The 72089-nt window shown below is 46.2% G+C and overlaps 2 protein-coding genes and 1 non-coding gene across 3 annotated transcripts; 1 reads left to right on the plus strand and 2 right to left on the minus strand.

Moving 5' to 3' along the window:
• Positions 1-6513: 6513 nt before the first annotated feature.
• Positions 6514-14301, plus strand: LOC119359585 (protein RAE1-like). Its single transcript, XM_037625720.1, has 12 exons — positions 6514-6648; positions 7559-7637; positions 7740-7826; positions 7911-7976; positions 8083-8276; positions 9480-9621; positions 9758-9838; positions 11885-12013; positions 12704-12781; positions 13355-13426; positions 13657-13737; positions 13876-14301. Exons 2-12 carry the CDS (start codon positions 7584-7586, stop codon positions 13921-13923), a joined length of 1032 nt encoding a protein of 343 aa, XP_037481617.1. The 5' UTR covers positions 6514-6648; positions 7559-7583; the 3' UTR covers positions 13924-14301.
• Positions 14302-15012: 711 nt separating this feature from the next.
• Positions 15013-18188, minus strand: LOC119359596 (putative F-box/LRR-repeat protein 23). Its single transcript, XM_037625731.1, has 2 exons — positions 17735-18188; positions 15013-15982 (listed from the first exon to the last, which is right to left on the minus strand). Exons 1-2 carry the CDS (start codon positions 18064-18066, stop codon positions 15328-15330), a joined length of 987 nt encoding a protein of 328 aa, XP_037481628.1. The 5' UTR covers positions 18067-18188; the 3' UTR covers positions 15013-15327.
• A 36093-nt stretch (positions 18189-54281) lies between these two features.
• LOC119295770 lies at positions 54282-54437 on the minus strand. The gene has a single exon (XR_005144226.1). It is a non-coding gene; the product is annotated as a 5.8S ribosomal RNA (ribosomal RNA).
• Between the last annotated feature and the right edge of the window lie 17652 nt (positions 54438-72089).

The following is a 72089-nucleotide window of genomic DNA, read 5'->3' on the forward strand; positions in this document are numbered from 1 at the left end:
ACCTTATATCTGTGTCGTTGACCCGTACTTCATGCACGAGAGCTTCTTGGCAGTCTGCGAAAGCACCGTGAATACGCAAGTAACTACATCGCTGATTTCATGTTCCGCAATAAGGACAAGGAGACGATTCTCGTGCCTTATCATCCCATGTAAGTCATCTGCAGATATCCTTCCTTCTATTTCAATCATTTATTTGCACGCATGGAGGCTAATTTGAGGTATACTTATTTTGCGCAGCAACGGGCGCGCCGTCCTTATCATCCTTTACCCCCGATTCTCCCACGCTCTTTACTTGGACTCGTCGAAGAGCATGCAGAAAAAGGATTACACCCACATCAAGTCTGTTCTCGACAGCGCTATCTTTAGCTACGACCTACAGGGTGGAGAGATCATGCAAAAGAAGACAAGAAAGCGCACGCCCTGCTTTGGCCATAAGACCGACTTCTGCTGCATCCAGCAACCGAGTGGTACTCTTAGTGATGGATTCTATGTCCTCCACCACATGCTGGAGTACATACAGGATCAGTGGAAACTCCGCATGTCACCTAGATCCGGTGATGCCCATATTTTGCAATGGTCAAAGAACCTAAGAGATATCCCGGATCATCGACTCCGAGCTGAGTTCTATTACATCCAGTGTGAACTTGCCCAAATCATCATGAAGGAGGTCCTCGAAAAAACAGGGATACTCTACGAAGAAGGGCAAATGTCGCGGAAAGAGGTCCGAACATGCGTAGCCGCTCAGCGTCTCGACCTGAAGCCTTTCACTGCGCTCGGGGACTATCTCCCTGACTTGGATGGATGGCACGACATGTTGTAGTGATTGACCATATATGACAATGTGTCCATTTAGTCCATACTTTCTCTATGACGAAACTTTGAGTTATGCACGACAAAACTTTATTTGTGATGTAATTAAATCGTCCTCCTCAACTAGCAAAGATCACTCTAGTTAGGGCTTTTTGCGTACGATGAACTTTGTTATTTATGCTTATGATATGTTGCTTCTATTTTGGCCAAGTCTGTCTCTTTTTGTTGCTCAACTATATATGTTGCATATCATCGACTCATGTGACGATGCAGGTGCATAGATCATCAATGGCAAAGAAGTGCTACGCCAGGAGTATACGACGAGTGGCCAGAGTGTCAGGCTCAGGTGTATCGGTTTCCGGTTTCCGAGCGATAGCTAGTAGTTAGTTTAGGTTCATGCTAGTGCAAGAGAGGGATACGAATCGATGCCTCAAGAAGCACTACATTATGTATGATGAGACATGTCATATAACTTGCATAGCTATATCGTGATTATGATGTGACGACAAGATTTATGTTGGATGATATGATGAGACTATTATGTGTATGATATGATGAACATATTGCATGTCTATGATATGATTAGAATACCGTATAAAAGCTATACAAAAACATCGCAAATACGTAGCAAAAAAAGATATGAGAAAATGTAGTAGCAGCGCTCTTTAGCGCTGGACAGGAAAACGCTACTACTAAAGCACTTACCAGTAGCGCTGGTATGAAAAGCGCTACTGGTAAGTAGGTATAGCAGTAGCGCGTGTCAAACACGCTAATGCTAAACGTTAGCTGTAGCGCCATATCAGTAGCGCGGGTACCCGCGCTACTGCTAGGCTTTTCCCAGTAGTGCGCCCCCTCCTCTTCCTAATTTCAGAAGGGACCATCCTAATTGATCCCTCTAATCCTCTCTAATGGAGTGGTTGCTCACTCTCCCATTAGGGTTGTCCCAAAGCGAGCGCTCCAACATGTGAGACAGCCATGCCCGGGGAAGCATATGTAAGTTGAAAGAAGGACAAGGTGAATGACGGAACCTTATGTTCTTTTTAAGTAGAGATATTTTCTAACTAGTGGACAATACAAATAGAAGGAGAACAAAAAATATATTTGTTAATTAGTTGCACAATCAACACTTAAGAGGCGTGCCGCTCCAAAAAGTGAACCCTAGTAGGCATGCATTTCTCCTATTGCATCGCCAACCTCCCATGTTCTTCACCGACCTCACTAACGTCGGGGGAGAGGATGATGCAAATCTTGTGGTTCAGTAGTTTGGGGTTTTCCCATGTAGTTAGTGTTGTTGAGTCATCGACGCTTTGGCCATGGCTACGGTGGCAGCGGTGCGCGGTGTCTTGGTCGGAATGGCGAGGCAACGACATCTTAGAGTCAGAATAATGTCCACACGCCCTTATCCCCGCTCTAACGGTGCATCTAATGACGGCGTATGGTGTGTGGAGGTGTGTCTCGAATGGAGCCATTTGGATCCGATAGGCTTTGGTCTGTGACGCATTTGGTCGGAAATGGTACATGGACCTAGGACCTAATTGTAATCTTTTTTTACTTTGGTGGATCTGTGTGTTGCAGATACATCTGTACCTAATAATAAAGCATTGAATGCTTTTGGTTGTCTGTCGTGTTGTTTTGCAGAAAACTCCCTATAGTTACTAGTATTTAAGCCACGGTATAGTCTCAAGTCATAAACAGACAAAAACGCTTCATTTCACATAACCCCTTGTAATTTTTGATAATTAAACCGCAGTACTGTTTTAAGTGACCAAAGAAAATGTTTCGCATTATGGAAAAAAAGCCTCCTACAGTTTCCTAAATTCAAGCCGCAATTCATATCACATGTTTAAAAAAATTGTCATATCTTTTAAACCGTAATTTCAATTTTAACATGTTATATATAAAATTTGATTAAAAAATGTGTAGAATCTAAATATTATGTTATTTTACCTGTTAATCATTTTAAAATGTTGTTTTGGGTGCAACCTTGATAAATAGTAAATGATTCATCTTTATTTCGTATCGATGCAGATCCAGATAGAAAATGAACAACCCATCAAAAACACATTGAAGACGAAAGAAACCATTTATAACCACACATGCACGCGTAGGCAAAACCTCGCAGGGGCCAAAAAAAGCAAATTTCCGATCTTATGCCAAGAGAGAGATGCATTAGGATTAACTCATTCAAACGCGTTGTGACTGTGTGGGCAATGATGTCATGTTGAAATAAAGATTGAGGTCTTGAGTCATGATTATTGGGTGAGTGGCGTGTGTTTTTTTTTCTCCCGTTGCAACGCACGGGCTTTTTTGCTATATATACCCAATAATAAAGCGCTATTGCTTCTAGTGGTACTTCATGAAAATTGCCGTCAAACTTACAAAATATTACCCACCAATGCCATCTGATAAAAAACATTTCACATAGAGGAATCCCCGGCTTGGGTCGGCCCATGCAGTAGTGACCTCCTATACTGCGCTCTGTGCGCTGGGAGAAGACGCAGCGCACCCGTTTGGGCTGGTCCATGTCCGTGCGGCTTTAAAATTTCGTTATTTATTTTCATTTTTTATGTTTTCCTTTTTTATTATTTAAATAATTTGGGACTTCAAAAAGTTCAGAAAATTCAAAAAATATGAGAATTTTGAAATAAAATGTTCAACAAATCATAAAATGATAGAGATTTTTTAAATGTTTGCTTACTCAAAAAATGTTTAAATTTTGGAAAAAAATTGGGACATAAAAAAATGTTCATGAGTTTTTAAAAAAATCTTGTATTGAAAAATATTAATGAAATTGAACAAAATTTCACGAATGAAAAAATATCCTAAAAATTCAAAAACTGTTCGTGACTTAAAAAATAGTTTAGTCATTCATAAATATTGCTAATTCAAAAAGTTATCATGCATTTCAGAAGTGTTTCTTAAATAAAAAATGTTCGTGAATTTAAAAAGTTGTTCCACGAATTTAAAAAATGTTTGTTGATTCTAGAAATGCTCGCCCGTTTAAGAAAATTGTTTAAAAAATATTTAAAAAATTAAAAGTATTTTCAAATAGCATAAAATGTTCATGAATTCAAAAAATATTCTTGATTTTCAAAAATATTAGAAAATTTGTAAAAGTGTTCATGATTTCAAATATGTGCATGAGTTTTAAAAAATGATCATGATTTCACGAAAATTGAGAAATATAGTGTATCTCGGTGATGCAGCAAAGATGTTCTTGATTTTTCTGTCGTTGCAACACACAGACCCTTTTGCTAGTCTTATCAATAGATAGGAAGAATTTCAAGAAAAAATGAATGATAATGCTAAATCTGTTCACAGTGTAAAAATTTAGTCGGAAATTCGCATGGGCACGCAGGTGTGAGGGGCATGCATCTGCCAAGCCCTGCCCGGCCGCGAGGGACATCGTAAGTTTTAATTTATAATCGTTGAAACTTCCAATTTTGCATTTGGAAATTCTGATTTTGTCGGTTCCGAGTATCCAGTTTTAGAGTTGAAACTTTAGGCCATTTTTTGTCGGACGCAGGTACTAAATTTGTGATTTCATCGGTCGCTCATACCAAGTATCAAGAGTTCAAATTTAAGTTTCTTTTCAAAATTCATGAAGAAACATTCAAAATGGATCTTATTTGAAAGCCCTCGTCACGAGAAATATGAATATGAAAACAGAACATAATTTGGAATTTTTATTCAAAAGATATGAAAGTTTGAAAATCAAAAGCCAAAAGAAAAAGCACACGCGAGGGACTCAGTGCCTTCGCACCTGCGTGCCCCAAATCTACATACAATTTTTGGTGGCACATTTGAGATAGGAAAATTATGAGTATTAGTTGGACATATGGGCGGTGAGAGTAGGGGGATTAACGAGCTACTCGGCTAAGCTTACGAGCAAAAAAAAAACTCGGATCGGCTTCGTTCATTTAAAGCTCGCGAGCACTCACGAGTACTCATGAACAGATTTTACCCCCTTTAGCTTCAGTCCTGATATATTTTTTGTGAAGGAACAAAGTCACCACATGAGGTGTGTGGTAGTTATTGTCTTCTGTGGGTTAGGTTGGATCCGTTAGATGGAATAGATAAGTTGAGGTGCAAAAAATGTTGTCACTTTAACATAAGGGCTCATTTGGTTTGGAGGAATTTTGCAGAGAAAAATTTTCTTTAGAGGCCTTTGATTTGTAGGAATAGAATTCTTTTTTTTTCTTTTGCAAGAAAACATCCGACCTATTCATCTTCAAACGGCAATACAACAAACACCAGAAGTAATTAAAATTACATCTTGATCTGTAGAATTCTATTTCTATGGAGGAGTTTTTTCTATCCTCCACATTTTATAGTAAAATAAACACTAGGTTAGACTCAATTGAAAAATTAATATAATGTGAACCAAAGGACATCTCTCTTCCTTTTCCCTACTTATAGGATATGAAATACTCACTTCATCCATCTATATCTATACCAATATAAAAAGACCCAGGACAGATTCAACTGATCTTGACCATCAAACCGGGTCAATCCAACGACCTACACTGCTCCAATGGTGAGCGTTCAACATATTTAACATGCAATTAATATCATACCAAATATTACACTAATCACAGAACTATCACACAAATAATAGCATACCTAATATCCACGTGCAATTAATATATTGCCTAAATATTAACGTGCATTGCACGTGCACATTCACTAGTATATGCAGGGCCTAATGTGTTTTTCAAAACTGTCTTTGACTATTCATAAGATTAATAGTATATGAGATGTATAATATGAAAATTATATTATTGGAAGCTCCTTTCACACACAAATTTGACGGTATACTTTGTGTAACATGCATGTCATATATCATTGCTCTAACATGTGGTCAAAGTTAGTCTCAAAAAATGCATTAGACCCTATATATATGGATAGAGGGAGTATATGACATCTCATTTCCTACAATTTTTCCTATTCCTATGATATTCATATCCTATAAACCAAAGGAGATCCAAAAGTTGAACGGCCAGCTCTCGTATCACTGCTCGCGGACGCGTTCATGGACGGATACCGTGTACATTGTAGGGGTCCATGTTTGAGATGCCCTTAAGTTAGTTGCGAAGCGCTACCTCCGTCTCAAAATATACGACAATTTTAGGCTAACAATAGTGATAAGGGCGACTCTGAAAAAAATGTATTAGCAAGAGCAACTTCAACACGCCGACTCAAACGAACGACGCTTTTGTCCGTTTGGGTCAGCCCGACGGACACCCATATCCGCTTTTTTAAACATACTAGTTTTTGGAAAAAATGGGAACAAAATTTGAAACCTGGACAAAATAAAAAATGCAAACACTTTCTGAAAAATTCAAAAATTGGAGCAACTTTTTGAACATGAAATGTGTGAGGAAAATGTTGAATACTCCCTCCGTGAAGAAATGTAGTGATCTAAACGCTTTTATATATTTTTACAAAGGGAATGTTTTTTTAAAAATGAACAACTTTGTAAAAATGGGAACACTTTTTTGAAACATAAAAAAATTGGTTTTATTTTCATCGGTTTATTTTGGACATTTTCCAAAAAAGAATGGAAAAGTAAGCCTTGTAAAAATATGAGTGTCCGTCGGGCTGACCCAAACGGACAAAAGCGTCGTGTATGCGTTCATAGGGTGAGGATATGCGCGTGTATATGAACGCTTGTGTCTGTACTGATGCTAAAAAAAAAGCAGTTGAGCGGCAGCGACCGTCTCCGCCTCCTCCTCCCAGACGACTCGAGAATCCTCCTCCCCACACCTCCCTCGGCGCCACTTCGCAGCCCCCAGCCGCAGCCGCGCCGTCACCGACCGCTCCCCGTCCGGCCGTCAGGTAAGCCCCCCGAGCCCTCCTCGCCGCTCCGCTCCGCTCGCGCCGTCTCTCTAGCTAGCTAGGGTTCCCGGCACCGATTCGGCGGCGCTCGCTCGCGCGCCGGGGCCGCGCCTCGGCGCAATGCTCGTCGCCGCGCTGCTGGTTTGGGGGAAGCTCTGATCCGGTGGCCGGCGCTGCTCGCTCGCTCGCTCGCGGTCTCCGCAGCAAATCGGCCGCATCCAGCGGCCCGTGCGAGCTTAGGATAGTTCGTTTGTTTCCCTAACGAGTGCGAGCTTAGGATCCGTTGGTCAGGCCGAGAGGGGCAGCTTGCGCGCGCTTGCGGGGCTACCTCTGACTGATTCCGCTGTCGTGGTGGGGATTGAGTGGTCGGGGTGTAGGCCTTTGCAGGAGCTCGTATTATCACTCGGATCCAGGCATTCAGCAGGTTAACATTTGACGAATTTTGGACCTGCATTGTTGCGGGGATAGCGTTTATGCTGGCTTTGGCGCGGTGATTTTGTGTATGCAAACTTTTGGGGCTCCCTCCTAGTGATTTCACTGTTGGGTTGTGGGAATCGGGTGGTCGGGGTGTAGGCATTTGTAGTGGAGCGATCCCAGGTTTTATGACCAGACATTTAGCCGAAATTTGGACCTGCACTATCGTGGCACGTATCAGGGGGTAGCATTTATTCGGGTTTTGGCGCGACACTTTTTTTGTCAGGATTTTGTGGTGCAAACTTAAATAATGACTTCACTAATGTTGAACACTGGTTCTGTTACCATGGACTTTGGACTGTCAAAATCATTCGTTTTCGTAGGCTGAGCTACTTTAAGTTGTGTTACGTATGCTCTCGTGTGCGTGGGAGACTCCACATGCTGATTTCTCTTACCTGCTTCTCATGGTCACTGGATTGTGATATTTCTTTTCCAGATTTTGAAGGTTCACAGCAGGAGAGATGGCAACTCTAACCAGCCTTGCCTCAAACCCGAATCCAAACAAGTCATTCGAGGTGTGATACTTTTTGTGGCCATGTCTGTCCTGCTTTTATTTTTTGCGTCTTGTCATTCTGCAAATGCTACATGTTCTCTGCAACGGTTGCTTTCAAGTGCAGGTCCTGCCTAATCCGGGTGACTCCCTCTCAAGCCTCAGTTTTAGCCCGAAAAGCAATCTTCTGGTGGCAACTTCCTGGGATAACCAGGTAATTTTGTTTCTGCTGTAATTTTCAGTGAGCTTTCATTATTGTGATGTATCTTACTAGGAGTGTCTTTTGAGTTTTGTGCAGGTGAGGTGTTGGGAGATAGGTAATGGTAACAGTCAGCCAAAGGCATCCATATCACATGATCAGCCAGTATGTTCTCAAACATATTTCTCCTGATAGTACTTTCATCTTACATATTAGAGTGGTTCCTTACCTGTTTACTTGGTATGATGATTGATTTGTTTCCTTCCATCAGGTGCTCTGCTCAGCCTGGAAAGATGATGGGACTACTGTCTTCTCTGGAGGGTGTGATAAACAGGTCAAAATGTGGCCTCTGCTGTCTGGTGGGCAGGCTCAGACGGTTGCAATGCATGATGCACCTGTCAAGGAGGTCTCTTGGATTTCTCAGATGAATCTTCTTGTCTCAGGAAGCTGGGACAAGACGCTAAGGTGCAAGAACAATATTCCTCTCCACCCTCGGTATTCTTTTTACATGGAAATTGAGCGCATATCACCCATGTCTGATCCTAAATTGTTATTTATGGCTGTTTTGCGTTATGGAATTCGTGTTGTTTGTGGTATCTTTTCTGTACTTCATGTGTTTTGCATTAATGTTCACACATTGGCCAATTTTAATGGCGATTTCATGCAATTTATGAAGAAACTGCAATTATGGAGTTTCACAAGCCCTAACCAAATATTGTAGAAGGTCTATCTCAAGCAGTTTATATTTCCACTCATTTTGTATGCCTTCTTTGATCCTGAAGAGTTTTCTACTGCTTGTTGAATCATACTGCCCTATTCTTATCAAAGGTTGTGCACTTTCTGGGTATCATCTGTACTATTTATGGCCGCAGTGGAACTTTCGGCAGAAGTTTTTATAAAAGTAACTGTTGACGTAGAGACAGTTACTATATTAAATGTACATCTTGTGATTAGTGTTAGAAATGTTCGTTTCAAGTTTTATCATCATCTTTATGAAGATTATTTAGGAAGCATCAAGTTAGGTTCTGGCTGTCAGTTTAAACATGAGCACAGATTGAGCATAGGCGATAATCATGGTAGGTAGGAGGCCAGTGACCGGGAACCTTGTGGGACCTGCCGGCGTACCTGTGATAGCAGAAGGGGTGCATGGGACACGACACTGGAATTAAGGCAGGAAGAAACAGAGAAAGAAACATTGGGGATTAGACTTCGTAGCCAATTCATAAAAAATGTGGTTGCATCATTTTGTAGAGGTTGGCCTTAACATATGACTAAGAAACAAAACAAACAAAGACTCTTCCCTAAACTGAATGCTGCAAATACCAAGACACCATTTAGGGCACGGGCTCAGGCTGAAGTCATCTAGGTCTCAGACATGCCAAAACAGAGTGGGACAAGGACAAGCTGAAACTGACTAGTCCTAGGTTTCCCGGGGCAACTCCTGTTCAGCTGGAGGTCTGGATGCGTGGTGCCTTCTTTGATACATGGACCTCATGTGGCACTTCTGTTGTGTGTTCGTGTTGTCTGCTTATTTTCCTTTGTCTGTATCATGCTGAAAGTAATACATTTGGGCTGTGCTTTGATCTTCCTTCTCATTACAACTTTTAGCTCTGATCCTTATGACTTGTTTCTAGTCCGCTGTCAATGCTGACCATCATACTATTGTAGGTATTGGGACACAAGACAGCCAAATCCTGCCCATGTTCAGCAACTTCCTGATCGTTGCTACGCACTTGCTGTGAATTATCCCCTTATGATTGTGGGAACAGCTGATCGCAATATTGTGATCTTCAACTTGCAGAATCCTCAGGTAATTTTGCTTCCTAACTGACTATGCATGTGCTCCTTTTATTTTCAGTTCTTTTGGTGGTGGTGCTCATGCTTTTACTGTCATTGACTTATATTTTGAACTGACTGACTTAATTTCATCTCTGGTGTGATGTTAGACTGAGTTTAAGCGTATTCAATCACCTCTGAAATACCAGACACGGTGCGTTGCTGCCTTTCCAGATCAACAAGGATTCCTGGTAATGCCATATTTTCTTGTGTCTTTTACTCTAAGCATACTTCCGTTGTTCGAATACATAACTGGTTGTTACTATGCTTGAAGTTTAATCACATGTTCTTCTCTACCTATCCCATCATAATTACTCCCTGCTTTCTGCGGTTTATAGGGCTTATGTCATTTTTTCCCCATTTTATATGTCTCAATTTTATTGCTCCCATTCACATGTTCAGATTTCAAGGTGCATTAAATCATTGCATGGAAGGGAAAAGATAAAACCCACCAATGCATGTAAAAAGTTCTTCATTTATTGGTCATGCATGCATGCATTGCAATTAATACGTTGGTAAACACAATTTCTTGAGGAAGATGAGCCCCATAAATTATTCCACCACTCACCATCTACCTTGGTTGGTGAGATTTTTAAATTGAGCCCTATAAACCAGAATGGAGGGAGTATTTATGTTGCCTTATGTTAATTTTATCTAGTAGCATGAGTTTTCAACATTAAACATTTGGTCGATATGTTACAACCTTACTTGAATTAGCTTTAGGCGTTGGCCTGCCATCATTTGCTGTGTAAGAGCATCCACAGTGTTACGTTTTGCTGCCTCCAAGGCAGCCTCTAAGGCCATAGACGCAGGCACCATACACTCTGAGAATAGCCTCTAAGCTAAATTTGCTTAGTGTCGACGCTATGCTTGGAGGCTGCCTCCAATTATTTCCATGAAATTAAATAATTTGCTGGCCCTACATGTCATAGAAGGAGACTGCATTGACGCTATGCTTGGAGGCTGCCTCCAATTATTTCCATGAAATTAAATAATTTGCTGGCCCTACATGTCATAGAAGGAGACTGCATCTCATGTCAAGAGGATGAGAAGGAGCCCCTTGGGTAATCAATGTATTATTCCTCGTGGGGACACCTTAGAGGCAGAGAACATTTGCTATAACACTAAGGAATTTTGAGCTGACTCTAACAGCCAGATGTGGGTCCCAGTTTGGAGGCAAGCCAGCCTCTAAGCATTTTGGGTGCCCTAATGGGTGTTGTTCCTTCAGTGATCTGCATTCAAACTTCCTACCCCTCTATTCGGATAAATAAGGCATATTGATTGTGAAATCAAACTTGACTGACTATAAATCCTATAATATGTGATTTAGTGACACAAAATTGATAGCATTGGATTCGTTTTCAGAAGTACTTTGTTATGATTTTGATAAAATATGATAGAAGAAATTTATGGCCAAAGATTGAACCCGAGCAGTCAAAATATGCCTTGTATATCTGGACGGAGGGTGTATTCTAGGAATGTTAATCCAATATAAATGTCACTAATTGGCATCTTTCTAGTTAGTCTCAAAAGCTGCATAAAAGAAGAGGATGCAGTTTACCTTAATGTTTTGACCAACTCCAATTGTGTTGCAAACAATTTCCTTCACCAAAACTGTAGAAACGGATCTTAGTCTATAGCAAATGTCACGAGCCCATCCTTGCAAAGGGGATCGGAGAGGGGAAGGGGGATGAGATCGAGACTTGGAGAAGGGGGGATTTCTTCCCAAGGGAGGAGGTACAGATTAGGTGAGAGGTTCAGAGACTTGACATAATTTCCACACACGCACACCTACTCGCTCCAGTTGGCTATATAGCCAGGCAACACTTGGCAACTCGCCTTACAGGTGGGTCTGTGCCAGTAGGCAGCGGGGCCCACCGAATCACACGTCCACCGCATCAGGTCCTGATGATGCCGGTGTGACAGAACTACAAATAGTAAAAGCATTCAAGGCTTTAAGCAATTGTTTTTGAACTACAAATCTTTAGATGTGTATGGTTCCGCATTTGCCTACTCTTCATCTGCTTGTGGGTGTTTTTATAATGGGTGGTGGTTTCATCATGGGATTTGATCAATCAAATTTTGCTGTTGCACAATGATCTTTTTCTACATCAATGAACTGCCTATATTGGATAAAGCTGGTCGATACCTGGCAATAGTTTTATTTATTGTTCTTTCCATATGACTTGGGCAAAAGGATTTTTTTACATGTAACTGACACCTGATTTTGTTTAAAGGTGGGTTCCATAGAAGGAAGAGTTGGTGTGCATCATATTGATGATTCACAGCAAAGCAAAAACTTCACATTCAAATGTCACAGGGAAGGAAATGATATTTTCTCTGTCAATTCGCTCAATTTTCACCCTGTAAGATCTCTATCTTGTTCTCTTTATCTCTGTGTCATTCTTCTACTCCCTCCGTCCCAAAATAAGTGTCTCAACTTTGTACTAACTTTAGCACAAAGTTCTAAAGTTAGTACAAAGTTGAGATACTTATTTTGGGACAGAGGGAGTATTTCATTAGTCCACTTTTACTGTTATGGAAAATGCTAATGGCGACTTCTGTTGAGCTTTAGTCTATATGTCTCCGTCATCATGATTTCTAAAATACTGAAAGCTCAGTTCGTTGTCTTCCACAATATGTGTTGAGCTTTATTCGATACAGATACCTACCATACTCAAACTAATATAATAACCACTATGCGTGAAGGCATACATATGTTTGTAAACTACTCCAAATTGATCAAGCAATATTTTGCACAAATAAAAATCCCAACAGATTAGCTTCAGTTTAATTGAGCAACTCAAAATCGTACCTATTTGTTACAGACACATCGAAGAGAAGCGTTTCTGATTCTTCTTTTGCTAACTTTGGCATCTTATTCATTGGATTGGTATATGCTTGGGTGATGATACTTTACATCCATTTAGTTGAGTGTTCTTATTGGCTATATATTTCACTGGAAAATGCAACTGACTGGTGATAATTGTGAAGTATGGAAATTCAGTTAGTGAAGTTACTTTATGGGATTTCATGTTATTTACCACTTGGCACAGGTTCATCACACGTTTGCCACAGCTGGATCTGATGGTGCTTTCAACTTTTGGGATAAGGATAGCAAGCAGAGACTTAAGGTTTGTCTATTCCTGTTTTTTTTTTCTTTCTGTTTTCCCCTCTTGTTAGCCTATGTTTTCTTGATTGTATTCAATGATTTCAAGATGGCTTCACTTTGTTGTGATCTGTGGACATTGATGGTCTGCATATAAATTCTTTGTGGATGTGCATGCATAGGTGAAATCAACCTGAGCTCAAGATAATAAACTCACTATCATGGCCATGAGCAGAAAAAATATTAGTTCATAAATGTTATCACCAATTCTGATTTTCCCAGCCCTGTCATCCTGCCTTCTTTGGCGTTTAGTATGCACTTCTTTTTATTCTTGATAAAAGCATGTTATACATTTATTACTCAACTGCATGGAACCTCTGCAGTAAGAGGCATCTGTGTAATTTGTGATCAGATAACATTTTAGCTTGTAGACATAGCATACAGAGTGTTGCATTCTGACAGTTGCTTACTTGCTTAGCATAGAGGGCTATCTGGGTGTGCCCAAGTTTTATTTCTTGAGTTCTCTCATTTATCATACACCTTCTGGTGTTTTGCACATAACATATTCTTACATTTGCCCTACACTGCTTCTATACAGGCTTTCAGTCGGTGTCCTCAACCCATTCCTTGCAGTAGCTTCAATAATGATGGCTCAATATTTGCTTATGGGGTAAGTGATGCTTTTGAGTGTCTTGTTATCACCATGTTTTTGGATTGGGTCCAGTTTAGATATGTGACATGTCTGTTATTTTTCCTGCACCTTATTTAATATGCGGAAGAAATCAGCTCCTGATGTATCAGCTCGATAAATAATTCATGTTCCTTTTGAACTGCTATCTTGTCGTGTCCTCTGAATTCCAAGTTCTGAATACAACCATAATTATCATTGCTGGGGAGTAGGTCTGCTATGACTGGAGCCGTGGTGCTGAGAACCATAATCCTGCAAATGCAAAGACATCCATCTATCTCCACAGTCCCCAGGTAGTCTTCGAGTGCTGATATCACTGTGAAATTCCCCTTATATTTTCGAGATCATGGATATAATTTGACATCCATTCCTGTTTTTATTTTATTTTATTATGTTATCTTTTGGCACTCAGCTTGCCTCATTCTGAACAGGAAGCCGAGGTGAAAGGAAAGCCAAGAATCGCAACAGGACGGAAGTGATGGCATCCTGCCTGCTGAAAAGTCGATAGTTGTGCAAGAGATGATGTATATTCAAGGGCCTTGCCTTGACGTGTCCTCTGGATGTTCTTGGTTCGGCCACCTGTTAGATGAAAAGTCTACTCCCAGCAACCAGTGATAGGTTACTTAGCCGTAGGTCGTAGCACATAGCTGTTCCTGTAATGCATAGTTGTCCGAAGGAATGTTTTCCGGTGTTCTTCTGTTGTGATATAGTCAGGTCAGTGCGTAGTCTTTTGAAAAGGAGAAAGTCTTCAGTGCCTTGTATGTGGTGTAGATCTTTGGAAATATGGGCATGATATTTGGTGGAGTTATTCTGAGACCATATATATAATATATACCCCCTCCGTTCATTACTTGTCTTGGATTTGTCTAGACTCATTTTAGTGCTAGATACATCCGTATCTAGACAAATCTAAGACAAGTAGTTCTGACGATTTATGGTTTGAATCTTATTTACAACGTATAAAATTACACTGAGCATGTTCGTGAACCCAGTTTATCTAAGTTGTAAGTCGTGCCAGCCGCAAGTCACTTTGGACTTGGAGCATGGCCACATCGAGCATGCTATGTTTTACGTTTGAAAAAAAAAATATGGCTAGAAAAATTCCGATGTATTTTCCGTGCCTATATATAGATGTGTAGTGTATCTATACAAGTTTCATCAATATATGTGTTTGTATGTGAGACTACCAAAAAGACAAAATACATGCAAAAGATTGGCTTGTTTTTGATGTTTTGGGGCTGGATTCTTTTCTTTATCGTGCAGTGTATTATTGAACGAAAGTTAACAGAAGCGTAGCAAACATCCATACATATATCCGTGTAAAGAAAACTCTTTTCAAAACTTCCAAATGCCATTTTCGAGTTGTTTAACATAATGTGCTCCAAAAATCCGTCCTTCAGTACCGGCCACGTCACAGTTACGTTTGAGTTGCAATAGTTCCACAGAAGTCTCATCTGTCACTGGGTGCACAAGCCGGCATTTCATTATTGCAAGCAACAACTACACAAGCTTGTGAGCTTTATGCCGTCAGTTTAAACAGATTCAGCTCAACACGATTTGATAACCACGACACGGGCAAACACTAGGACATCATCAACCTAACACGACATAACATTGGTGTCAATACTTAATTTACAGGATTTTATTGCGTGACCAAATCACAAGTGCAGCGTAAAATTACAATCACAGATATAAAGCGAACCCAGTCTCACAGCGAGAGTAGACCAGTTAACACACCGGAGACACAAACATACGAGAATCGACCTTCGATAACAAAGTGCGTGAACCCAGCTTCAAGAATCTCAACACAGGTAAAGACCACATTGCTTCGGCACCAAGTTCCTGTCCTTCCACGTGAGAACCCGGTCCTGGTCACAGCTCCTTCAGACATCATCGAACACGTCATCATACATGTCAGCATCCGAGCCCACGCCGTCGATATAATCATCCATGTCATCGAAATCAGCATCCTCGTCGTCGGTGACCACGTCCAGCAGATCATCGTACATGTCGACCTCGATGTCGGAACCGCCGGGGTAGTCATCACTGATAGTGAGGTAAGCCCGGTACTTGAAGTCGGAGATGGGGTCCCGAGGAAGCCTGAGGTTCCCGATCCTGGCGCACTTGGACCTCAGGGCGTCGTCCATCTGGAGGTTGCAGCAGCGGCGCACGTCGAGGGACTCGAGGCGGGGGCAGTGGTCGAGGATCGCGGCCAGTCCGGTGTTGGTCAGGTTGTTGCCGATCAGCTGGAGGTCTCGGAGCTCAGGCATGCTGCTTGCGATCCCGAGCGCTCCCGTGTCATCATCCATGCCCTCAAAGGCCGCGAACCCCCTTTGGAGGATCGTCCAGCGCTCGTTCAGCCGAAATGATTTCAGTTGTGGGCAGGCTCTGCCGACTAACTCGCACACGTTGCTGTTCAGTGAGCAGAATGTGATCTCCAGCTCCTCAAGCTGAGGAAAGCCCTTGACTGCCTCTGCCAGCGCCTCGTTGGATACTTCATCACACAAGCTGAGTTGAAGGCTCTTCAGCGAGGGTGCCCTGCATTGAGACATGGCAAGTTCTTATCTAACACAAACATTTAAGCTAATGCGAAACCCAATCATGCTTCCAAGCTCAGGACAAGAAATAACACTAGAACAACAGAATTGATTGAAATAACCATGTGAAAGTAAAACATTCCATGCTGTTAGATTCATCATAGTCTTCAAATAAGTCTAACTCTAGTCACATGCAAATGAACTTCAGCATGCAGTTCTAAACAAAATACGACATGACTTGATACTGTATCTGAAGTCTTAACTCTACATATCACATCTAGTCAAACCATTAGAAGAGGACAACGAGCCATGTTTTAGGTGGTAAAGAAGTGGGATCTGTTTATTTCAATGCACCAAAAGATCAACACAACGATAAGAAAATAGCAACTCTGACTACCACTACGCTGACCAAGCAAACAAATGGTCACACGAATATGGAGTTATAGACAGCTTAGGGGTTTTGCTTCAGTGAGGGGATATAACAGTCGCAATACCATAACAGAAAGTAGCCAGTAACAGTTTTACATATTTATCGTTTCACTGCATAGTTGTTGACTGATTGTTAATACTATGTGATACAGATTTACACCAGTGGTAACTGGATGGGCATTCAGTAAGGCCCTTAATTTTTTGTATACAAGGAAATGTTGTAGTGGTGGCTCCAACAGTATAATCAATATGACCCAATTCGAGTAAATGATGATTTGAACCCAGGCAGTGGGCCCACCCAATATGTAAGCTAACTATACATGAAGAGTGCAGGCACACTAAAACGTTCATCCTGAAGTACAAGAGTTATTTTGGAAATATTCTGATGGATTGTTGGATAAAAGTGTGAAAGTTTCCCAGGTTGCAAGTTTCTGGATAAACTAAATGCAGGAGAGAACTGTGTACAAGTGAAAGGTATTGGAAGATGCATGAACCAAAAACAGTTACTGGAAGATTAACAGAGAAATCTGCAGCTACCGAAGGCAGGATTGTCAGAAATGCCAAATTCCATCATGCATCAATCTTGCAGTGAAACTGCCTACATCTTTATCAGAAAGAAATGGTACTCAACTGTCAAAGTGATCATTTGGTTTTCTACAGACCTTTTACAGCAAGTAATCTGCTGGAAACCAACAGAAAAGTTCAGATGGCCTTTCCCCCTGTAAAGTCTCCATGCTGAGACTCAACTATCCTTGTATGTTTTAGGGATTGGTCGGTCCCTATGTTACATCCAAGAGCACAATGATACCCCCATTCTGACCAGTCCCAAAAATCCCGGTCTTAGCTGAGATTAGTGGGAACAGGCCAATTCCCTCCAGGAAAACAAACCTTCAGTGTGCTACACTATATACATTTTCCAGGTTGCTCCACATTATATCCAACGCTACGGAATAGACAGAATTTAGCAAGGCACATTGGGTCGCACAAAGACATAGCACTAGAGACTCATGTGATATGTTACAACTTGCAAGCAATCTGCCGTTGGGTACCATTTTACTACTTCATCCAATTCTGTCAGGTTACCAAGAAATTTTGTTTTAACTTGTCAAATCAAACAGCAGAAAGGTCCATTTCCAACTAAAGAATACAGACTTATTTTCAGTTCAAGAGTTCTTCTATGCATTTTAATTTACCAGCAACCGTCCGTCTAACTGAATGAATAAATGAAGCGCCGCATCAACAAATTGGGGGGGAAAAAAATCCCCATCGTATATGAGAGAAATGGGCATGTGAAACAGGAAGGGGGAGAGCCGCGGCGAGCGACCTGCCGGAGATGTAGCTGAGGAGGGCGTCGGTGACGAAGGTGTCGGCGCAGAAGGACTGGAGGGTGCCGGCGGCGCGGTCGACGGCGGCGCGGGCCATGGCCTCGGCCTCCTCGGTCTCGAGGATGTCCCCGTGGTGGGTCATGTCGAGGCGGCGCCACAGCGCGGGGTCTCCGTCGGCGAGGCGGCGCCACGCGCGGCACGCCCGCCCGGCCCCCGTCAGGATGTCGGCCACGTCCAGCTTCCCGAACACCGCGAAGAGCGCGTCCGACGGCATCCCCGCCCAGTCGCGGATCTCGACCTCGCCCTCGCCCTCGCCCGCGTCCTCCTCCATGTGCGGCGGTGAGGCGGGGCTAGGCTAGGGTTTGCCGGAATGGGGAGGGGAGGGGAGGTGGTCGGCGTGGGGGTGGGTGAGGAGGAGGACGGAGAGACTTCACTCACCAATCATGCAGCGGTAATTTTCACGGCCCGCTCCCCAAAAACACAACAATGTATGCCCCACAGATATTTACATACATGAGTGTGTTTGTGTTAAATTAGTATATACCAAATCAACGACACTTATTTTGAAACGAAAACGGTATAATCAAAACCCGTGTGAAATGAAAGAGAAAAAGACGATCTCTTTTGTCAAGAGCTACTAGAGCTTTCCGGTGCCATACTTCCGCGGCTCCCCTTGCTGCCAACCTCTTGGTTGTCGTTCGTAAGGGGGCAACTGAATCCCACGCATGCAGATCATGTAGTTTGTAGGGCCCTGGTAGTTTTGGTTTTGGACGCTTGATGTCATGGCTAAAGCGAGGGCGTCGGCCGCGTCGAATAGGAAAGCTTCGTGTCCTTTCCCGACATGGTGTTCCGTTCTTTGATGGGTGTTGGATCCGGGTGTTAGTTTGTTCGAGTGGGGATGGTGTGGCCGCGACATCATTCCTATGGTGAATTTGTGTCCTCGGTCTCTGCCGTTACGACGACGTTTGCTCTGCATCGACGTGGAGGACGATAGGTTGTTCAGGAGCGTGTGCTGGTGTTGTTCTCTGTTGGCGACAACTAGGAGACGGTGGCTTCATGGTTCAAGGTTAACGGGTCAGGTTTCCTTCTCTAATATCATCGCGCGAAGGTGCCAAATCAGGAGTTCGATGGTGCATCTAGGGTGCTGTTGGAAATATGCCCTAGAGGCAATAATAAAAGGATTATTATTATATTTTCTTGTTCATGATAATTGTCTTTTATTCATGCTATAATTGTGTTATCCGGAAATCGTAATACATGTGTGAATACATAGACGCCAACATGTCCCTAGTAAGCCTCTAGTTGACTAGCTCGTTGATCAATAGATAGTCATGGTTTCCTGACTATGGACATTGGATGTCATTGATAACGAGATCACATCATTAGGAGAATGATGTGATGGACAAGACCCAATCCTAAACATAGCACAAGATCGTATAGTTCATTTGCTAGAGTTTTTCCAATGTCAAGTATCTTTTCCTTAGACCATGAGATCGTGTAACTCCCGGATACCGTAGGAGTGCTTTGGGTGTACCAAACGTCACAATGTAACTGGGTGACTATAAAGGTATACTACGGGTATCTCCGAAAGTGTCTGTTGGGTTGACACGGATCAAGACTGGGATTTGTCACTCCGTATGACGGAGAGGTATCTCTGGGCCCACTCGGTAATGCATCATCATAATGAGCTCAAAGTGACCAAGTGTCTATTCACGGGATCATGCATTACGGTACGAGTAAAGTGACTTGCCGGTAACGAGATTGAACGAGGTATTGGGATACCGATGATCGAATCTCGGGCAAGTAACGTACCGATTGACAAAGGGAATTGTATACGGGGTTGCTTGAATCCTCGACATCATGGTTCATCCGATGAGATCATCGAGGAGCATGTGGGAGCCAACATGGGTATCCAGATCCCGCTGTTGGTTATTGACCGGAGAGCCGTCTCGGTCGTGTCTACATGTCTCTCGAACCCGTAGGGTCTACACACTTAAGGTTCGGTGACGCTAGGGTTGTAGAGATATGAATATGCAGTAACCTGAAAGTTGTTCGGAGTCCCGGATGAGATCTCGGACGTCACGAGGAGTTCCGAAATGATCCGAAGGTGAAGAATTATATATAGGAAGTGCAGTTTCGGCCATCGGGAGAGTTTCGGGGGTCACCGGTATTGTACCGGGACCACCGGAAGGGTCCCGGGGGTCCACCGGGTGGGGCCACCCATCCCGGAGGGCCCCATGGGCTGAAGTGGGGAGGGGAACCAGCCCATAGTGGGATGGTGCGCTCCCTTTGGCCCATCCCATGCGCCTAGGGTTGGGAACCCTAGGGTGGGGGTGGGGGCGCCCCACCTGGCTTGGGGGGCACTCCACCCCTTGGCCGCCGCCCCCCTAGGAGATCCCATCTCCTAGGGCTGGCGCCCCCCTAGGGGAGCCTATATAAAGGGGGGGAGGGAGGGGCAGCCGCACCCTTGACTCTTGGCGCCTCCCTCTCCCCTGCTACACCTCTCCCTCTCGCAGTAGAACGGCGAAGCCCTGCTGCGGTGACTCCTGCATCCACCACCACGCCGTCATGCTGCTGGATCTTCATCAACCTCCCCTTCCCCCTTGCTGGATCAAGAAGGAGGAGACGTCACGCTGACCGTACGTGTGTTGAACGCAGAGGTGCCGTCCGTTCGGCGCTAGGATCTCCGGTGATTTGGATCACGTCGAGTACGACTTCCTCATCCCCGTTCTTTGAACGCTTCCGCGCGTGATCTACAAAGGTATGTAGATGCAATCCGATCACTCGTTGCTAGATGAACTCATAGATGGATCTTGGTGAAAGCGTAGGAATTTTTTTGTTTTCTGCAACGTTCCCGAACAGTGGCATCATGAGCTAGGTCTATGCGTAGTTCTTTTTGCACGAGTAGAACACAATTTGTTGTGGGCGTAGATGTTGTCAACTTTCTTGCCGCTACTAGTCTTATTTTGCTTCAGCGGTATTGTGGGATGAAGCGGCCCGGACCAACCTTACATGTACGCTTACGTGAGACCGGTTCCACCGACTGACATGCACCAGTTGCATAAGGTGGCTGACGGGTGTCTGTCGCTCCCACTTTAGCTGGAGCGGATTCGATGAAAAGGGTCCTTATGAAGGGTAAATAGAAGTTGACAAATCACGTTGTGGCTTTCACGTAGGTAAGAAAACGTTCTTGCTAGAACCCTATTGCAGCCACGTAAAAACTTGCAGCAACAATTAGAGGACGTCTAACTTTTTTTTGCAGCAAGTGTTTTGTGATGTGATATGGCCAAAGTTGTGATGAATGATGAATGATATATATGTGATGTATGAGATGTTCATGCTATTGTAATAGGAATCACGACTTGCATGTCGATGAGTATGACAACCGGCAGGAGCCATAGGAGTTGTCTTTATTTTTTTGTATGACCTGCGTGTCATTGAGAAACGCCATGTAAATTACTTTACTTTATTGCTAAACATGTTAGCCATAGTAGTAGAAGTAATAGTTGGCGAGCAACTTCATGGAGACACGATGATGGAGATCATGATGATGGAGATCTTGGTGTCATGCCGGTGACAAGATGATCATGGAGCCCCAAGATGGAGATCAAAGGAGCTATGTGATATTGGCCATATCATGTCACTATTATTATTTGATTGCATGTGATGTTTATCATGTTTTTGCATCTTGTTTACTTAGAACGACGATAGTAAATAAGATGATCCCTCATAATAATTTGAAGAAAGTGTTCCCCCTAACTGTGCACCGTTGCGACAGTTCGTTGTTTCGAAGCACCATGTGATGATCGGGTGTGATAGATTCCAACATTCACATACAACGGGTGTAAGACAAATTTACACATGCAAACACTTAGGTTGACTTGACGAGCCTAGCATGTACAGACATGGCCTCGGAACACAGAAAACCGAAAGGTCGAGCATGAGTCGTATAGAAGATACGATCAACATGAAGATGTTCACCGATGTTGACTAGTCCGTCTCACGTGATGATAGGACACGGCCTAGTTAACTCAGATCATGTTATACTTAGATGACTGGAGGGATGTCTATCTAGGTGGGAGTTCATTGAATAATTTGATTAGATGAACTTAATTATCATGAACTTAGTCTAAAATCTTTACAACATGTATTGTAGATCAAATGGCCAACGTTGTCCTCAACTTCAACGCGTTCCTAGAGAAAACCAATCTGAAAGACGATGGCAGCAACTATACGGACTGGGTCCGGAACCTGAGGATCATCCTCATAGCTGCCAAGAAAGATTATGTCCTAAAAGCACCGCTAGGTGAAGCACCTGCTCTCCCTGCAGAACAAGACGTTATGAACGCTTGGCAGACACGTACCGATGATTACTCCCTCGTTCAGTGCGGCATGCTTTACAGCTTAGAGCCGGGGCTCCAAAAGCGTTTTGAGAGACACGGAGCATATGAGATGTTCGAAGAGCAGAAAATGGTTTTTCAAGCTCATGCCCGGGTCGAGAGATATGAAGTCTCCGACAAGTTCTTCAGCTGTAAGATGGAGGAAAACAATTCTGTTAGTGAGCACATACTCACTATGTCTGGGTTACATAACCGCTTGACTCAGCTGGGAGTTAATCTCCCGGATGACGCGGTCATTGACAGAATCCTTCAGTCGCTTCCACCAAGCTACAAGAGCTTTGTGATGAACTTCAATATGCAGGGGATGGAAAAGACCATTCCTGAAGTATTTGCAATGCTAAATCAGCAGAGGTAGAAGTCAAAAAGGAACATCAAGTGTTGATGGTGAATAAAACCACTAAGTTCAAGAAGGGCAAGGGTAAGAAGAACTTCAAGAAGGACGGCAAGGGAGTTGCTGCGCCCGGTAAGCAAGCTGCCGGGAAGAAGCCAAAGAATGGACCCAAGCCCGAGACTGAGTGTTTTTATTGCAAGGGAAGTGGTCACTGGAAGCGAAACTGCCCCAAATACTTAGCGGACAAGAAGGCCGGCATCATGAAAGGTATATGTGATATACATGTAATTGATGTGTACCTTACCAGTACTCGTAGTAGCTCCTGGGTATTTGATACCGGTGCGGTTGCTCACATTTGTAACTCAAAGCAGGAGCTGCGGAATAAGTGGAGGCTGGCGAAGGACGAGGTGACGATGCGCGTCGGGAATGGTTCCAAGGTCGATGTGATCGCCGTCGGCACGCTACCTCTACATTTACCTACGGGATTAGTTTTAAACCTCAATAATTGTTATTTAGTGCCTGCTTTGAGCATGAACATTGTATCAGGATCTCGTTTAATTCGAGATGGCTACTCATTTAAATCCAAGAATAATGGTTGTTCTATTTATATGAGATATATGTTTTATGGTCATGCTCCGATGGTGAATGGTTTATTCTTAATGAATCTCGAGCGTAATGCTACACATATTCATAGTGTGAATACCAAAAGATGTAAGGTTGATAATGATAGTCCCACATACTTGTGGCACTGCCGCCTTGGTCACATAGGTGTCAAACGCATGAAGAAGCTCCATGCAGATGGACTTTTAGAGTCTCTTGATTACGAATCATTTGACACGTGCGAACCATGCCTCATGGGTAAAATGACCAAGACTCCATTCTCAGGAACAATGGAGCGAGCAACCAACTTATTGGAAATCATACATACTGATGTGTGCGGTCCAATGAGTGTTGAGGCTCGCGGTGGCTATCGTTATATTCTCACCCTCACTGATGACTTGAGTAGATATGGGTATGTCTATTTAATGAAACACAAGTCTGAGACCTTTGAAAAGTTCAAGGAATTTCAGAGTGAGGTTGAGAATCAACGTGACAGGAAAATCAAGTTCTTGCGATCAGATCGTGGAGGAGAATCCTTGAGTCACGAGTTTGGCACACACTTAAGAAAATGTGGAATAGTTTCACAACTGACGCCGCCTGGAACACCTCAGCGTAATGGTGTGTCCGAACGTCGTAATCGCACTCTATTAGATATGGTGCGATCTATGATGTCTCTTACCGATTTACCGTTATCATTTTGGGGCTATGCTTTAGAGACTGCCGCATTCACTTTAAATAGGGCTCCGTCGAAATCCGTTGAGACGACACCGTATGAATTATGGTTTGGGAAGAAACCTAAGTTGTCGTTTCTAAAAGTTTGGGGATGCGATGCTTATGTCAAGAAACTTCAACCTGAAAAGCTCAAACCCAAGTCGGAAAAATGCGTCTTCATAGGATACCCTAAAGAAACTATTGGGTATACCTTCTACCTCAGATCCGAAGGCAAGATCTTTGTTGCCAAGAATGGATCCTTTCTAGAGAAGGAGTTTCTCTCGAAAGAAGTAAGTGGGAGGAAAGTAGACCTTGATGAAGTATTACCTCTTGAACCAGAAAATGGCGCAACTCAAGAAAATGTTCGTGAGGTGCCTGCACCGACTAGAGAGGAAGTTAATGATGATGATCATGAAACTTCAGATCAAGTTGCTATTGAACTTCGTAGGTCCACAAGGACACATTCCGCACCAGAGTGGTACGGCAACCCTGTCTTGGAAATCATATTATTAGACAACGGTGAACCTTCAAACTATGAAGAAGTGATGGCGGGCCCAGATTCCGACAAATGGCTGGAAGCCATGAAATCCGAGATAGGATCCATGTATGAAAACGAAGTATGGACTTTGACTGACTTGCCCGTTGAGAGGCGAGCCATAGAAAATAAATAGATCTTTAAGAAGAAGACAGACGCGGATGGAAATATGACCATCTATAAATCTCGGCTTGTCGCTAAGGGTTATTGACAAGTTCAAGGGGTTGACTACGATGCGACTTTCTCACCCGTAGCGAAGCTGAAGTCTGTCCGAATCATGTTAGCAATTGCCGCATTCTATGATTATGAGATATGGCAAATGGACGTCAAAACGGCATTCCTTAATGGTTTCCTTAAGGAAGAATTGTATATGATGCAGCCGGAAGGTTTTGTCGATCCTAAGAATGCTGACAAGGTGTGCAAGCTCCAACGCTCGATTTATGGGCTGGTGCAAGCATCTCGGAGTTGGAACATTCGCTTTGATGAGATGATCAAAGCGTTTGGATTTATGCAGACTTATGGATAAGCCTGCATTTACAAGAAAGTGAGTGGGAGCTCTGTAGCATTTCTCATATTATATGTAGATGACATACTTTTGATGGGAAATGATATAGAACTTTTGGACAGCATTAAGGCCTACTTGAATAAGAGTTTTTCAATGAAGGACCTTGGAGAAGCTGCTTATATATTAGGCATAAAGATCTATAGAGATAGATCAAGACGCCTCATAGGTCTTTCACAAAGCACATACCTTGATAAGATATTGAAGAAGTTCAATATGGATCAGTCTAAGAAGGGGTTCTTGCCTGTGTTGCAAGGTGTGAAATTGAGCTCAGCTCAATGTCCGACCACGACAGAAGATATAGACGAGACGAGTGTCATCCCCTATGCCTCAGTCATAGGGTCTATTACATATGCCATGTTGTGTACCAGACCTGATGTAAACCTTGCCGTAAGTTTGGTAGGTAGGTACCAAAGTAATCCCGGCAAGGAACACTGGACAACGGTCAAGAATATCCTGAAGTACCTGAAAAGGACTAAGGACATGTTTCTCGTTTATGGAGATGACGACGAGCTCGTCGTAAAGGGTTACGTCGATGCTAGCTTCGACACAGACCTGAATGACTCTAAGTCACAAACCGGATACGTGTATATGTTGAATGGTGGAGCAGTAAGCTGGTGCAGCTGCAAGCAGAGTGTCGTGGCGGGATCTACATGTGAAGCGAAGTACATGGCGGCCTCGGAGGCAGCGCATGAAGCAATTTGAGTGAAGGAGTTCATCACCGACCTAGGAGTCATACCCAATGCGTCGGGGCCGATCAAACTCTTCTGTGACAACACTGGAGCTATTGCACCGTCCAAGGAGCCCAAGTTTCACAAGAAGACCAGGCACATCAAGCGTCGCTTCAACTCCATTCATGAAAATGTTCAAGATGGAGACATAGATATTTGTAAAGTACATACGGACCTGAATGTCGCAGATCCGTTGACTAAACCTCTCCCCAGGGCAAAACATGATCAACACCAGAACTCTATGGGTGTTCGATTCATCACAATGTAACTAGATTATTGACTCTAGTGCAAGTGGGAGACTGTTGGAAATATGCCCTAGAGGCAATAATAAAAGGATTATTATTATATTTCCTTGTTCATGGTAATTGTCTTTTATTCATGCTATAATTTTGTTATCCGGAAATCGTAATACATGTGTGAATACATAGACACCAACATGTCCCTAGTAAGCCTCTAGTTGACTAGCTCGTTGATCAATAGATAGTCATGGTTTCCTGACTATGGACATTGGATGTCATTGATAACGAGATCACATCATTAGGAGAATGATGTGATGGACAAGACCCAATCCTAAACATAGCACAAGATCGTATAGTTCGTTTGCTAGAGTTTTTCCAATGTCAAGTATCTTTTCCTTATACCATGAGATCGTGTAACTCCCGGATACCGTAGGAGTGCTTTGGGTGTACCAAACGTCACAACGTAACTGGGTGACTATAAAGGTATACTACGGGTATCTCCGAAAGTGTCTGTTGGGTTGACACGGATCAAGACTAGGATTTGTCACTCCGTATGACGGAGAGGTATCTCTGGGCCCACTCGGTAATGCATCATCATAATGAGCTCAAAGTGACCAAGTGTCTGGTCATGGGATCATGCATTACGGTACGAGTAAAGTGACTTGCCGGTAACGAGATTGAACGAGGTATTGGGATACCGACGATCGAATCTCGGGCAAGTAACGTACCGATTGACAAAGGGAATTGTATACGGGGTTGCTTGAATCCTCGACATCGTGGTTCATCCGATGAGATCATCGAGGAGCATGTGGGAGCCAACATGGGTATCCAGATCCCGCTGTTGGTTATTGACCGGAGAGCCGTCTCGGTCGTGTCTACATGTCTCCCGAACCCGTAGGGTCTACACACTTAAGGTTCGGTGACGCTAGGGTTGTAGAGATATGAATATGCAGTAACCTGAAAGTTGTTCGGAGTCCCGGATGAGATCCCGGACGTCACGAGGAGTTCCGGAATGATCCGGAGGTGAAGAATTATATATAGGAAGTGCAGTTTCGGCCATCGGCAGAGTTTCGGGGGTCACCGGTATTGTACCGGGACCACCGGAAGGGTCCCGGGGGTCCACCGGGTGGGGCCACCCATCCCGGAGGGCCCCATGGGCTGAAGTGGGGAGGGGAACCAGGCCATAGTGGGATGGTGCGCCCCCTTTGGCCCACCCCATGCGCCTAGGGTTGGGAACCCTAGGGTGGGGGAGGGCGCCCCACCTGGCTTGGAGGGCACTCCACCCCTTGGCCGCCGCCCCCCTAGGAGATCCCATATCCTAGGGCCGGCGCCCCCCTAGGGGAGCCTATATAAAGGGGGGAGGGAGGGGCTGCCGCACCCTTGACTCTTGGCGCCTTCCTCTCCCCTGCGACACCTCTCCCTCTCGCAGTAGAACGACGAAGCCCTGCTGCGGTGACTCCTGCATCCACCACCATGCCGTCGTGCTGCTGGATCTTCATCAACCTCCCCTTCCCCCTTGCTGGATCAAGAAGGAGGAGACGTCACGCTGACCGTACATGTGTTGAACGCGGAGGTGCCGTCCGTTCGGCGCTAGGATCTCCGGTGATTTTGGATCATGTCGAGTACGACTTCCTCATCCCGTTCTTTGAACGCTTCCGCGTGTGATCTACAAAGGTATGTAGATGCATCTGATCACTCGTTGCTAGATGAACTCATAGATGGATCTTGGTGAAACCGTAGGAACATTTTTGTTTTCTGCAACGTTCCCCAACAGTGGCATCATGAGCTAGGTCTATGCGTAGTTCTTTTTGCACGAGTAGAACACAATTTGTTGTGGGTGTAGATGTTGTCAACTTTCTTGCCGCTACTAGTCTTATTTTGCTTCAGCGGTATTGTGGGATGAAGCGGCCCGGACCAACCTTACACGTACGCTTACGTGAGACCGGTTCCACCGACTGACATGCACCAGTTGCATAAGGTGGCTGGCGGGTGTCTGTCGCTCCCACTTTAGTTCGAGCGGATTCGATGAAAAGAGTCCTTATGAAGGGTAAATAGAAGTTGACAAATCACGTTGTGGCTTTCACGTACGTAAGAAAACGTTCTTGCTAGAACCCTATTGCAGCCACGTAAAAACTTGCAACAACAATTAGAGGACGTCTAACTTGTTTTTGCAGCAAGTGTTTTGTGATGTGATATGGCCAAAGTTGTGATGAATGATGAATGATATATATGTGATGTATGAGATGTTCATGCTATTGTAATAGGAATCACGACTTGCATGTCGATGAGTATGACAACTGGCAGGAGCCATAGGAGTTGTCTTTATTTTTTTGTATGACCTGCGTGTCATTGAGAAACGCCATGTAAATTACTTTACTTTATTGCTAAACGTGTTAGCCATAGTAGTAGAAGTAATAGTTGGCGAGCAACTTCATGGAGACACGATGATGGAGATCATGGTGTCAATGCCGGTGACAAGATGATCATGGAGCCCCAAGATGGAGATCAAAGGAGCTATGTGATATTGGCCATATCATGTCACTATTATTATTTGATTGCATGTGATGTTTATCATGTTTTTGCATCTTGTTTACTTAGAACGACGGTAGTAAATAAGATGATCCCTCATAATAATTTCAAGAAAGTGTTCCCCCTAACTGTGCACCGTTGCGACAGTTCGTTGTTTCGAAGCACCACGTGATGATCGGGTGTAATAGATTCCAACGTTCACATACAACGGGTGTAAGACAGATTTACACATGCAAACACTTATGTTGACTTGACGAGCCTAGCATGTACAGACATGGCCTCGGAACACAGAAGACCGAAAGGTCGAGCATGAGTCGTATAGAAGATACGATCAACATGAAGATGTTCACCGATGTTGACTAGTCCGTCTCACGTGATGATAGGACACGGCCTAGTTAACTCAGATCATGTTATACTTAGATGACTGGAGGGATGTCTATCTAGGTGGGAGTTCATTGAATAATTTGATTAGATGAACTTAATTATCATGAACTTAGTCTAAAATCTTTACAACATGTATTGTAGATCAAATGGCCAATGTTGTCCTCAACTTCAACACGTTCCTAGAGAAAACCAAGCTGAAAGACGATGGCAGCAACTATACGGACTGGGTCCGGAACCTGAGGATCATCCTCATAGCTGCCAAGAAAGATTATGTCCTACAAGCACCGCTAGGTGAAGCACCTGCTCTCCCTGCAGAACAAGACGTTATGAACGCTTGGCAGACACGTACCGATGATTACTCCCTCGTTCAGTGCGGCATGCTTTACAGCTTAGAGCCGGGGCTCCAAAAGCGTTTTGAGAGACACGGAGCATATGAGATATTCGAAGAGCAGAAAAGGGTTTTTCAAGCTCATGCCCGGGTCGAGAGATATGAAGTCTCCGACAAGTTCTTCAGCTGTAAGATGGAGGAAAACAGTTCTGTCAGTGAGCACATACTCACTATGTCTGGGTTACATAACCGCTTGACTCAGTTGGGAGTTAATCTCCTGGATGACGCGGTCATTGACAGAATCCTTCAGTCGCTTCCACCGAGCTACAAGAGCTTTGTGATGAACTTCAATATGCAGGGGATGGAAAAGACCATTCCTGAAGTATTTGCAATGCTGAAATCAGCAGAGGTAGAAGTCAAAAAGGAACATCAAGTGTTGATGATGAATAAAACCACTAAGTTCAAGAAGGGCAAGGGTAAGAAGAACTTCAAGAAGGACGGCAAGGGAGTTGCCGCGCCCGGTAAGCAAGCTGCCGGGAAGAAGCCAAAGAATGGACCCAAGCCCGAGACTGAGTGTTTTTATTGCAAGGGAAGTGGTCACTGGAAGCGGAACTACTCCAAATACTTAGCGGGCAAGAAGGCCGGCATCACGAAAGGTATATGTGATATACATGTAATTGATGTGTACCTTACCAGTACTCGTAGTAGCTCCTGGGTATTTGATACCGGTGCGGTTGCTCACATTTGTAACTCAAAGCAGGAGCTGCGGAATAAGCGGAGGCTGGCGAAGGACGAGGTGACGATGCGCGTCGGGAATGGTTCCAAGGTCGATGTGATCGCCGTCGGCACGCTACCTCTACATTTACCTATGGGATTAGTATCAGGATCTCGTTTAATTCGAGATGACTACTCATTTAAATCCGAGAATAATGGTTGTTCTATTTATATGAGAGATATGTTTTATGGTCATGCTCCGATGATGAATGGTTTATTCTTAATGAATCTCGAGCGTAATGCTACACATATTCATAGTGTGAATACCAAAAGATGTAAGGTTGATAATGATAGTCCCACATACTTGTGGCACTGCCGCCTTGGTCACATAGGTGTCAAACGCATGAAGAAGCTCCATGCAGATGGACTTTTAGAGTCTCTTGATTACGAATCATTTGACACGTGCGAACCATGCCTCATGGGTAAAATGACCAAGACTCCATTCTCAGGAACAATGGAGCGAGCAACCAACTTATTGGAAATCATACATACTGATGTGTGCGGTCCAATGAGTGTTGAGGCTCGCGGTGGCTATCGTTATGTTCTCACCCTCACTGATGACTTGAGTAGATATGGGTATGTCTATTTAATGAAACACAAGTCTGAGACCTTTGAAAAGTTCAAGGAATTTCAGAGTGAGGTTGAGAATCAACATGACAGGAAAATCAAGTTCTTGCGATCAGATCGTGGAGGAGAATACTTGAGTCACGAGTTTGGCACACACTTAAGAAAATGTGGAATAGTTTCACAACTGACGCCGCCTGGAATACCTCAGCGTAATGGTGTGTCCGAACGTCGTAATCGCACTCTATTAGATATGGTGCGATCTATGATGTCTCTTACCGATTTACCGTTATCATTTTGGGGCTATGCTTTAGAGACTGCCGCATTCACTTTAAATAGGGCTCCGTCGAAATCTGTTGAGACGACACCGTATGAATTATGGTTTAGGAAGAAACCTAAGCTGTCGTTTCTAAAAGTTTGGGGATGCGATGCTTATGTCAAGAAACTTCAACCTGAAAAGCTCGAACCCAAGTCGGAAAAATGCGTCTTCATAGGATACCCTAAAGAAACTATTGGGTATACCTTCTACCTCAGATCCGAAGGCAAGATCTTTGTTGCCAAGAATGGATCCTTTCTAGAGAAGGAGTTTCTCTCGAAAGAAGTAAGTGGGAGGAAAGTAGAACTTGATGAAGTATTACCTCTTGAACCAGAAAATGGCGCAACTCAAGAAAATGTTCCTGAGGTGCCTGCACCGACTAGAGAGAAAGTTAATGATGATGATCATGAAACTTCAGATCAAGTTGCTACTAAACTTCGTAGGTCCACAAGGACACGTTCTGCACCAGAGTGGTACGGCAACCCTGTCTTGGAAATCATGTTGTTAGACAGCGGTGAACCTTCAAACTATGAAGAAGCGATGGCGGGCCCGGATTCCGACAAATGGCTGGAAGCCATGAAATCCGAGATAGGATCCATGTATGAAAACGAAGTATGGACTTTGACTGACTTGCCCGTTGAGCGGCGAGCCATAGAAAATAAATGGATCTTTAAGAAGAAGACAGACGCGGATGGAAATATGACCATCTATAAATCTCGGCTTAACGCTAAGGGTTATCGACAAGTTCAAGGGGTTGACTACGATGCGACTTTCTCACCCGTAGCGAAGCTGAAGTCCGTCCGAATCATGTTAGCAATTGCCGCATTCTATGATTATGAGATATGGCAAATGGACGTCAAAACGGCATTCTTTAATGGTTTCCTTAAGGAAGAATTGTATATGATGCAGCCGGAAGGTTTTGTCGATCCTAAGAATGCTGACAAGATGTGCAAGCTCCAACACTCGATTTATGGGCTGGTGCAAGCATCTCGGAGTTGGAACATTCGCTTTGATGAAATGATCAAAGCGTTTGGGTTTATGCAGACTTATGGAGAAGCCTGCGTTTACAAGAAAGTGAGTGGGAGCTCTGTAGCATTTCTCATATTATATGTAGATGACATACTTTTGATGGGAAATGATATAGAACTTTTGGACAGCATTAAGGCCTACTTGAATAAGAGTTTTTCAATGAAGGACCTTGGAGAAGCTGCTTATATATTAGGCATAAAGATCTATAGAGATAGATCAAGACGCCTCATAGGTCTTTCACAAAGCACATACCTTGATAAGATATTGAAGAAGTTCAATATGGATCAGTCTAAGAAGGGGTTCTTGCCTGTGTTGCAAGGTGTGAAATTGAGCTCAGCTTAATGTCCGACCACGACAGAAGATATAGACGAGATGAGTGTCATCCCCTATGCCTCAGTCATAGGGTCTATTATGTATGCCATGCTGTGTACCAGACCTGATGTAAACCTTGCCGTAAGTTTGGTAGGTAGGTAGCAAAGTAATCCCGGCAAGGATCACTGGACAGCGGTCAAGAATATCCTGAAGTACCTGAAAAGGACTAAGGACATGTTTCTCGTTTATGGAGGTGACGAAGAGCTCGTCGTAAAGGGTTACATCGATGCTAGCTTTGACACAGACCTGAATGACTCTAAGTCACAAACTGGATACGTGTATATGTTGAATGGTGGAGCAGTAAGCTGGTGCAGCTGCAAGCAGAGCGTCGTGGCGGGATCTACATGTGAAGCGGAGTACATGGCGGCCTCGGAGGCAGCGCATGAAGAAATTTGGGTGAAGGAGTTCATCACCGACCTAGGAGTCATACCCAATGCATCGGGGCCGATCAAACTCTTCTGTGACAACACTGGAGCTATTGCACTTGCCAAGGAGCCCAGGTTTCACAAGAAGACCAGGCACATCAAGCGTCGCTTCAACTCCATTCGTGAAAATGTTCAAGATGGAGACATAGATATTTGTAAAGTATATACGGACCTGAATGTCGCAGATCCGTTGACTAAACCTCTCCCTAGGGCAAAACATGATCAACACCAGAACTCTATGGGTGTTCGATTCATCACAATGTAACTAGATTATTGACTCTAGTGCAAGTGGGAGACTGTTGGAAATATGCCCTAGAGGCAATAATAAAAGGATTATTATTATATTTCCTTGTTCATGATAATTGTCTTTTATTCATGCTATAATTGTGTTATCCGGAAATCGTAATACATGTGTGAATACATAGACACCAACATGTCCCTAGTAAGCCTCTAGTTGACTAGCTCGTTGATCAATAGATAGTCATGGTTTCCTGACTATGGACATTGGATGTCATTGATAACGAGATCACATCATTAGAAGAATGATGTGATGGACTAGACCCAATCCTAAACATAGCACAAGATCGTATAGTTCGTTTGCTAGAGTTTTTCCAATGTCAAGTATCTTTTCCTTAGACCATGAGATCGTGTAACTCCCGGATACCGTAGGAGTGCTTTGGGTGTACCAAACGTCACAACGTAACTGGGTGACTATAAAGGTATACTATGGGTATCTCCGAAAGTGTCTGTTGGGTTGACACGGATCAAGACTGGGATTTGTCACTCCGTATGACGGAAAGGTATCTCTGGGCCCACTCGGTAATGCATCATCATAATGAGCTCAAAGTGACCAAGTGTCTGGTCACGGGATCATGCATTACGGTACGAGTAAAGTGACTTGCCGGTAACGAGATTGAACGAGGTATTGGGATACCGACGATCGAATCTCGGGCAAGTAACGTACCGATTGACAAAGGGAATTGTATACGGGGTTGCTTGAATCCACGACATCGTGGTTCATCCGATGAGATCATCGAGGAGCATGTGGGAGCCAACATGGGTATCCAGATCCCGTTGTTGACCGGAGAGCCATCTCGGTCATGTCTACATGTCTCCCGAACCCGTAGGGTCTACACACTTAAGGTTCGGTGACGCTAGGGTTGTAGAGATATGAATATGCAGTAACCCGAAAGTTGTTCGGAGTCCCGGATGAGATCCCGGACGTCACGAGGAGTTCCGAAATGATCCGGAGGTGAAGAATTATATATAGGAAGTGCAGTTTCGGCCATCAGGAGAGTTTTGGGGGTCACCGGTATTGTACCGGGACCACCGGAAGGGTCCCGGGGGTCCACCGGGTGGGGCCACCCATCCCGGAGGGCCCCATGGGCTGAAGTGGGGAGGGGAACCAGCCCATACTGGGCTGGTGCGCCCCCTTTGGCTCACCCCATGCGCCTAGGGTTAGGAACCCTAGGGTGGGGGGGGCGCCCCACCTGGCTTGGGGGGCACTCCACCCCTTGGCCGCCGCCCCCCTAGGAGATCCCATCTCCTAGGGCCGGTGCCCCCCCTAGGGGAGCCTATATAAAGAGGGAGGAGGGAGGGGCAGCCACACCCTTGACTCTTGGCGCCTCCCTCTCCCCTGCTACACCTCTCCCTCTCGCAGTAGAACGGCGAAGCCCTGCTGCGGTGACTCCTGCATCCACCACCATGCTGTCGTGCTGCTGGATCTCCATCAACCTCCCCTTCCCCCTTGCTGGATCAAGAAGGAGGAGACGTCACGCTGACCGTACGTGTGTTGAACGCGGAGGTGCCGTCCGTTCGGCGCTAGGATCTCCGGTGATTTGGATCACGTCGAGTACGACTTCCTCATCCTCGTTCTTTGAACGCTTCCGCGCGTGATCTACAAAGGTATGTAGATGCAATCCGATCACTCGTTGCTAGATGAACTCATAGATGGATCTTGGTGAAACCGTAGGAAATTTTTTGTTTTCTGCAACGTTCCCCAACAGGTGCTACCCGGCTAGATTCTTTCAACCGTAGTGGCTTCGCCTTTGGCAAGCTACTTTGATCCAAAAAGCTGTATATATGGAGAGCTCTTCGGCATAAAAAAAAGTTTCTTTAGAACGAAATTATATGGGCATACGAAAAAGTTTCAATGCCCCGTCAATGCACATTGTTTTATAAATCAAACTATTATTTTTTTACAAAAACCATATGATTGGATTAGGAATGCGAGGAACTCTTATCCTGTTGTTTTTTTAGAAAAATGTTCGCATATTGAAATAATGTTGATGCATTTTGGAAAATGTTTACCTTTTTATTTAAAATGTGTTCATATAATTATGAAATGCTTTTTCCTGTTTAAAAAGATGTTTGTAATTTAAAAAGTATGCCTTCGAAAAAAGATCATATCACTTAAAAAGTGTTGATATGTTTTAAAAAGAAAGCTCATGTATTTAAAAGAAAATCCATTTTAGAAGTAAGTGAGAGTATGAGGGACGGTGTATGAACTAGGTGCATGGTCTAGCTTGTGGAGGGCGGCCCTCACGTCGAGCTTGACTGGATTAGTTTTAAAGTTTAAAGCATTCCTTTACACTAGCGTGGTTCAATGACAAGTGTATCTTGCAGTAGCTAAAATCGTTGTCTTGAGATTGACCACATTCAAACACCTTGAGATAAACTGATCTGTGAGGGTTGAACCATGCTTATGGTGCTAGGGGCATATGTTTTTTTTTTCATTCGTTGCAACACACAATCATTTTTGCTAGTAAAAAAAATATCACCAACGATTTCCGAGCCATACTCTTGTAAACGGTCTGTTAGGGATAGACAGACTGTCCTGTATCCGTCACGTTCCACTGTTACTTTTTTTTAAGAGGTCTGTACTTTTCTCAAGAGGTCTGCACTATACCGGCGCGCGGGTCCTCCACTGGAACGTCAACTATGCTGTTGCCTACGTCTCCGACGATCTGTCATCGACCGCGACGACAGGGAACTCCACCCAGATATGGAGGACCTCCGATCCTTGGCGCCATGGGCTCAAAGGCATGCAGCTAGTCGGCACCTGCAACGGGCTGATCTGCTTGTGCGATAACACCAAGACTAAAGGCGGGGCCATCACCCTGTTCAACCCCACCACCGGCGATGGACCCACCGGTACAACTTCAAGGAAAATATCCCCTGGCCGCACTTTGTGTACGGGGAGTATGTACTCATGTGCAAAGGGTTGTCATATTATGGACACCGGCCGGAAGTCAAACCGTTGTCGGGCTGGAGGCTGCTGTGCGACAATGTGATGCGGATCGGACACCAAGACGAGGGGATGTTGGTTGCCAAGATGAAGCGCGAGGGTAGAAAGGGCAACTACGAGACGTTTGCCTATGTCGAGACCACTGAGCCGCTAAGTATTTACACAATAAATCATTAAATATATTTGAATAAGTAGAACACTTGGTTACCTCTATGGTGAAAATAGTTAGTTTTAAGTACTATATGAGACGTTGTTTTAGTTTTAGTTACACAAATTATCAAGTCATGCACCTACACAGCCTTGTAAATTACGAAATGGTTTTTCAATTGTGAGATTTACAAATTTGAGAATAAATTATGTACATCATTTGACATATATAAATACTTGGTTACCTCTATGGGCGGTGCCAGGTCCGCCAACAGGTTAGAACACTTGTTACCTAAATGGTTTTTCAAGTGTATGTTGTATAGGTTCGCCAACATGCTTCATTGTCTACTTGGTGGTTGGCACGCCTTGTTATAGGATGCTACCAACCGGGCAGGTCGGAGGTGATCCGACCTGTGACCAAACTGACTTGATTCTAAGGGGTCGCGCGCTTAAGAGAAGGAACATGTGAGGTTGGATCCGACTCCACGAGTCAGATGTGATCCTACTCGGATTCGGATCCAGGCCGAACAAAATTTGGACTTTAGGATCCGTGCGAGGCTCAAGTGTTGAGCCCGAGACAGATGCCTATATATAGTGTAGGTGTGGCATACGGTTTCAGTTGACCGTTTCAGTGCTGTCACTAGGGTTTTCCATGTGTTGCAACTAGTCACCTCCACTCACCGCCGGCTGTGTGATCGAACTTAGCACTTCGCCGCACGGTGTTCCTCTTGCACGCGAGAATACCGTTAGAGGCGGTGCACTTGCGCTGTTCCAGCGAACCTATACGTGGGAACCGATGACTGGTTGTTCGAGGAAGATCGGACGAGGAGAAGACGAACACCGTGGACGCGCTGTCCCAACTCTTCTTCGCTGCACGACACTACAGGTTTAGTGGTAATGATCCGTGATCTATCAATGCTAGCATGTTCTTGGATGTTTCGCAGATAGAAATTTTTTATTTGCAGTCTACGCACCCTAACGTACATCCCAACAAGAAATAGAGATTTAGATAGAAAGGGCAACTACGAGACATTTGCCTATGTCGAGACCACTGAGCCGCTAAGTATTTACACAATAAATCATTAAATATATTTGAATACTAGAACACTTGGTTACCTCTATGGTGAAAATAGTTAGTTTTAGTACTATGAGACGTTGTTTTAGTTTTAGTTACACAAATTATCAAGTCATGCACCTACACAGCCATGTAAATTACGAAGTGGTTTTTCAATTGTGAGATTTACAAATTTGAGAATAAATTATGTACATCATTTGACATATATAAATACTTGGTTACCTCTATGGGCGGTGCCAGGTTCGCCAACAGGTTAGAACACTTGTTACCTAAATGGTTTTTCAAGTGTATGTTGTATAGGTTCGCCAACATGCTTCATTGTCTACTTGGTGGTTGGCACGCCTTGTTATAGGATGCTACCAACCGGGCAGGTCGGAGGTGATCCGACCTGTGACCAAACTGACTTGATTCTAAGGGGTCGCGCGCTTAAGAGAAGGAACATGTGAGGTTGGATCCGACTCCACGAGTCAGATGTGATCCTACTCGGATTCGGATCCAGGCCGAACAAAATTTGGACTTTAGGATCCGTGCGAGGCTCAAGTGTTGAGCCCGAGACAGATGCCTATATATAGTGTAGGTGTGGCATACGGTTTCAGTTGACCGTTTCAGTGCTGTCACTAGGGTTTTCCATGTGTTGCAACTAGTCACCTCCACTCACCGCCGGCTGTGTGATCGAACTTAGCACTTCGCCGCACGGTGTTCCTCTTGCACGCGAGAATACCGTTAGAGGCGGTGCACTTGCGCTGTTCCAGCGAACCTATACGTGGGAACCGATGACTGGTTGTTCGAGGAAGATCGGACGAGGAGAAGACGAACACCGTGGACGCGCTGTCCCAACTCTTCTTCGCTGCACGACACTACAGGTTTAGTGGTAATGATCCGTGATCTATCAATGCTAGCATGTTCTTGGATGTTTCGCAGATAGAAATTTTTTATTTGCAGTCTACGCACCCTAACGTACATCCCAACAAGAAATAGAGATTTAGATAGAAAGGGCAACTACGAGACATTTGCCTATGTCGAGACCACTGAGCCGCTAAGTATTTACACAATAAATCATTAAATATATTTGAATACTAGAACACTTGGTTACCTCTATGGTGAAAATAGTTAGTTTTAGTACTATGAGACGTTGTTTTAGTTTTAGTTACACAAATTATCAAGTCATGCACCTACACAGCCTTGTAAATTACGAAGTGGTTTTTCAATTGTGAGATTTACAAATTTGAGAATAAATTATGTACATCATTTGACATATATAAATACTTGGTTACCTCTATGGGCGGTGCCAGGTTCGCCAACAGGTTAGAACACTTGTTACCTAAATGGTTTTTCAAGTGTATGTTGTATAGGTTCGCCAACATGCTTCATTGTCTACTTGGTGGTTGGCACGCCTTGTTATAGGATGCTACCAACCGGGCAGGTCGGAGGTGATCCGACCTGTGACCAAACTGACTTGATTCTAAGGGGTCGCGCGCTTAAGAGAAGGAACATGTGAGGTTGGATCTGACTCCACGAGTCAGATGTGATCCTACTCGGATTCGGATCCAGGCCGAACAAAATTTGGACTTTAGGATCCGTGCGAGGCTCAAGTGTTGAGCCCGAGACAGATGCCTATATATAGTGTAGGTGTGGCATACGGTTTCAGTTGACCGTTTCAGTGCTGTCACTAGGGTTTTCCATGTGTTGCAACTAGTCACCTCCACTCACCGCCGGCTGTGTGATCGAACTTAGCACTTCGCCGCACGGTGTTCCTCTTGCACGCGAGAATACCGTTAGAGGCGGTGCACTTGCGCTGTTCCAGCGAACCTATACGTGGGAACCGATGACTGGTTGTTCGAGGAAGATCGGACGAGGAGAAGACGAACACCGTGGACGCGCTGTCCCAACTCTTCTTCGCTGCACGACACTACAGGTTTAGTGGTAATGATCCGTGATCTATCAATGCTAGCATGTTCTTGGATGTTTCGCAGATAGAAATTTTTTATTTGCAGTCTACGCACCCTAACGTACATCCCAACAAGAAATAGAGATTTAGATAGAAAGGGCAACTACGAGACATTTGCCTATGTCGAGACCACTGAGCCGCTAAGTATTTACACAATAAATCATTAAATATATTTGAATACTAGAACACTTGGTTACCTCTATGGTGAAAATAGTTAGTTTTAGTACTATGAGACGTTGTTTTAGTTTTAGTTACACAAATTATCAAGTCATGCACCTACACAGCCTTGTAAATTACGAAGTGGTTTTTCAATTGTGAGATTTACAAATTTGAGAATAAATTATGTACATCATTTGACATATATAAATACTTGGTTACCTCTATGGGCGGTGCCAGGTTCGCCAACAGGTTAGAACACTTGTTACCTAAATGGTTTTTCAAGTGTATGTTGTATAGGTTCGCCAACATGCTTCATTGTCTACTTGGTGGTTGGCACGCCTTGTTATAGGATGCTACCAACCGGGCAGGTCGGAGGTGATCCGACCTGTGACCAAACTGACTTGATTCTAAGGGGTCGCGCGCTTAAGAGAAGGAACATGTGAGGTTGGATCCGACTCCACGAGTCAGATGTGATCCTACTCGGATTCGGATCCAGGCCGAACAAAATTTGGACTTTAGGATCCGTGCGAGGCTCAAGTGTTGAGCCCGAGACAGATGCCTATATATAGTGTAGGTGAGGCATACGGTTTCAGTTGACCGTTTCAGTGCTGTCACTAGGGTTTTCCATGTGTTGCAACTAGTCACCTCCACTCACCGCCGGCTGTGTGATTGAACTTAGCAGTTCGCCGCACGGTGTTCCTCTTGCACGCGAGAATACCGTTAGAGGCGGTGCACTTGCGCTGTTCCAGCGAACCTATACGTGGGAACCGATGACCGGTTGTTCGAGGAAGATCGGACGAGGAGAAGACGAACACCGTGGACGCGCTGTCCCAACTCTTCTTTCGCTGCACGACACTACAGGTTTAGTGGTAACGATCCGTGATCTATCAATGCTAGCATGTTCTTGGATGTTTCGCAGATAGAAATTTTTTATTTGCAGTCTACGCACCCTAACGTACATCCCAACAAGAAATACAGATTTAGATAGAAAGGGCAACTACGAGACGTTTGCCTATGTCGAGACCACTGAGCCGCTAAGTATTTACACAATAAATCATTAAATATATTTGAATAATAGAACACTTGGTTACCTCTATGGTGAAAATAGTTAGTTTTAGTACTATGAGACGTTGTTTTAGTTTTAGTTACACAAATTATCAAGTCATGCACCTACACAGCCTTGTAAATTACGAAATGGTTTTTCAATTGTGAGATTTACAAATTTGAGAATAAATTATGTACATCATTTGACATATATAAATACTTGGTTACCTCTATGGGCGGTGCCAGGTTCGCCAACAGGTTAGAACACTTATTACCTAAATGGTTTTTCAAGTGTATGTTGTATAGGTTCGCCAACATGCTTCATTGTCTACTTGGTGGTTGGCACGCCTTGTTATAGGATGCTACCAACCGGGCAGGTCGGAGGTGATCCGACCTGTGACCAAACTGACTTGATTCTAAGGGGTCGCGCGCTTAAGAGAAGGAACATGTGAGGTTGGATCCGACTCCACGAGTCAGATGTAATCCTACTCGGATTCGGATCCAGGCCGAACAAAATTTGGACTTTAGGATCCGTGCGAGGCTCAAGTGTTGAGCCCGAGACAGATGCCTATATATAGTGTAGGTGTGGCATACGGTTTCAGTTGACCATTTCAGTGCTGTCACTAGGGTTTTCCATGTGTTGCAACTAGTCACCTCCACTCACCGCCGGCTGTGTGATCGAACTTAGCAGTTCGCCGCACGGTGTTCCTCTTGCACGCGAGAATACCGTTAGAGGCGGTGCACTTGCGCTGTTCCAGGGAACCTATACGTGGGAACCGATGACCGGTTGTTGGAGGAAGATTGGACGAGGAGAGGACGAACACCGTGGACGCGCTGTCCCAACTCTTCTTTCGCTGCACGGCACTACAGGTTTAGTGGTAATGATCCGTGATCTATCTATGCTAGCATGTTCTTGGATGTTTCGCAGATAGAAATTTTTTATTTGTAGTCTACGCACCCTAACGTACATCCCAACAAGAAATACAGATTTAGATAGAAAGGGCAACTACGAGACGTTTGCCTATGTCGAGACCACTGAGCCGCTAAGTATTTACACAATAAATCATTAAATATATTTGAATAATAGAACACTTGGTTACCTCTATGGTGAAAATAGTTAGTTTTAGTACTATGAGACGTTGTTTTAGTTTTAGTTACACAAATTATCAAGTCATGCACCTACACAGCCTTGTAAATTACGAAATGGTTTTTCAATTGTGAGATTTACAAATTTGAGAATAAATTATGTACATCATTTGACATATATAAATACTTGGTTACCTCTATGGGCGGTGCCAGGTTCGCCAACAGGTTAGAACACTTGTTACCTAAATGGTTTTTCAAGTGTATGTTGTATAGGTTCGCCAACATGCTTCATTGTCTACTTGGTGGTTGGCACGCCTTGTTATAGGATGCTACCAACCGGGCAGGTCGGAGATGATCCGACCTGTGACCAAACTGACTTGATTCTAAGGGGTCGTGCGCTTAAGAGAAGGAACATGTGAGGTTGGATCCGACTCCACGAGTCAGATGTGATCCTACTCGGATTTGGATCCAGGCCGAACAAAATTTGGAGGATCAGTGCGAGGCTCAAGTGTTGAGCCCGAGACAGATGCCTATATATAGTATAGGTGTAGCATACAGTTTCAGTTGACCGTTTCAGTGCTGTCACTAGGGTTTTCCATGTGTTGCAACTAGTCACCTCCACTCACCGCCGGCTGTGTGATCGAACTTAGCAGTTCGCCGCACGGTGTTCCTCTTGCACGCGAGAATACCGTTAGAGGCGGTGCACTTGCGCTGTTCCAGCGAACCTATACGTGGGAACCGATGACCGGTTGTTCGAGGAAGATCGGACGAGGAGAAGACGAACACCATGGACGCGCTGTCCCAACTCTTCTTTCGCTGCACAGCACTACAGGTTTAGTGGTAACGATCCGTGATCTATCTATGCTAGCATGTTCTTGGATGTTTCGCAGATAGAAATTTTTTATTTGCAGTCTACGCACCCTAACGTACATCCCAACAAGAAATACAGATTTAGATAGAAAGGGCAACTACGAGACGTTTGCCTATGTCGAGACCACTGAGCCGCTAAGTATTTACACAATAAATCATTAAATATATTTGAATAATAGAACACTTGGTTACCTCTATGGTGAAAATAGTTAGTTTTAGTACTATGAGACGTTATTTTAGTTTTAGTTACACAAATTATCAACTCATGCACCTACACAGGCTTGTAAATTACGAAATGGTTTTTCAATTGTGAGATTTACAAATTTGAGAATAAATTATGTACATCATTTGACATATACAAATACTTGGTTACCTCTATGGGCGGTGCCAGGTTCGCCAACAGGTTAGAACACTTGTTACCTAAATGGTTTTTCAAGTGTATGTTGTATAGGTTCGCCAACATGCTTCATTGTCTACTTGGTGGTTGGCACGCCTTGTTATAGGATGCTACCAACCGGGCAGGTCGGAGGTGATCCGACCTGTGACCATACTGACTTGATTCTAAGGGGTCGCACGCTTAAGAGAAGGAACATTTGAGGCTGGATCCGACTCCACGAGTCAGATGTGATCCTACTCGGATTCGGATCCAGGCCGAACAAAATTTGGACTTTAGGATCCGTGCGAGGCTCAAGTGTTGAGCCCGAGACAGATGCCTATATATAGTGTAGGTGTGGCATACGGTTTCAGTTGACCGTTTCAGTGCTGTCACTAGGGTTTTCCATGTGTTGCAACTAGTCACCTCCACTCACCGCCGGCTGTGTGATCGAACTTAGCAGTTCGCCGCACGGTGTTCCTCTTGCACGCGAGAATACCGTTAGAGGCGGTGCACTTGCGCTGTTCCAGCGAACCTATACGTGGGAACCAATGACCGGTTGTTCGAGGAATATCGGACGAGGAGAAGACGAACACCGTGGACGCGCTGTCCCAACTCTTCTTTCGCTGCACGGCACTACAGGTTTAGTGGTAACGATCCGTGATCTATCTCTGCTAGCATGTTCTTGGATGTTTCGCGGATAGAAATTTTTTATTTGCAGTCTACGCACCCTAACGTACATCCCAACAAGAAATACAGATTTAGATAGAAAGGGCAACTACGAGACGTTTGCCTATGTCGAGACCACTGAGCCGCTAAGTATTTACACAATAAATCATTAAATATATTTGAATAATAGAACACTTGGTTACCTCTATGGTGAAAATAGTTAGTTTTAGTACTATGAGACGTTGTTTTAGTTTTAGTTACACAAATTATCAACTCATGCACCTACACAGTCTTGTAAATTAGGAAATGGATTTTTAATTGTGAGATTTACAAATTTGAGAATAAATTATGTACATCATTTGACATATATAAATACTTGGTTACCTCTATGGGCGGTGCCAGGTTCGCCAACAGGTTAGAACACTTGTTACCTAAATGGTTTTTCAAGTGTATGTTGTATAGGTTCGCCAACATGCTTCATTGTCTACTTGGTGGTTGGCACGCCTTGTTATAGGATGCTACCAACCGGGCAGGTCGGAGGTGATCCGACCTGTGACCAAACTGACTTGAATCTAAGGGGTCGTGCGCTTAAGAGAAGGAACATGTGAGGTTGGATCCGACTCCACGAGTCAGATGTGATCCTACTCGAATTCGGATCCAGGCCGAACAAAATTTGGACTTTAGGATCCGTGCGAGGCTCAAGTGTTGAGCCTGAGACAGATGCCTATATATAGTGTAGGTGTGGCATATGGTTTGAGTTGACCGTTTCAGTGCTGTCACTAGGGTTTTCCACGTGTTGCAACTAGTCACCTCCACTCACCGCCGGCTGTGTGATCGAACTTAGCAGTTTGCCGCACGGTGTTCCTCTTGCACGCGAGAATACCGTTAGAGGCGGTGCACTTGCGCTATTCCAGCGAACCTATACGTGGGAACCGATGACCGGTTGTTCGAGGAAGATCGGACGAGGAGAAGACGAACACCGTGGACGCGCTGCCCCAACTCTTCTTTCGTTGCACGGCACTATAGGCTTAGTGGTAACGATCCGTGATCTATCTCTGCTAGCATGTTCTTGGATTTTTCGCAGATAGAGATTTTTTATTTGCAGTCTACGCACCTTAACGTACATCCCAACAAGAAATACAGATTTAGGTAGAAAGGGCAACTACGAGACGTTTGCCTATGTCGAGACCACTGAGCCGCTAAGTATTTACACAATAAATCATTAAATATATTTGAATAATAGAACGCTTGGTTACCTCTATGGTGAAAATAGTTAGTTTTAGTACTATGAGACGTTGTTTTAGTTTTAGTTACACAAATTATCAACTCATGCACCTACACGGTCTTGTAAATTAGGAAATGGTTTTTCAATTGTGAGATTTACAAATTTGAGAATAAATTATGTACATCATTTGACATATATAAATACTTGGTTACCTCTATGGGCGGTGCCAGGTTCGCCAACAGGTTAGAACACTTGTTACCTAAATGGTTTTTCAAGTGTATGTTGTATAGGTTCGCCAACATGCTTCATTGTTTACTTGGTGGTTGGCACGCCTTGTTATAGGATGCTACCAACCGGGCAGGTCGGAGGTGATCCGACCTGTGACCAAACTGACTTGAATCTAAGGGGTCACGCGCTTAAGAGAAGGAACATGTGAGGTTGGATCCGACTCCACGAGTCAGATGTGATCCTACTCGGATTCGAATCTAGGCCGAACAAAATTTGGACTTTAGGATCCGTGCGAGGCTCGAATGTTGAGCCCGAGACAGATGCCTATATATATTGTAGGTGTGGCATACGGTTTCAGTTGACCGTTTCAGTGCTGTCACTAGGGTTTTCCACGTGTTGCAACTAGTCACCTCCACTCACCGCCGCTGTGTGATCGAACTTAGCAGTTCGCCGCACGGTGTTCCTCTTGCACGCGAGAATACCGTTAGAGGCGGTGCACTTGCGCTGTTCCATCAAATCTATACGTGGGAACCGATGACCGGTTGTTCGAGGAAGACCGGACGAGGAGAAGATGAACACCGTGGACGCGCTGCCCCAACTCTTCTTTCGTTTCACGGCACTATAGGCTTAGTGGTAACGATCCGTGATCTATCTCTGCTAGCATGTTCTTGGATGTTTCGCAGATAGAATTTTTTTATTTGCAGTCTACGCACCTTAACGTACATCCCAACAAGAAATACAGATTTAGGTAGAAAGGGCAACTACGAGACGTTTGCCTATGTCGAGACCACTGAGCCGCTAAGTATTTACACAATAAATCATTAAATATATTTGAATAATAGAACACTTGGTTAACTCTATGGTGAAAATAGTTAGTTTTAGTACTATGAGACGTTGTTTTAGTTTTAGTTACACAAATTATCAACTCATGCACCTACACGGTCTTGTAAATTAGGAAATGGTTTTTCAATTGTTAGATTTACAAATTTGAGAATAAATTATGTACATCATTTGACATATATAAATACTTGGTTACCTCTATGGGCGGTGCCAGGTTCGCCAACAGGTTAGAACACTTGTTACCTAAATGGTTTTTTAAGTGTATGTTGTATAGGTTCGCCAACATGCTTCATTGTTTACTTGGTGGTTGGCACGCCTTGTTATAGGATGCTACCAACCGGGCAGGTCGGAGGTGATCCGACCTGTGACCAAACTGACTTGAATCTAAGGGGTCGCGCGCTTAAGAGAAGGAACATGTGAGGTTGGATCCGACTCCACGAGTCAGATGTGATCCTACTCGGATTCGAATCTAGGCCGAACAAAATTTGGACTTTAGGATCCGTGCGAGGCTCAAATGTTGAGCCCGAGACAGATGCCTATATATATTGTTGGTGTGGCATACGGTTTCAGTTGACCGTTTCAGTGCTGTCACTAGGGTTTTCCATGTGTTGCAACTAGTCACCTCCACTCACCGCCGGCTGTGTGATCGAACTTAGCAGTTCGCCGCACGGTGTTTCTCTTGCACGCGAGAATACCGTTAGAGGCGGTGCACTTGCGCTGTTCCAGCGAACCTATACGTGGGAACCGATGACCGGTTGTTCGAGGAAGATCGGACGAGGAGAAGAAGAACACCGTGGACGCGCTGCCCCAACTCTTTTTTCGCTGCACGGCACTACAGGTTTAGTGGTAACGATCCGTGATCTATCTCTGCTAGCATGTTCTTGGATGTTTTGTGAATAGAATTTTTTTATTGCAGTCTACGCACCTTAACGTACATTCCAACAAGAAATACAGATTTAACCACCAGAAGGCCTGCAACTAATTTACTTTACCCGTTTCTCATAGGGCCATCACATTCAACAAATACACCTCCTCCAACGTGAAAACCACGCCTGCTGCTACTGCTTCCGCCTTACACTGCAAACCGAGCAACCACCTAAAACAAACGACACGCCCTGTGTCAATATATAGACTCCTCTGATCAAAATGTTGTTCTTTCGTTGGACAGCCGAGCTTCCGAATCTGCCGCCAAGTTCCTGAGATCCATCCACATTGTCACTCACACCTAGAGTTGATGTAGGGCTTTTTGACAAAATCCTAGAGTTTAGGTAGGGTTTCATGGTTCATTGAAAAACACTAGGGCTGGATTTTGATTGAGGTGAGGAGAAAACAGGCTCTCGCGACCGCGTCGCCCCCGCGGGCGACCGTCCGCACCCCCAGCGCCTCCTTCCCGAGCACTCCCCCTTCCCTCCCTTCTTGGTGCTGTCGCTGGCGTCCGGCGCCAGGCCTGGCCCGGGTGGCACAATTGTAGCAACGACCGCACCGCCTCCCTCTGCCACCCGAAGCCGTGCTGCTGCCGCCATCGTGGTCGTGGTCGAAGCCACTGCCGTGCTGATGCCGTCTTGCCACCAACTGAGCAGCCGTGAGCATCAGCTGCTCATTCGCCCGCTCGCCGCCGGCCTGCGCGCCAACGCGACCTCTCGTCGAACGCCTTCAGGCGGCTCGAAGCCTCCTCGAGCGACATCTTCTCCACGTCGCATAATTGCTCCATCCCAGCGACGCTGGAGTAGAGGCGGTCAGGGACCGAGTCCAACAATTTCTTCACCATCGCCGGGTCCTCCAGAGTCGACCCTAGCCCTGCGTAGCGTGCTACCATGCCGCCAATCTTCCCGGCGAACGCGTCCAATGTCTCCCCGTCCACCATGCGCAGCTGCTCGAATTCACCGCGAAGGGTGGACAGCCGCGCTGCCCAGACCTGCTCGGCTCCGAAGAAGCGAGTCTTGAGGCTGGTCCACACTTCCGCCAGTGTCTTCTTCGTCTACACCTGCATTAGGATATCTCAAAGAGCGCGCCGAACAACATTGCCATGGTCGCCTTGTTCTTCTTTCGTCGACCGCCGTGTTGCTCGCCGGCGGCACTGCCTCCCACAGACTCTGGGTATCGAGAATCGCCTCTGCCTTGATCGCCCACACAGTGTAATTGTCCGGCATGAGCATTGGCATCAAGAACGACATCGTGCCCCCTCCGACACCGTGCTGGACAATCGCCATGGCCACCGGTAGAATCTTACCAAAGCTCTGATGCTAATTGCTGGCACCGAAGCCTTCCCCAAGCTCACCTCTCGTCACTAACACTCTCGCTGGCTCAAACCGAAGGAAGAAGAAGGAAGCGGGAGCACGATGGACACAATGTTTCTTTCCCGCACACGAATGTCTGTTGCACGAAAAGCATTTTTTCCCATAGCTCAACCTCCGTCGCTCCGGCAATTACAACGATCATCATGGGGCTTTTATACCTAGGCCGACACAGGGCATGATCCCCATGCCTCCTACCCAGCCAGGCGCCCTATCAGCCCGCTCTGGCGATGCTCTGATGGCTCGGCGATGCTTCATTACAACTCTGATGATGCTCCGACGGCTCAGTGATGCTCCATTGCATCATCACCGATGCCCCGGCGGCTCGGCGATGCTCCATTGTAGAACCGATGATGCTCTGAAGGATTAGCGATGTTCTCGCGGCCTGACGAATGCTCCATCACAAGACCTATGATGTTCCATTGCATCGTTGGCGATGCTCCGCCAGCCAGACGATGCTCCACCGCATTGCGAATGATGCTTCGAAGGACTGGCGATATTCTGGCGGCTGGACTAATGCTCTGTCGCACCACCAGTGATGCTCCGACGCCTTGAAGATGCTTCAAGTCTACGCCCACCTCGCTCATCGCCTATCGTCATAGCAACTAGCGATAAGCTCGCCCTCATGCATCGCCTTTGCCGCACCGGTCGCAATGTCCCCGGCCGGTTTGCAGCAGCCGCTACGCGGCCCTTTTCTGGAATGGCCAGCAAGAGTTCTGCCCATTCGATTAGAAGAAGAAAGAATACCAGAGTTTGCTCTTAGTTACAAGCTGATGCTGAGATGATGCGTCAAACACCAAACACACCCAGCGGTAACGGTCGCCCATCCAGCGCACCCGCGGCTACCAGCAGACCTCCGAATGTCGCAGCAGTTGTCGGTTTTCACTTGCAGCAGCGGCCGCTCATCCAAGTATCGTGGGTCTCCTCCCCCTTGGCGTACAGCAGCGGCATCCCCCCATCTTGTGAGTTGTGACGCCGTGGGGTGGCCTGTGATTAAGTGTTAGACTTTGTAACATAGCTCAACTGTGTAATTTGTATATTGTGTAATCTTATAAATATATGTGATAGGCCACCTCTGAACTAGTTCCCACAAATCCTACGTTTAATATGGTATCTAAGCCAAGAGGTCTTGAGTTTAAGACCCTGCCAATGCAATATTAAATAAAACGATTCTGTGGCCTATATCGAACCCACTTCTAAGGACTAAAATAGTCTAGACGTGAGGGAGAGTGTTGAAATATATTTCCCACCTCCCTCCATTAGTTCAGACTTTTGAAGCAACTGACTGGAGCATGAATTCAATATCGTTGTTCTTATTTCAGCGCCCCAGTGTGACTGTGTATTTGCTTGTGTATGTGGATGACATTATTCTGGTCAGCTCCTTTGCAACGGCTGCTGATGCTCTTGTGACTGCACTTGGCAAAGATTTTGCGGCGAAAGATTTGGGCCAACTACACTTCTTCCTGGGCATTGAAGTTGCACATCAGTCTCGTGGCAGCTTAACTCTCACCCAGAAGTACTCCCTTTACCTCTTGCGCCGTGCTGGTATGCTCAAGTGTAAGCCATCCCCCACACATATGTCCTCTACTGATAAGCTCTCGGCTACTGCTGGTACTATTCTGTCTTCTATGGATGATACGGAGTATCGGAGTATTGTTGGTGGCTTGCAATATCTGACTATCACACGTCCTGATCTTTTCTTTGCGGTTAACAGGGTGTGTCAGTATCTTCATGCCCCTACTGATGTGCACTGGTCTGCTGTGAAGCGCATTCTTCGTTATGTGCGTCTCACTGTCTCCTATGGTCTTCATCTGCGACCTAGTTCCTCTGTTGTTCTATCTGTATTCTCAGATGCTGATTGGGCTGGGTGTCCGGATGACAGGTGATCCACGGGGGGATATGCTGTATTTTTGGGTCCTAATTTGATCGTCTGGAGTGCACGCAAGCAAGCCACTGTTTCTCGCAGCAGCATAGAAGCCGAGTACAAAGCCATTGCCGATGCGACTGCTGAGCTTATCTAGATTGAGTCTATCCTTCGAGAGCTGGGAATCTCCCAGTCACATCCTCTGGTTCTTTGGTGTGACAACATCGGTGCTACGTTTCTTTCGACAAACCCGATGTTTCATGCACGAACCAAACACATTGAGATTGACTATCATTTTGTGAGGGAACGTGTTGCACAGAAGCTACTAGAGATCAAGTTTATCTCCTCGAAGGATCAACTTGCCGACATCTTCACCAAGTCTCTACCTTCTCCCATGTTTGAGGTCTGTAGGCGCAATCTCAACCTCCTAGATGCATCAGGAGTGAGTTGAGATTGAGGGAGGGTGTTAGACTTTGTAACGTAGCCCAACTGTGTAATCTGTATATTGTGTAACCTTATAAATATATGTGATAGGCCATCCCTAAAGGGTTGAGCCAGATCTCACAAATCCTACGTTTAACATTAAGCACCCGTGCATGTCTGCAACGAGAAGGTGCCACCGGTGGGCATGCACCACCGTCTTGCATCTTGAGGTGTACATCTGGTAGTAGACACAACACGTTGACGGCCGCCTTGCAGAGTCGGCCGGCTCACTACTTTCGACGGCTCGCGGTTGCAGTAAATACATGCGATGATTCACTGCTTCCAACGGCTAGAAGATGCGGTAGAGACGCGCGCTGGCTTGGGGCACCGTCGACTGCTCGCAGCAACGACGCACGACGGCTCACTGCTTCCTAGGCTTGTGGCACTACCGGCTGCTCGTAGCAGCGAGCGCACGATGGCTTGGACTATCGACAAAGATGATTGCAGTTCTTGCACGGCTCACACCACGCCATTGTTGTGTCCGTGGGTGGAATGGAGATAAGGAGGGATAGCGAGACAACGTGGGAGAGGAAGAATCGAGAGAAGCGGTTGAAACGAAGAGATAAGGTCAACTCCACCGCGTGACCCTATCCTGTCCGCCTCCGTCCGTTTGAGGTAAAAGGGACAAACGAGACGGTCCAGCGCGCGGGAGCAAACGAATTTTTGTCCGTTTTGTGTCCGCTTTTGACCCATCTCCGGCCTAAGTTTGCGCTGGTTTTGGGGTGAAACAGACAGCGCGCGGACAGGCGGGACGCGTGCGCTTGTCCTTCCCTGGCCCGCCTGTCGGTGGGAGAAAGAAAACCCCCCCACCCCCACGCCCATTTGGCGCCATTTCCCCCAAACCCTCCCACGTCCCTCCCGCCGCCCCATCTCTCCCCCGTCCATGGCCGACGCCCCGCCGAGTTCCGGCGGCCTGGTCGTCGAGCCGTGTATATGTTTGCATGTTCACTTGTTGTTGATCATGTGATTTAGGCATTTCAATCTTTGGAGGCATTCAAGGCCCGACACAATGACAAGCCATTCACTCTTACGTATTGTTGGACGATCATCAACAATTGCCCTAAGTTCAAAGACCAATACCGTGAACTACAAAGGAAGAGAGGACTAAAGACGGCCAAGTACGCTGGAGGTGGAGATGGCGAGGCCTTGAAGAGGCCGAGGGGCAAGACCAGCTCCAAGGTTGATGACATAAGTGATGCCTCATCCATGGCATTGCATGCCACTTTGCATGGCATGATATCCCAAAAGGATGTGAGGGACGAGAAGAAGCGACAAAGCAAGGAGGAGCAAATGAAGCAATACCTAGACCTTCAAACATAGAAGCTTGAGATGGAGGAGGCGGCCAAGAGGAGGAAGATCGACATGAAGGAGGCAGCCCGACAAAGGCAGCTCGACATCGAGGCCGACAACGTCAAGGCCAGGCAGAGGCAGCTCTACATCGAGGCCACGAACGCCGCCACCAAAGCGAAGGAGGTGCCCCTTGCGATCATGAGCATGGACTTGTCGAAGATGAGCGACAAGACGAGGGTCTGGTTCGAGGTCAAGCAGAAGGAGATGCTCGAAGCCGAAGGCTTGAACTAGGTCGTCCGATCAGCCGTGGCCGTTCTTTTTGGAGGCTGACATGGGTGGCGCCCGCCCGCTGGGCCGCTGGCTGTGTGCCGGCGAGAAAACATTCATTTTGGTGGTCGGCTGTGTTGTCGGCCGCTGGCTGTGTTGCCGGCGAGGACAACTATTTATTTTGGAGGCTGGCTGTGTTGCCGGTCGCTGGCTGATGCCGACGATGGACGTGTAGGCCGCTGACTCTGTTGCCGGCGTGATGAACCGGGGCCGCTGGCCTGAACTAGGGATTGGCATTTGAAACGTTGCTTCTGTTTTTTAAAATAGACACGGACAGGATGGGGCAAATGGATGCGGTCGCGCGGCGCGCGGCCACCGCATCTCAGGACACGTCCGGACATGACCCCAAATAGCTACCCAAACCGACAGAGTCCAGACAAAACGGACGTCCGTTTGGGGTCGTACGGTGGAGTTGGCCTAAGGTTGGAGAGGAAGACACGTGTGCACGTAAACGGAAGGTGACGGCCACACGATTACGGGAGATCCAATGGCGTCGGACACAACTTATGAATAGAAAGTAATCAGTCGGATGAAATCAAGCTTTTTTTAAAAAAAAACTACTGTTTGTTTTACGGTCATGATTGAAGATGAATGTATCAAAAGTTTCTAAAAAAACATATATAGCTCAGAGTATGGAAGCCAAAACAAGTTGTAACGGAGAAGTGAAATTCTCCACGTCACGTGGGTGCACGTAAGTAGGAAGGATTTGTTTTGGGTCGCGCTAACTGCCACACGTGTGGCAGGAAGGGAGACGCACCACACGTCTCTAATGTAAACAGATTGCCACGTCATCGCATGCATGCATGTAGGAATCTTTTTGGATTTTCAGTTTTTAAAATGTTTTATCTCTTAAACGAAAAATCCGATTGAAAATTCGTTTTCACCATTAAATCCCTCGCGATGAGATCTTCGAAACTAAATTCATGTTGATATGTTTTGATAAAAAAAATTTGGATTAAAAGTTGCCATGTCTATTGCATATGAATTGCCATGATGTTTACACTGAAATTGCCATGATATGTTTCAGCTATTTTCTTCTACATTTAAAAGTAAATTTTGACATTTATAAAACGGGGAATTAAGAAACTAGACTTGCCATGAACCATAAACTAAAATTGCCATGATACATGCACGTAAAATTGCCATGGTTCATACAAAAAATAATTTTCATGGTCAAAGTACTGGAGTTGCCATCATCAAAATACTAAAATTGTCATGATCTACAAACTAAAATTGCCACATGGCAACTTTAGTTTAAGCCCTATGGCAACTGCAGTGTAAAAATCGTGGCAACTTCTGGTAAAAAAATCGTCGAAACATATCAACATGGGGTCTAGTTTTGAAGATCTCGTCGAAACGGATTTAATGGTGAAAACGGATTTTTAGTTCGTTTTTTTATTTAGGAGATACAACATTTTTAAGTCGAAAACCAAAAAAAATTCTGCTGATGTCATCTATTCATACGTGGCAAAATGGGTAGTGATGGAGGCGTGTGGGCGATATGCAAACGCCCACACGTGTGGGCGTTAACATTTCCGTTTGTTTTTCTTTTTATTTTGAGGAAGTATTCGATTTTGTTTCAACTCAGCAGGTGCTAGACAATTCCTTGGATTATCGTTGGTGCCGGGTCCATAAAAAATTCCCATGCTAGGCCAGCTGTTGTTAATTTTCTTCTTCCTCGAACTAAATAACTAACCCTAAGTTCCAGCCGTAAGAACAAGCTGGGAACCAACTTGGATTCGAATCCCGTTTGTATTAGTACATAGAGAAAAGTATATTTTTTGTCCCTCAACTCTTGACAGAGTTTAGATTTGGTCCATCAACTTTAAAACCGGATAACTTACACCTTCAACTACTAAAACCGGACAAGGTTCGTCCCTGGACACGGTTTTGACCGGTTTTGGTGTTGACTTCCCCGGTTTTGACCGTGTTTTGACTCAAATTCGTGTACTTTCTTCGAATCCGTTTATTTTTTCAGGTCCGCATACCATTTTCAAGTTCACGTGCTTTTATCAAATCCGCGTATTTTATACAAAAGTTCATGAATTTGAAAAAAGTACATGGATTTGAAAGCAGTACACGAACTTGAAAAAGTACACATATTTGAGAAAAACGCGGACTAAAAAAAGTATGCGAATTTGGAAAAGTTACGTGGATTTCAAAAAGGTATGTGAATGTGAAATTTTTACGCGAACGTGAAAAAGTACACACATTTGAAAAAAGTACATTAATTTCAAAAGATTCACGGATTTGAAATATATACACGTATTTAAGTCAGCACCGGTCAAAACCGGAGTGAGTCAGCACCAAAACCGTTCAAAGCCGAGACCAGGGATGAACCTTGTCCGGTTTCAGTAGTTGAGGGTGCAAGTTGTTCGGTTTTAAAGTTAAGGGACCAAATCTAGACTCCGTCGAAAGTTGAGGGACGAAAAATATAATTTTCTCTAGTACATATATTCATCGGTTCAGCTGTGCTAGGGGAGACCTTTGATCTTCTTCTAATCTGTAGAACAGCACAAGGCACCGTGTTTGATGGAAAAGAAGAAAAACGGCCCAGGCAGGCGTGCCCTCGGCCGAGTGGCCTCGGGCGCAACTTGCGTTCAAAGACTTGATGGTCCGCGGGATTCTGCAATTCACACCAGGTATCACATTTTGCTACGTTCTTCATCGATGCGAGAGCCGAAATATCCGTTGCCGAGAGTCGTGTGGATTAAATAGCTTTGCAACACGAGGGATGACTAGCAAGCTAGCCATGCCCCCGGGTTAGACACAGTGTTCCTTGATGCCTTCGGCGCCGTGGATTCTTTTACCCCGAGCCCCCACCCACTCCGAGGAGGGGAGGTGGTCGAGGCATTGGACGAGCGATGGACAATGCCGTCGCCGACGTCCACAACTGGGAGCTGCACCGAGATATGGAGGGCATCCGATCCCTGGCGCCACCATTACGAAGGCATGGAGCTCATCGGCACCTGCAATGGTCTGCTCTGCTTGTGTGACAACAGTGTGCAAGGCGGCGCCTTTACCCTGTTAAACCCGGCCACCGCAGAGACGCTGGTCGTCCCACGGCTGCACTTTGTCGGGCACCATGGCTGGCAGAACAGGGGTCAGGGGCGACTCGTACAGCTTCGCATACCACCCGATCACGGGACGATACAAGTTGGTGCATGTCTCGGGCGGCAACGATGGGGTCAATGAGTTCGGCGCTGTTTACGTGCTCACCATAGGGGGAGGCCACGTGGTGGAAGGTACTAGTCGGGCATGGCGACGCGACTTTCAACCACGCTGCTGGCATCGTCAGCGTCGATGGCACAACATACTGGGTTAAGGTCACGGAGGCCGACGACATCGGGAAGATCGTGCCATTTGACCTCATGGACGAGTGTGTCGCCTCCTCTACCACACCAGTACCCGTCCCACGCGATCACCACCGCCTGGGCGAGGTTGGTTTTGTCGCCTGGCCTAACGTATGGGTTCTGGAAGAGGGACGCATGGTATCCCGCGGCCGCACTTTGTGTACGGTGAGTACATTCTTACATGCAAAGGGCTGTCTTACTACGGGCACAGGACGAAAGGCAGGAAGTTGGTGTGTGACAATGGCGTGCGGGTCGGACATCGAGATGAGGGGGCGCTGGTTGCCAAGATGACGTGCGAGGGCACAAGGTGCTTCGACGGCAACTATGCTACATTCGCCAATGTCGAGGCCACCGAGCCACTCAGTATTTACGCGATGAAGTAATCGATATATGGCTATAATAAATAATTAGTGTTTTACTTTCATCTTGGGGACGTCATCAGTCAAAATAAACTCTATTGGCAGAAATAGTTGATCACAAATGTGACGGCTGTTTGGCAATTGCATGTCCCTCCTAGTCCTAGAATTCATTATTTTCTTTGGTTGCTGGCCAACAATACGTTGTTTAATAGAGATAACATTTGTAAGTAAAGACATGTGAAATTAATGGCTTTGATCTACTTCCTCCGTCCGGGTGTATAAGTCATTCGCGCAGTTCTAGGTCATTGATTTGAGGAATTAAATATGTGTTATATGTCATGAAAAGTATATCACTAGATTTCCACGCGGATGTAGTTTCTAAATATATATTTTTTGTCACATATAATACATATTTAGATAGTTAAATTATCGACCTAGAACTACGCGAATGACTTATACACCGGGACGGAGGTAGTACCTATTTTGCATTGATAGAAGGCGAGAAGAATACAACAGTTGGGCAAGCCCACACACCGTACACAGACAGGCGGTGATTAGGGTGCCGATGAGCAGAGGGGAGAGGGGGTGCTCAGCCCCAAGTACACGAGCTCAGGTTACAGGTAATATGTTGTCTAAGCCAGTGGCACCAGCACTAGCCCAACGCCGTGCCTACTCCTTGACAGCCTCAACGATCAATCTGCTATTCTGCTGTATGTCCTCTTCACTGGGCAGACTGGAAGGAAATAAAGAGAAGAGAGGCAACAGAAAGGCAGTGAAGATGATCAAGGTTAGGTCGTTCCTTCCAATCTGCAGCATCGCAGCATCCCCTTTGTTATGGAGATAGCATCTCAAGAAGATGCAGCGTTCAGGATTGAGACCGGATAAAGAACACAGTGCGCATGCTCTAATACCTACTTCTGCTCAAGTGGCCGATGTTACTTTTTGCGCTGTTGTCACTTTCCCTAAACCCGGATTACACAGTCATCTTACCTTGGGCTCTGTAGTACTCCAAGACCTTGTGGTTACATAATAAACGCCTCCTCCTCTGAGCGCCTCCTCCTCTGAGCGCCGACGGCCACCCCGGTCCCGACGGACACGACCTGCGCCGGCCACCACTCCGGTGCCGGCGGCCACCTCCCACCCACCGGTCGCCATCCCGGTGCCGGCGTCCACCGCCTCCCCGCCATGGCTTCGCGGGTCTCCCTCTGGGCCTCCTCTTCCTCCTCATCGGGACCGTCGTCTGCGCGCCCACGGCCACCCTTCGCTCCACCATCGTCGTTCCGGGGGTTCTCGGCACGGCGATGGGCCCAATCGTCCAAGGCGAGGCAGGCCAGAACCCGCCCCCTGCTCCTCTGCATGCTCAAGCAGGGGCATGGCAGACCAGAACCAGCCGGCGCCCCCGCAGCCCGGCCTCCCCCCCCCACCCCCGCCCGCCACGCGGCGGCAACTCTCGCCGACCCTCCCCACTTGTCGGCCGCCACAGACTCGCATCCCGGCCGCCCTCCATGGATGCTGCTACAACTGCGGAGACGACCGCCACATCTTGCGGGACTGCACCAATGAGACCTTGTGCGTTCGCTACAATGGTTGGGGGCATATTGCCAGAGACTGCAAGGTAAGGCAGAGCCCATCTCCGGTGGATGGACTGGGTCGTGGACCGCTGGCGCCCCCTCCCCCCTGTCGTCCCCCTGCCCCCTCGCCGCTGCCGTTCGGCGGCACACTCATGCCTGTGGATGCGCCCCCTCCCCCGCCAGGACCACACCGCCGGGCGCCATCAGGGTTGCCCGGCCGTGGAGTGAAGTGGTGCGCTCTGGACCGGTGGAGAGCGTCGTGGGCCCTGGCTTGTCGGTTCCCTTCGAGCCGGTGGCAGCGCACGAGCCTGCGCCCGTGCTCGTGCCGGGGGTGCGCCCCGCGCCGGTGGATTCGGTGGAATGCTGCTACATGGAAGAAGACGTGGATATTTGGCGGATGGAAGAACAGTTGTCCCTAGCGGTCGTGGTCACCATCACCGGCACTAGGCCGGACGTTCATCTGGCTGCGGTTGTGGCGGCGCTGCACGATGAGTTCCGCATTGGCCCACCCGACATGTCGATCCGGCCATTCTTTTCGGAGGATTTCCTCGTTCTGTGCAGCGCCCGGAGTGTTCGCGACAGGATGGTTCGCGAGGCTGGCCTGTCCCCGTCCTCCCCGGCTGGTTTTTCCCCGTCCTTACGGCCATGGTTGCGTCAGGCGCAGGCTACCGGAGTCTCGCTCCCGTTCCTGGTGCCCCTGACGCTGGTGGGCGTGCCGGCGCACGCGTGCACACGGAAGACGGCGAACTCAGTGCTTCGGGGGCTCGGCTTGGCCGTTGGTGTGGTGGATAGCACTGCGCGCCGGCATGACATGTCTAGCTTCAAGGTGTGGCTACGCACCGACCGGCCGGAGCGCATCCCAACCCAACGGCGGCTATACATTGAGGAGCCAAACACAAGGCGGCGCGGCCATCAGCCACGGGCGGCACGCTTGTTGGCATTGTGGTATAACATTAGGATTGTGAAGCTGGCGGAGCCCGTTGTGGATGAGGATGATGACCCGGAGCTCTCGCCACCGGCCAGCCCGCCAGGACTGCTGGGGACCCCCTCCAGGCCGGCTGGCGACGGACCGAGCGGGGATCAGCGCGGCCTTCGACGCGCCAGGGACGCGGGGTGGAGCGCAGGTGGGGACTCTGCCTCACCGCCGGCGGCCGAAGTCTCGTCGATGGCCTCGGCAACGATCATGGCAGTTGGGCTGATTCAAAATAAAGGGGCCTTGTGTCATCAAAGTGGTCGTGATGACGGGGTTTGGCAGCAGGAGGGCCCCGCTGGTCCCAGGGCGGTCGGGCCGGCCTTGACCACGATCGCCAGGAGACCAATGAGCCCACTCCCGAGCCAACATGTGGAAAGACGAGATGAGCAACGAATCTCGGGGGAGGCGGACAGCCTGGTGGAAATTCTGGAGTTGCCCAACCGGCGTCCTCTGGCACGTCGTGCCATGGGGCGGGTCAGCAAGGCCAGGGTGGACGCATCCAATCACCACCATCTGTCACACTTGCTCGGTGGCGGGCCCAGGCGGATCAAGCAGCGGAGCCAACCCTGACAGGATGCGAGGTTTTGGTTGGCTCGCTGGAGCTGCAGATGGGGACAAGGCCAGGATAGACTGAGCAGCGGGATGGGACGCGGGATTCCCTGGACCGATCATTGGCCGGGAACACCTGTGGGTCTGCATGCGCGGACGAATCCAATGCACCACAGATCAAGGAGGATGGGACGGATCCCATGCAGCAAATGGCGGAAGGTCACGTCGACCCACCAAACGAGACGGACGCGGATGACATGCCGATGCGGGATAAGAGCCCGTGGTGCAGTTCAGCCAACTAGAGGAATGGGATTCCTACATGCATACGCCCTCTGATGTACGAACACAAATGGCGGGGCCTGGGCAGGACACTTTCTGGGTCTCGCTCTCACATGGCGATGGCTCTGCGTCGCCGATGCGCGCGCGCTCCGTGGTGCAAAGTGCGGCTGATGGTGGGAGTGTGGGGTCCCCAACAGCGCCTTCCACGAGGACTCCCGAGGCAAAACTGGTGGATTTCTGCATGCAGGTGGCCAGGGTGATCACTCCTTTAATCCTCAAACCACCGGAGACCACGCACAAACGGCCAGCGACAAAACGGAAACAGCTCGTGACAACCACGCCCAGGCGCAGTGTGCGCATCGCCAAGAGGGCGGAACGTGGCTCGGTGGCATCCAAGCAGCAGCAAGCAATCATGCGCAAATTGTGCCTCACCCATGAGGGGGAAACAATTGGCGACACGGCGTTACAAGCATACATTGACCTTTTCTCCAACCCACTATCGGACACGCACATCGCAGCAATCCTGGCTCTCTTTGGGTGGGAGCCATCGGTCATGCCCTTGCAGGAGGCGCCAACACCGCCAACATTGACCGATAGATCACGTATTCACCACCAACTGCTGGGACGACCTTCACCCATCCTGTTTCCTCTCTGCAATGGGCACATCCATCTCAGATCATTGCCCAATGCTCGCCGACCTCCACGCGGACATGCCAATGGGTCACCGCTTCAGGTTCGAGGCATTCTGGCCACGCGCGGTGGGGTTTACGGAGACCATTCTTACGGCGTGGAACTCGATTCCATCTACTGGGAATCCTTTCGTCGTGCTTGAAAAGAAACTCTGTGCCACGGCCAAACGACTATAGGGATGGTGCGCAAAGTGTATAGGTAATATAAAAATGCAGATCCTGATGGCCATGGAGCTCATATATCGGCTTGACCAAGCATCATACAGTAGAGCCCTCACAGCCGCAGAATCGCAACTCCGAAAAACCCTAAAACGGAAGCTTTTAGGGTTATGCTCCTTGGAGAGGACCATAGCTAGGCAGCGGTCCCGGCTGCTTCAGCTAAAGGAGGGAGACGCCAACACCGCATTTTTTCATCGGCACGCAAGACACCGGCAACACCGGAACATGATCACCTCCATCAAGAAGGATGGGTTATTGATAACAGGGCCTGATCAAATCGCTGCTGAAGTGGATGGCTTCTACGAACGGCTACTAGGCTCCGTCCCAGCTAGAGGAGCAGCTCTACGACTGGAAGCACTGGGATTGCCACGGCGAGACCTAGCAACACCTAGAATTACCATTCACTGAGGAAGAAGTTGAGAAGGTGGTCAAGGCCCTGCCACCGGACAAGGCGCCGGGGCCGGACGGGTTCACGAATCGTTTCTATGCCTGTTGTTGGAACATCATCAAGGAGGACCTAATGCGGGCGCTGGACACGCTCTATCATGGAGATGTGTGAGGCATGCACGCAGTTAACAAGGCACTAGTTTCTCTACTGCCCAAGATGGACGGGTGAAAGATCGTGGATGTCGCCTAGGGGGGGGGGGTGAATAGGCGTTTTAAAATAATTACGATTTAGGCTTGAACAAATGTGGAATAAACCTAGCGGTTAATTTGTCAAGCACAAAACCTAAAACAACTAGGCTCACCTATGTGCACCAACAACTTATGCTAAGCAAGATAAGCAACTATGTGATAGCAAGATATATGACAAGAAACAATATGGCTATCACAAAGTAAAGTGCATAAGTAAAGAGCTCGGGTAAGAGATAACCGAGGCACGCGGAGACGATGATGTATCCCGAAGTTCACACCCTTGCGGATGCTAATCTCCGTCTGGAGCGGTGTGGAGGCACAATGCTCCCCAAGAAGCCACTAGGGCCACCGTAATCTCCTCACGCCCTCGCACAATGCAAGATGCCGTGATTCCACTAAGGGACCCTTGAGGGCGGTCACCGAACCCGTACAAATGGCAACCCTTGGGGGCGGTCACCGAACCCGTACACTTTGGCAACCCTTGGGGGCGGTCATCGGTACCCGTCAAATTGCTCGGGGCGATCTCCACAACCTAATTGGAGACCCCGACGCTTGCCCGGAGCTTTACACCACAATGATTGAGCTCCGAACAACACCAACCGTCTAGGGCGCTAAGGCACCCAAGAGGAACAAGCTCTAGGGTGCCCAAACACCCAAGAGTAATAAGCTTCTCAAACTTCACTTCCACGTATCACCATGGAGAACTCAAACCGATGCACCAAATGCAATGGCAAGGGCACACGGAGTGCCCAAGTCCTTCTCTCTCAAATCCCACCGGAGCAACTAATGCTAGGGAGGAAAATGAGAGGAAGAACAAGAAGGAGAACACCAAGAACTCCAAGATCTAGATCCAAGGGGTTCCCCTCACATAGAGGAGAAAGTGATTGGTGGAAAAGTGGATCTAGATCTTCTCTCTCTTTTCCCTCAAAAACTAGCAAGAATCCATGGAGGGAATGAGAGTTAGCAAGCTCAAAGAAGGTCAACAAAGGCGGAAGAACACGAGCTCAAAGGGGTTAGGGTCAATGGGGAGGAAGACCCCCTTTTATAGGAGGGGGAAAATCCAACCGTTATGTGCTCAGCCCGCACACGAGCGGTACTACCGCTCCTGGTCCGGGTACAACCGGGACTCACAGTATACGTGTAGAACCCTACCAGGCGGTAGCACCGGTTGAGAAGAACAACCGGACCAACCGCCCAGCCACCGCTCAACCATCGCATAGGAACAGAAGGGAGTCACCCCTGAGTGCGGTAGTCGAGCGGTACCGGGCCGGTGCAACCGCATGGCCTTGAGCGCTCGGGCGGCTAAGTCCTGAGCGGTAGAACCGCTCCGGACACTGGTGGTACCGGTACGACCGGACCAACCGGGCCACCACCGCCCGAGTACCGCATCAAAACAGAGGCCGGACCGGTACTTTGGCGGTGCCTGGCCGGAACAACCGCCCAAGTCTTTGTTGAGCAAGTTGGCGGTACTACCGCCCGGAAGCAGCGGTACAACGGCTGAGAGCTCCAAGCGGTACTACCGCTGGGGCACGCGGTATTACCGCTGGGACCAGACAAAAACCGCTCTCAAGAAAACCAGAACTGCCATAACTTCTGCATATGAGCTACGAATTGAGCAAACTCAAGCTTGTTGGAAACAAGACGACGAGTAGCATCAAAACAGCAAATAGAGGAGTGAAACCTCCAACCGAGAAGAACCGGCAAAACCTCCAACATCGAAAACATCATAGAAGATGCATGTGAACTCCGTTTTTGATGAACTCGAGCTTGTCATCAAGATGACCATAAGCTCTAAGACTCACAAAGAGAACCAAACAAAAACCAAGAAAGATGATGCAAGGATGCAATGGTTTGAGCTCTCTACGAACGATACGATCAAGCTACTCATCGAGAGCCCCCCTTGATAGTACGGCAATCGATCCTATAACCCGGTCTCCCACTACCATCATGAGACCGGTAAAATAGAAAACCTATCAAGGGCAAACCTTTGCCTTGCACATGGTCCACTTGAGTTAGATGATGACAATCTTGACTCCCTCAAGTTGGACCACCTTTCTTGATTGTGTTGACTCGATGAAGACTAGTTGATTGCTCCCCCATACTCCACTATGGGTGAGCCACTCTTCCGCACATCTTCACAAGTCCATTATCACCACAAAGGACGGAAAGCTTCAAGCATTTGATCTCTTCGTGATGCTCCACTTGAACTTGCACACCGCAACCTAACCCCACAAAGAACTCTCACGAAGACCATGGGTTAGTACACAAAGCGTAATTGACAATTCTTACCATACCATGGGATCACTTGATCCCTCTCGGTACATCTTCTGCTCTTTGTGAGTTGATCAACTTGATTCACTCTTGACTTAGTCTTGATCATCCTTGAACCTTTCCAATTCTCTTCATTTGAATGATGTCTTGAAGGTAGACATGAATGATCACACAATCTTCTTCTTCAAGACATGCTTGCAATAAGCTCAACTCTCACATGACCAATCTTTGGATAATTCCTTGAATAACACCTTGGTCGACACAAACTCTCCTTGAAACCAACACATGTACTCCAAGAAAAGCCTATGGGCAAAACCTTCAAATATAACTCAAGGCAACCATTAGTCCATAGAGATTGTCATCAATTACCAAAACCAAACATGGGGGCACCGCATCTTCTTTCAATGGGGCGGAAGAATTACGAGACTATCGGCCAGTAAGCCTAGTACACGGAGTGATCAAGCTCTTTGACAAGGTATTGGCCACAAGGCTCGCCGGAGACCTACCGTACCTTGTGGGGAAGCACCAAAGTGCTTTTGTGAAAGGAAGATACCTGCATGACAATTTTATGCTTGTGCAAGGCATGGCACGACGCCTACATGCCCTGAGAAACCCCACGGTGCTCCTGAAACTAGATATATCCAAGGCCTTTGACTCCGTCCAATGGCCTTTTCTCATCGAGGTGCGACACATCATGGGGTTTGGAACACGATGGATTGGATGGATTTGTGGATTGCTTGCAACGTCTTCGACAAGGATCATGCTCAACGTGTGCCAGGCAAACCAATCTATAACCAATGTGGCCTCCGGCAAGGGAACCCGCTCTCGCTGATGTTTTTATCTTAATTATGGAGCCACTACAACGGCTGTTCCATGCAGCATCTGAATCAGGTCTCCTGGCACCCTTGGCGGCAAATGGACTAAGGAATCGCCTGTGAATCTTTGTGGATGACGCGATCATCTTCCTGAAACCGCACCTGACGGACCTCACCACGTGCACAACGATTCTAGACATGTTTGCCACAGCTTCAGGACTTCATACAAACCTTACAAAGAGCGTCGCTCTTCCAATCAGGTGCACACAAGAGCAAATGGCTGAGGTGACAAGTGTTCTAGGCTGCTCGTTGGGCAGCTTCCCGATGAGATATATCGGACTACCACTTACCATCCAGAAGCAATCGGCCGCGCAGTTACAAGGCCTGGTGGACCACATCGCTGCTTGCCTACCTATTTGCGTGCCGCGACCTTACCGAAGAGCAACAGACTAATCCTAATCAAGTCGGTCCTCTCAGCGATGCCAGTGCATGCAATGTTGGCGCTTGAATTACCGACAAAGACAGTCTCAGCGATCAACAAGATCTTACGTGGTTTTCTCTGGTGTGGAAAGGCCGAGGCGAACGAAGGAAATTGTGCGGTGGCCTGGAACACAGTATGCACACCCAAATGGGCTGGAGGCCTTGGGATCCCGGACATCGCGTGGATGAACGTAGCAATGCAGGCTCGCTGGCCATGGCTGGCGCGTGTGGACGATACAAGGCACTGGAGTGAGTTCACGATTACAGTTTCGACGGCCTCCATGCAAGGATACTGTGGACGGTGCAACGCGGCCACGCGAACGGTGCTAGGGTACGTGAACGGTGCTAGGGGACGGAGCACACGCTCTCTTTTGGGAAGATAGATGGCTGGATGGGTTTCGGATTGAAGAGATTGCACCCAGGATTCATGCAAGGATACCACGGCGAATTCGCAAGCAACTCCTGGTCAAAGACACACTACACAATGGGATGTGGGCAGCTTCCATTGGCCCCGACATCGACGCACCAGCACTCATGGAATTCATAAGCCTGTGGCCTCGGCTCCAGGACATGCAGCTACAAGAAGGGACCCCGGACACCATTAGCTGGGCTTGGGAGCGGGATGGCCATTACTCTGCTCGATCAGCATATGCCGCTAAGTTCATGGGAAGAGAGCTAGTCCCAACCGCAGAGGCAACATGGAAGTGTCGGGCCCCCCTGCAGTGCCGTTTTTTCATATGGCTCGCGATACGCAACAGGTGCTGGACCTCGGACCGCTTGGCGAGGAGGGGGCTGCCACACCAACAATCATGCCCACTTTGTAGCCAGGGCGGCGAGACAATGAACCACATTATGCTCTAGTGCGTCTTCGCAAGGACCTTTTGGGAGGAGATCTGCCACGCTTTGGGGATGCCGCAATGGACGCCGACTCCACAAGACACCCTGCCGGAGTGGATCCTCAACAAGCGGGTACAAGGCACCAATGAGAAGCATGTGAGGGCCATCATTATACTTGGCCTATGGGAACTGTGGAAGCACCACAATGGGATTGTGTTTGACGGTGAAACACCATCCTTGGGTAGATTACTAGCATGGGTCCTTAGTGAGGGCAAGGCTTGGAAGACGGCGGGCCTCCTAAAAGCGGATTTGGGAGAATTTTTCAGGCGGATACATAGGTGGGAGTCTAGTGAAACATAGACATATGTAAACGGTGGACTGGGTGTGTAACACCTTCCGTGGAGGGTTTCTTGTACCCTATTCTTCCCCATTAATGAAAATACGCATGCTATGCGTATTTGAGAAAAAAAGGTGAAAGCACCCAGTTTTCATAGTGCAAAAAGAAACATTTAAAAATGTGAATACCTGATGCCTCTCAAGCTTACTCATGTCGTCATGCATCACTATACCACTAGTAGAAAAAGAGGCAAAGGTCCAGGCCGGGTCAGCCCATTAGTCCCGGTTCAATCCAGAACCGGGACCAATGGGGGCATTGGACCCGGTTCGTGAGCCCAGGGGGCCGGCCGGGCCACGTGGGCCATTGGTCCCGGTTCGTCTGGACCTTTTGGTCCCGGTTGGTGGGACGAACCAGGACCAATGGGCCTCGCTCCTGGCCCACCACCATTGGTCCGGTTGGTGGCTTGAACCGGGACCAAAGGCTCCCCTTTAGTCCCGGTTCATGCCACCAACCGGGACCAATGAGGTACCTATATATACCCCCTCGCGTAAGAGCAGAGCACACTGCTTTGTTTTTTATGGCCGAGGGGGAGAGGGCTTGGTGGTGCTCTAGCTCACCTCCTATGCACACAAGGTGCTCGATGGAATGCCCGAGCCACACTACTTAACCTTTCTCCTCTCCAAGCTCGACCTCCAAGCTCCATTTTCCTCAATATTTGTCTAGGTTTAGCGGTCCGTCACGCCCCGTCCCCGTCTTCACCGCCGTCGATCACCCGCGCCGAGCTCATCGCCGGCACCACCGTGGTGAGCCTCTTGTTCTTATCTTCTTTCCGAAAGGAAAAAATATTCTTACATGTATATTTACATAGATACTTGTATTATTTTCTTACTTTTATTATTGCATCTTATATAGTGCGATGGTTTTGGTATCCGCCCCCGTCGGCCCTCGTCCTGTCTATGATTCGGATGTGGTATATATATATTATCTTTATAACTATTGGTTCATTTATTGTTTATGAAAATTATGCCGACCAACGTGACATAGATTTTATTTATGTAGGATGTATGTGAATCGGAAATTCCAACCGACCCTATTGTCGAGAGGTTAAATTTAGTTGAAGAAGAAAACAATTTGTTGAAGGAAAAAATAAAAAAAATGAGGAGGAGAAGATGATATTGGAGTTGCATGTTGCGGATGTCGTCGATGATCACAAGATCAAGATGGATGCAATGCACTTGAAGATTAGAAAGATTAGAAAATATGTCATTCATACCGAGGCTTGGTATCATTATGCCGTTGGATCAATTGTTACCTTGGTTGCGATTATGATCGCATTTGTTTTCGCATTGAAATGTTTTACATAGTTTCAATGTATGGTTTAATTAATTAGATGCTCTGGAGAGCTATATGTTGTTAGATGAGAACTATGTATGTACTTTGGTTTTAATGTGATGATGAACTTTTATTAATTTGGACACTTAATTATATATAATGCACGCAGATGAACCGACAATGGATGTACGGTGACAGACACACCTCCGAGTACATTAAGGGCGTGCATGAGTTTCTCGATGCGGCTGAGGCAAACAAGCAGAATGGTTTTATGTGTTGTCCATGCACTGAATGTGGGAATACGAGGTTTTACTCTAACCGAAAAATCCTTCACTCCCACCTACTTTACAAGGGTTTCATGCCACACTATAATGTTTGGACAAGGCACGGAGAAATAGGGGTTATGATGGAAGACGACGAAGAAGAAGAGTACGATGACAACTATGTGCCGCCTGAATACGGTGATGCTGCAATGGGGGGAGCTGGTGAAGATCAAGAGGAACCAGACGATGTGCCCAATGATGCTGCAACGGATGAAGCTGCTGAAGATCAAGAGGAACCAGACGATATGTCCGATGATGATGATCTCCGCCGGGTCATTGTCGATGCAAGGACGCAATGCGAAAGTCAAAAGGAGAAGCTGAAGTTCGATCGCATATTAGAGGATCACAAAAAAGGGTTGTACCCCAATTGCGAAGATGGTAACACAAAGCCCGGTACCGTACTGGAATTGCTGCAGTGGAAGGCAGAGAATGTTGTGCCTGACAAAGGATTTGAGAAGCTACTGAAAATATTGAAGAAGAAGCTTCCAAAGGATAATGAATTGCCCGCCAGTACATACGCAACAAAGAAGGTCGTGTGGCCTCTAGGATTGGAGGTGGAGAAGATACATGCATGCCCTAATGACTGCATCCTCTACAGCGGTGCATACAAGGATCTGAATGCATGCCCGGTATGCGGTGCATTGCGGTATAAGATCAGACGAGATGACCCTGGTGATGTTGACGGCGAGCCCCTCAGGAAGAGGGTTCCTGCGAAGGTGATGTGGTATGCTCCTATAATACCACGGTTGAAACGTCTGTTCAGAAACGGAGAGCATGCCAATTTGATGCGATGGCACAATGAGGACCGTAAGAAAGACGGGAAGTTGAGAGCACCCGCTGACGAGTCGCAGTGGAGAAAAATCGAGAGAAAGTACTGTGATGAGTTTGCAAAGGACCCAAGGAACGTATGGTTTGCTTTAAGAGCGGATGGCATTAATCCTTTCGGGGAGCAGAGCAGCAATCACAGCACCTGGCCCGTGACTCTATGTATGTATAACCTTCCTCCTTGGATGTGCATGAAGCGGAAGTTCATTATGATGCCAGTTCTCATCCAAGGCCCTAAGCAACCCGGCAATGACATTGATGTGTACCTAAGGCCATTAATTGAATAACTTTTACAGCTGTGGAATGGAAACGGTGTACGTACGTGAGATGAGCACAGACAAGAGGAATTTAACCTAAAGGCGTTGCTGTTCGTGACCATCAACGATTAGCCCGCTCTCAGTAACCTTTCAGGACAAACAAACAAAGGATATCACGCATGCACGCACTGTTTAGATGACATTGAAAGTATATATCTGGACAAATGCAGGAAGAATGTGTACCTGGGCCATCGTCGATTTCTTCCGACCAACCATCAATGTCGAAAGAAAGGCAAGCATTTCAAAGGCAAGGCAGATCACCGGAAGAAGCCCGCCATGCGTACCAGTGATCACGTACTTGCTATGGTCAATGATTTACACGTAATATTTGGAAATGGTCCCAGTGGACTAGCTGTTCCGAATGACGCTGAGGGACACGCACCCATGTGGAAGAAGAAATCTATATTTTGGGACCTACCCTACTGGAAAGACCTAGAGGTCCGCTCTTCAATCGACGTGATGCACATGACGAAGAACCTTTGCGTGAACCTGCTAGGCTTCTTGGGCGTGTATGGGAAGACAAAAGATACACCTGAGGCACGGGAGGACCTGCAACGTTTGCACGAAAAAGACGGCATGCCTCCGAAGCAGTATAAAGGTCCTGCCAGCTATGCTCTTACGAAAGAAGAGAAAGAAATCTTCTTTGAATGCCTGCTCAGTATGAAGGTCACGAGTGGCTTCTCGTCGAATATAAAGGGAATAATAAATATGCCTGAGAAAAAGTTTTAGAACCTAAAGTCTCATGACTGCCACGTGATTATGACGCAATTGCTTCCGGTTGCATTGAGAGGGCTTCTACCGGAAAACGTCTGATTAGCCATTGTGAAGCTATGTGCATTACTCAATGCAATCTCTCAGAAGGTGATCGATCCAGAAATCGTACCAAGGCTAAGGAGTGATGTGGCGCAATGTCTTGTCAGTTTCAAGCTGGTGTTCCCACCATCCTTCTTCAATATCATGACGCACGTCCTAGTTCATCTAGTCGACGAGATTGTCATTCTGGGCCCGTATTTCTACACAATATGTTCCCCTTTGAGAGGTTCATGGGAGTCCTAAAGAAATATGTCTGTAACCACACTAGGCCAGAAGGAATCATCTCCATGGGCCATCAAACAGAGGATGTTATCAGGTTTTGTGTTGACTCCATTCCTGGCCTTAAGAAGATAGGTCTCCCTAAATCGCGGTATGAGGGGAGACTGACTGGAAAAGGCACTCTTGGAAGTGACTCAATAATATGCAAGGATGGATATTCTTGGTCTCAAGCACACTACACAGTTCTACATAACTCTACCTTGGTGACCCCGTATGTCGATGAATACAAGAATAGTCTACGCTCCCAACACCCGAAGCAGTGCGACGACTGGATTACATGTGAACACATCAGGACTTTTAGCAGTTGGTTGGAAACACGTCTTAGAGGTGACAACACTGTTTGTGATGAGTTGTACTTGTTGTCCAGGGGACCATCTTTGACTGTATTGACTTACAAAGGATACGAGATAAATGGGAATACATTTTACACGATCGCCCAAGATCAAAAGAGCACCAACCAAAACAGCGGTGTCCGCTTTGATGCAACAACCGAGAGCGGAAAGGACACATATTATGGTTACATAGTGGATATATGGGAACTTGACTACGGACATGATTTTAAGGTGACTTTGTTTAAGTGCAAATGGGTCAATCTGTCAGGAGGCGGGGTACAGGTAGACCCACACTACGGAATGACAACAGTGGATCTGAAAAATCTTGGGTACATTGACGAACCGTTCGTCCTAGCCAATGATGTGTCACAGGTTATCTATGTGAAGGACATATCTACCAAACCGAGAAAAAGAAAAGATAAGGAAGCGAATACATCATACGATGAGTCAAAGCGCCACATAGTTCTTTCAGGAAAAAGGGACATCCTGGGAGTGGAGGGCAAGACAGACATGTCTGAAGATTATGAAAAGTTTCATGAAATTCCTCCCTTCAATGGCAAGGCTGACGCAAGCATCCTGATAAACGATGAAGATTATCCATGGTTACGGCGCAATAAGCAAATGACACAAGCGAAGAAAAAGTGAAGACTTTCTCCCGCAACTATTATGATGATACCATGTCAACTTTGTAACACACGACTATGCTATGCCAACTTTTTCAGAGTTCATTTGAAAACTATGAATTAGGTCGAATTTTCTCTATAGGTGCATCTATGTTCATTTTTTTTAGTAAAGTTAATCACAAACTAGTGATTCACACAAATTTCAAAGAATTCAAATTTTAACTATTCAAATTTGAAAACCAATGGCACTAACAGAAAGTTTATAATTTTTCTAAAACTAATGGCACAAACAGAAAGTTTATAATTTTGCTGACCTAAAAGCAAAAAGAAATAAAAAATAAAGCAAAAAACAAAAGAAAATAAATAATGCAGAAAACAAAACAAAAAATCTGCGAAAAATAAAAATAGCACCAATAAGTATTTTTTAAATAGAAACAAAATAAAATAAATAAAGCAACAAAGAAAACAAAAAAACTAAAAAAGTGTTTTCAAATTTGAAAACTAATGGCACTAAGAGAAAATTTATAATTTTTCTAAAACTAAAAGCAAAAAGAATTAAAAAAATAAAGCAAAAAACAAAAGAAAATAAATAATGCAGAAAACAAAACAAAAAACTGGAAAAAATAGCAACAATAAGTATTTTTGTTGTAAGTAGAAACAAAATAAAATAAATAAAACAATAAAGAAAAAAACAAAAAAGTGTTTTCAAATTTGAAAACTAATGGCACTAACAGAAAGTTCATAATTTTTCTGAAACTAAAAGCAAAAAAGAATTAAAAATAAAGAAAAAAATAAAATAAATAATGCAGAAAACAAAATAAAAAAACTGGAAAAAACTATTTTTCTAGTAAAGTTAATCACAAACTTGTGATTCACATAAATTTCAAAAAATTCAAATTTTAACTATTCAAATTTGAAAACTAATGGCACTAACAGAAAGTTCATAATTTTTCTAAAACTAAAAGCAAAAAGAATAAAAAAATAAAGCAAGAATCAAAAGAAATTAAATAATTCAAAAAACAAAACAAATAGTGGAAAAAATAAAAATGCCCCCTATTGGGCCACACGGCCTGCATACAACTAGAAACCCATCTGTACATGGGCCAGGATGCAGGCCCGCAGGCCCAATAGGCCCAATAAGGCAGTGACAAGGGTAGGCAAGTACTGCCTGCATATTAGAAAGGAGCTCAGCACCTGAGCCGCAACGCAGCTTATAAATAGGTGCTAAGCTCTCTCAGCTAGCGAGGTGGGACTAAACTTCCCACCGCACTGCGCCAGCGCAAGGCCTTTGGTCCCGGTTGGTGCCACAAACCGGGATCAAAGGCCGCCGCTTCCCGCCCTTTGGGCTGCTGAAAAGAGGCCTTTGGAACCGGTTGGTGGCAACAACCGGGACTAAAGGGGGCATTGGTCCCGGTTTGAGCCACGAACCGGGACCAATGCCTTTGCTATATAAGCAACATTTGGGAAATTTTCAGATTTCCCTCGCCAGTTGCCCCCGACGACGCCGACCTCGTCGACGCCGCCCGCCGCCCCCGCTGTCGCCGTCGCCCGCGCCCGCCGTCGCCGTCGCCCGCGCCCTTGCCGGCCGTCGCCCGCGCCCGTCGTCGCTGTCGCCCGCGCCCTCGCCCGCGCCCTCGTCGGTCGTCGCCCGCGCCCTCGCCGGCCGTCCCCTGCCCCGACGCGTCGCCCCCTCTGTGAGCACCGCGCGTCTGCCGCCCCCGCCGCCGCCGTGCAATTTTTTTAATTATACATGCTTTTTTACATGTTTTTAGATATCCATATATATATATGTATGTATGTATTTTTTTTAGATATATGCTTTTTCATGTATGTTCATATATGTTTTTTATGTATGTTCATATATGTATATATGTATGTATTTTTTCAATTGTAATGATGTTTTAAAAATACATATATGCAAAAGTTAGATTTTTAATTAGAAAAGTTTTATCTATATATGTTCTCTGATTTAGTACATTTTAGGTTAGTTTCATTTTTAAAAAAAGTTATATATATTTAGGAAGAAGGAATAGAAGGAAGAAGAAGGAAGAAAAGGTTTTATATATGAGGGTCGAGAGGGGGTCGACGGTCGCCGAGGGTCGAGAGGGGGTCTAGGGTCGCCGAGGGGTCGAGGGTCGTCGAA

This window comes from Triticum dicoccoides, chromosome 1A, assembly GCF_002162155.2.
Source record: "Triticum dicoccoides isolate Atlit2015 ecotype Zavitan chromosome 1A, WEW_v2.0, whole genome shotgun sequence".
NCBI lineage: Eukaryota > Viridiplantae > Streptophyta > Magnoliopsida > Poales > Poaceae > Triticum > Triticum dicoccoides.

Coding starts and splice junctions, on each gene's coding strand:
- LOC119359585 (XM_037625720.1), top strand. CDS start 7,584: ATGGCAACTCTAACCAGCCTTGCCTCAAACCCGAATCCAAACAAGTCA. Junction 7,977..8,082: donor CCATATCACATGATCAGCCA/GTATGTTCTCAA, acceptor TCCTTCCATCAG/GTGCTCTGCTCAGCCTGGAA. Junction 9,622..9,757: donor TCAACTTGCAGAATCCTCAG/GTAATTTTGCTT, acceptor GTGTGATGTTAG/ACTGAGTTTAAGCGTATTCA.
- LOC119359596 (XM_037625731.1), bottom strand. CDS start 18,066: ATGGAGGAGGACGCGGGCGAGGGCGAGGGCGAGGTCGAGATCCGCGAC. Junction 15,983..17,734: donor CTCAGCTACATCTCCGGCAG/GTCGCTCGCCGC, acceptor GTCTCAATGCAG/GGCACCCTCGCTGAAGAGCC.